The 72089-nt window shown below is 40.8% G+C and overlaps 3 protein-coding genes across 4 annotated transcripts; 1 reads left to right on the forward strand and 2 right to left on the reverse strand.

The window, feature by feature from the left end:
- Positions 1-17863: 17863 nt before the first annotated feature.
- LOC133647804 (polyunsaturated fatty acid lipoxygenase ALOX8-like) lies at positions 17864-28135 on the reverse strand. Of its 2 annotated transcripts, none has more exons than XM_062043509.1 (14): positions 27883-28135; positions 27609-27813; positions 26833-26914; positions 26633-26755; positions 26457-26560; positions 26225-26397; positions 23982-24125; positions 23705-23908; positions 23561-23647; positions 23323-23489; positions 20796-20917; positions 20619-20719; positions 20388-20558; positions 17864-18239 (listed from the first exon to the last, which is right to left on the reverse strand). In XM_062043509.1, the coding sequence occupies exons 1-14, from the start codon at positions 28129-28131 to the stop codon at positions 18063-18065; spliced, it is 2109 nt and encodes a 702-aa protein (XP_061899493.1). In that variant the 5' UTR covers positions 28132-28135; the 3' UTR covers positions 17864-18062. The 2 variants fall into 2 exon arrangements, with proteins under 2 accessions (XP_061899493.1, XP_061899494.1); XM_062043510.1 differs by lacking the exon at positions 17864-18239 and adding an exon at positions 18336-18464.
- Positions 28136-30835: 2700 nt separating this feature from the next.
- On the reverse strand, positions 30836-35523 carry LOC133649182 (F-box only protein 30-like). The gene is made up of 3 exons (XM_062046015.1): positions 34793-35523; positions 33851-34747; positions 30836-31063 (listed from the first exon to the last, which is right to left on the reverse strand). Exons 1-3 carry the CDS (start codon positions 35426-35428, stop codon positions 30836-30838), a joined length of 1761 nt encoding a protein of 586 aa, XP_061901999.1. The 5' UTR covers positions 35429-35523.
- Positions 35524-50496: 14973 nt separating this feature from the next.
- On the forward strand, positions 50497-58146 carry LOC133649183 (F-box only protein 30-like). The gene is made up of 2 exons (XM_062046016.1): positions 50497-52074; positions 57479-58146. The coding sequence occupies exons 1-2, from the start codon at positions 50497-50499 to the stop codon at positions 57698-57700; spliced, it is 1800 nt and encodes a 599-aa protein (XP_061902000.1). The 3' UTR covers positions 57701-58146.
- Positions 58147-72089: the final 13943 nt, after the last annotated feature.

Here is a 72089-nt window from a genome sequence, read left to right on the forward strand (position 1 = left end):
TTTTTGGTTTCGTAGGCAGGACAGAGGGAACAATGTGGGTCATTAGTTGTCCATCTTACACCATTCTAATTGTTGTAAGGATAGTTCACATGAGCGGCCATACCTTGAGTCCCACCATATATAAGAGTCAAAAGGCTCCTATTATGAGTCGTCTAATTGGTGATCATACACTTTGGCGGTTTGGGTGGCAGGACACACGGACGCACCTCCGTCAGCCAGTGCTAGGACAGTTGGAGCAGTCCCCGTCCTCCACTCGTTCCTGGGAGGCGTCCCCAGTAGTTGTCAGCTGATGTCGTGCTGTCAGGCAACATCAGGAAGTTCCTTCTGTGCGGTATTGAATTGTCAGGGCACAGTTCGTAAGCAGGTCATTACAAGGTGTGTGCAGGTTGACCACAAAGGAATGCTTCAAAGATTGTGTTGAACATTGTCCGTTGACACTTATGTCCAGCAGGGGTCTGTTTGTATCCTGCTGTTCGTCCTGCTGTCACACCTGTATTTTTTGTGAGCATGTTCTGGCTACAACTTTGGAGCTTGTCTTGTTCAGAGAAGTTGGCAGTCCCCCGGCTGCACATCCTTTCCACCCTCGCTTGACCTAGCACAACCGTGGCTACCACCCAAGTCCGTCTGTATGGTTTTACGTTTTGTTGAGGTTTTTTCCCCCAGAATTTGGAACTCAAAACATGTACACCCATCGTTTTCATATCCTCTCGGTTAGTTCAATTTTGCATATCACGTTTTTAAAATTATAGTCTTAACTATCCCATTAAATGCTAATCAATAACCTTAATTCAAAGATTATACGTACTACTTCATGTGTATTTAAGTACCCTTTTAATTCACTTAAAGATTATCTATAAGTTAATTTAAACTATCATTTGTCTATCAGTAGCCGCGAGCAAGCTGTCATGCTTGCACTCTGACCTCCCGCTGTGCGTGATATTCTCCAAAACAAAAGAATGTTTTTATTCACGTTTCTCCTTATCTTTCAGCTAAATCTTTTAATCTTTTAACTTTTAACGTCCGCACTGTGTTTATTTTTATTGTCTCCATTTTAATTTTGCTTTTATTTTCTTTCATTTCACTTTGTTGCATGAAAAACGCCACACAAACAAAGCTGCCCCGCCTTGCCTTGCCTGTCTCCGACTGGTTATCCAACCTAGTCACAACAAACACACAAGGCCATGCTCTAAGCGCCAGGCCTAATCACACTTCTCCTCTTTTTAACACTTTACATATCGGCTCTTATTCTAATTATTAATGTAGGCTGTTATTTGTAATTATTATTCAACACTATTCACAGCAAACAGTTGTAAGTTATAGTTATTTGCATTATACTCTCAAAATCTATAGCTAACTGACAGCTGTTGAGATGTGGTTTGCCTCCTTCATCTCAGTGGCCTAGTGGTTAGAGTGTCCGCCCTGAGATCGGCAGGTCGCAAGTTCAAAACCCCGGCCGAGTCATACCAAAGACTATAAAACATTTGGGAGCCAAATCACCAAAAAATGATTCCCGGGCGCGGCACCGCTGCTGCCCACCGCTCCCCCCACCTCCCAGGGGCGATCACGGGGATGGGCCAAATGCAGAGGACAAATTCCACCACACCCAGTGTGTGTGTGACAATCACTGGCACCCCAACTTTAACTCTAACTTTATTCTGTCATGCCATTATCCTCTTCTAGCTCAACATCCAGAAGTATGGTGTACTGCAATGTCTAAATAAAAATATAAATTACTCCAAACTAAAAATGTCAGACTGCACTTTAAAGTTACTTTTATTAAATTAATTTCCAAACTAACCACCACCACAGCAGACATCTTCCTCAATCCTATCACAATACTCCCATAAATTAGAAAGGTGTTTCACAACAGTGGTTAAGTAGTTATTTTAAGTAATAGATCTCAATATGTAGAAATTAATAAGACTAAATTTGCCCTAGTGTGTGAATGTTGTCTGTCTATCTATCTGTGTTGGCCCTGTGATGAGGTGGTGACCTGTCCAGGGTGCAAAGTCAAATTGTGAAACAAAAATTAAAGTTGAATCAAGTGGAAATTGACAGAGTATATGAACTACATTCTTGAGAATTGTAATTGATCATTAATATGTTGGAAGCCGCATATTGAACATATTAAAGAAAAATATCCAAATCTATTGCTATTTGGTATAAAGTAAAACACATGCTGAATAAGAAATGTCTGCACATGTTATATTATTCATTTATTTTTCCATATGTAATATTATTTTGAAGTTTGGGGAAATGTTTATAGAAGAAATATAGACCCAATACTTAAAATTAAAAGGCTAATTTCAATAATACACAAAGCATTATTATTATGATCATATCAATCCATTTTTATAAGTCATAATGTGTTAAATGTTCAGATAATTTAATTTTAAAACAATGGCAATTATGTTTCCAAGTAAAGAACAACAGCCTTCCAGTTTGTATTCTTAGCTTATTTACATTATGAGGAGACACTATCATTTACGGGGGATATTGATTTTTAAAATAGGTCAAGTAAAATAAAAATAAAAACACAAATGTATTTCAGTTTTAGGAGTTAAATGATGTACCATCCTCAGTGATGAGCTGAACACATGTAGTTTTTTGTTATGGTTTTGGAGACCCTTGAAAGGTAAAGTTTTTTGAACATTATAAAATATAGTAACAATTACTTTCATCTTTTAACGTTGATGTTCCAGGTAATTTAATGTTCAGTAATTGTATATCATAGGCCAATATAAGCTTTGGCTTCCGCCTATTCTTTTTTTCGGTCATTCTTTTTCTTTTTTGTTTCTGTGTGTAAATGTGTATGATTTTTAATATGTCTAATTTACTGTTAAACTGCTCACACAAATTGGTTGATGGTTGATTATATGACCAAAATAAACTTATTTCATTTATTCATTCATTATCTATCGCACTCATAGTTTTATTCCATTTTGCATGTAATTATTCCTATTATTTCTTCCCATTTCACTCAAAAAACTAAACAAACAAACAATTAAACAAACTTGCAGCTAACCACAATCAACAGTATACCATTTACGAATACCTACATTTGTCACTTTCTCATCTTTTCTTCACTTTCGTTTTCCTTTACAAACAACATCCTGTATCCATCTCTTCCTTACACTTCACACAATGTTTCTATTTTCTGTTCTCCTAGAAACCATTCACATAACGTAAGGTTATAAACATCCTTTTCCCATATTTTCTCAAACCATCCTCTTCACCCTCAATCTGTTTTTTCACCTGCTATCTCTTCCTCTCTCTCTCTCACTTTCTCTCCTTCTCTCACAATACAAACACAATAATCCAAAATAATCAGTCTTATAAAATAATTTTAGCTTTAGATATGATTTAGGGCAGTGGTTTTCAACCTTTTTTCCCAGTAAAATAGAAAATAATATACAGCATAATGTCATCATTTTCTGATTTATTAAATTGTATAACAGTGCACCATATTGCTCATTTGTTGTGGTCTTAATTGACTTATTTGGACAAAAAAATATAAGAATAACTAAAACGTTTTAAAAATTAAACAAGTGATTAAATTATAAAAAAGATTTCTATACATATATTCAATCATCAACCTTCTTTGGATATTGTAATAGAGATCCATCTGGGCTCGTGAACTTAATTCTAAATATTTATTTTGTTGAAGAATTATTCTTCTATAATTATATTTATAAAGGCTTTTGAATTGTCGCTATTTTAAAATATTTAAAATCTCAGCTACCCCTTGGCATACCTTCAAGTACCCCCCTTTTTTGTCCGGGCGGAAACACCATATCCTCCTTTGAGAACTACTGGTTTAGCCTATAAAAAATCCTTTGTCTCATACATCATTAGACTGTACAACTCCTCTTTGGGGGGGCTAGGATGACAGGGAATGCAAAACAATAACAGTGCAATACTTTTTTATATCATGGTCGTTAATGCCTAGTTTCTCTTATTTTACTGTTCTATTTTTATTCTCCTTGTAATATTTTTCTATTTTGTTTCCATTTATACCCTTATTAGTTACTGTTTACTTTTTACTTCTTCTTCCTGAGGGAACTCTCCTGAAGGAATCAATAACGTTTTATCTGTCTATCTATCTATCTATTACTAACCCGAGCACAATTCATGACGTCATGCTCATCTTGCAGACAGTTATTTCCATTTAGTTCTATTCTCTATTTGTAATTCTACATGCACCAATGTCACATAGAAATTTGCTTTCTTTGTTATTCATTTACATTATTATTTCTGGTTTACTTGCTGTCTGTTTACTTAAGTTCTCATTTTTTGGTCTGTCTTCCTTCTGATTAGAATTTGTTTAACGCTTCTCTACGTTTTGTTTTGACAATGGCGCTGAGTGTTGGCGCCTCTTTTCTGTACTTCTTCAGACTCTATGTTTCACAGTTTGCACAGATGCCCTTAGATGTTTTTAGAATATAAATGTAACTTTTATTTTATTGTGTGTTTATTCCTAAAAAAAATTAAAATGTCAATGTATAATCAATTTATCTTTATCAAATTTAAATTCAATATTATTAATTTATTTGTTGTATAACTATTAATTCAAAGTTACAATGTGTCCTACTCTATGATGTGTGTGTGTGTGTGTGTGTGTGTTTGTCTCAACTTCCACACAGGAACTGGATGGATCAGATAAGCAACAAGGCTGTTCAATACAGTATATTACACACATAATTAATGACTAATGAATTTAACAATGCTTCAATGTCCCAGTCCAAATGTATGTGTTGATATTTAAATGTTTATTTATTCATATACAGTATATTTTATTTTTCCTATTATCAAAACCAACCTGTCAGCCTTCTCTTCAGATTTGAGTACAGCTGTCCACTATATATATATATATATATATATATATATATATATATATATATATATATATATATATATATATATATATATATATATATATATATATATTTTTTTTTTAAACTAGCTCAATGCTAATCTAATCCAATGCTATGCTAACTCAATGCTAACCTAGCTCAATGCTATGCTAACAGTGTCACACCTCTTCGGCCCGCGCCTCATGCAGCTGTCACTCACACAGCCTCGCCACTTCTGACACACTCTTATCTCAAAATGTCTCCCAGCTGAGACTCCTTTTTTAAATTTTTTTTATATGCGTCACACAGTCACTCGCACACAGAGAATTTACCAGCGAGCAAGAGCCTTTTTTCCTGTACTCAAAATCTCAGTGTGTAAAACAACTGTAATATCGCACAGTCACAATCACCAGTATAGTTAAAAACAAATTCAAATGACTAGAATTCGCTCGCAGCGCCAAAGAGGGGGAGCTTCCCTGCTTAGGCTGCTGCCTCCGCGATCCAACCTCTTGATAAGCGGAAGAAAAAAATAATTATATGGATGGATCATTCACTCATGTGTTTTCTGTACATAACTTTGTCTATTTTCTCACACGCACACACATTTTGGACAACTCTTACAGATAGCGGGGCTGTGAGAAAAAGCGTGAAGGGAGGTTGGGAGGTGAGGAAAAGGAAGGGGGTGGAATTAAACCAGATAAGAAACCAGGTGCTACACAAAAGTTATTAAATTACGCATATATCTAAATGTACCAACATAAACTGACTCACTCAATACACACACATTTCAGCATTCATCATTATAAACACACATTGTTAAATTACCATACCACCCCATTGTCTGGACAAATATAAACAACTAATGCACGCGTGCTTTTGTGGAATCGGCCGTCTCATATCACAAAAACCAGGTTCCATCATTGCTCATAAAACGGCGATTAACCCGTTTCATTGGAGCAGCACCTGCGTTATCCCTGACCATCATGGAAAAAACCTGGCCTAACGCCCAGTAGGACCACTGGGAATCACCCCGCAATCCTACAGACTCGTGTCTGGTCAGTCCATACAGTTTCACCAAGTTTCACCAAAGCTCTACCATATGCAGCCCGATCAATACCTGTCTATTTGCAGCAAATTTCCAAATTCGTCGTGACAGCTATCCGCTCAGTTGATCTCCTTTACCGGAGTCAATGAGCGGTCACCTATAAGAGGCTTTTCCCACAGCTGCAGTTTCCACATAAACAGATATGTCGCACCTTCATAGACGTCATCAATTTATATGGGCCAAATGTCACACCAGTTAGCAAATCTTGCCTATAATTTAGCTGTATCCAACTCTGACTAATCTGATGCACTTGCAGCAAGAAGCATCCTCTGCCAGCAACGACAGAGGATGAAGAGGTTAAAAGAAATTTTTCGTCTCACATCGTCTATGCTTCAAAAACACTCCAAACCACCAAAATTCTATCAACAATCCCCTTATGTTAAAAACAAGAAATCACAAGTTTTCAACAAACACACAGACAAATGATCACAAATAAAACAACTCAATCCAACCATAATTTACCCCAGTCCAGGTTGTTTTTGGAGAACCTGACTAAACCTATCTTTTATCAAAAATAGATTCAGCAATTAGACCTATCGATCCGGCTCTCTCCAGGCAGAAAATGTTTACACTTTAAGCAAAACGCTTACCTTGTGATGCGCGCGTGCAACACACTGTCTGCCTGACAGAGAGAGCGGGAGCGGCTGTCGACCTGTAGCTTCTAAACCATCCTGTTCGTGACGCCAATTTGTGTAGTGGATTGTCCGAAGCTTAAACAGGCAACAAAAGTAGTTTAGTACAACAAATTTATTTACCCATTATCAGAAATGCAGGTTGAATTAAGTTGGCCGTGCAGACAGACCACATGTTACTCCGGAGTAAACAAGACACACACAAGCCAAAACCACTCTCGAGTTCCGGTCTTCTGCCATTTTTTATATGTCTCTTGTGCGTCATTGTTTTTTATCTAGTGCGTCAATGTCTTTTTGTTTTCCCTATCTGTTCCATAAAACTCGAATCCTTTAGACAGTCAACACATTCTGTAGACAGGTTGGCACGACTTAATATTCACTTTTGTCCCAGTGGCACAGAATAGAAGAGAAATTAAATGAGCGTACATTCTTATTAGACATGCAATATAGGTCAAAGGTCAGAAATTCTACTACAGTTGCAAAGCTGTGTCATTAACACTCAAGTATAAAACTACTTTTTTAAAGTAATAATTTATTACTTCAAGCATGAAAAAAAAAAATCATGATTTTGACATAATTGTGTCTCATAATTAAAACAGATGACAGCCAAATGGAGTTTGCTGTTTTATTTTCAATGAAACAATAGAAAATGCGTACTCATATAATAGTACAGTTGGCACAGTACAGTAAATTGGTTAATAAAGTTCATATTTAAACATTTAACATGTGACATTTGAAACAATTTTGAACAGAAATAGTTCATGCACATTCAGATACAGTAAATTCTTCCAAATTACAATTAAAACAATTTTGGCCGGGGGCCGGGCTGTATATATGCGCACTAATTGACTGAAAGAGCACGCACTTGGCGCGATGATGTCATGTATTCGATGGAAAAATGTATTTTTAGACCATATGATTTGCCTGAGCGGCTAGGAGACCCCGAGAGTAACAAGCGGTTGCCTTGTTGCCTTTCCATTAAGAACAATAAATTAGTTTTTAGTATAAGTTTGCTGGTTTCAAGAAATGTAATGCCGAGCGCATATCATTATGTCAAGATAATGGCACTAGCATTTATTTCATTTAAGAATATTTTCCAACATATTGAGCAAAAAGGTCTCTTTTTTTTTCTACCAAGAAAAGTGCACTTGTTATTAGTGAGAATATACTTATTTTAAGGTATTTTTGGGTTCATTGAGGTTAGCTAATTTTACTTGTTTTGGAAAGTCTTGACAAGCCAAATTTTCTCGTTCTATTGGCAGATAATTTTGCTTGGTTCAAATAAAATACTCCTAATTTTTGTATTTTTTTCCTTGTTTTTGAACACTGACTTTTTGCAGTGTACTACTACAGTAACTATAGCTGCTCATGGGGAAGACTGGCTGTTTTATGGGTCCCTCCCCTGAAAATAGAAAGTCTGAACACGCCACTGCCTCTTTGAGCCAGTTATTAATAGATCAATTAAGTTGGACATAAACATCCCCAACCATCAACTATAAGCAAAAACGTAAAATATCACCAACCACTGAAGCTTATTTTTTCCTCTTATGTGCATCAAACTAGTCAGTCCCAGCATCCTGTTTCTTGCAAGTCATCACTATGGCTACCAACTCTGTGAAAAATAAATAAGGGACTAGTTGACTCTTGACTCCTACCAGTGTGGTTATGTTTTACATTTTTTTGTGTGACATGTTTTTTTTACTATTATTTGACTCAAACCTGAATATATTTAGAAGCATGTTTTGGATTAGGAATACAGTACATGATAAACTACCGTATTAATTTTAGTGCAAAAATAAAATAAAAGTTAATGTGGGATACCCCCATTTAAAATGTTCTAACATGGACAGGGATGTGGGATTTTGTAATTATTGGGGGTTGAGGATTCCAAATAATATTTCCATAAGAGCCCAAATTTAGCCCTGAACATGATAAAAAAAAAATTTTGGTATGTAAATAATATAATTATTTCACAACAGGTTACATCGGCACCTCATTTGGTTGCTGATGTGTGCGGTTACATTGTGCACCTTTTTTTTTTTCATTGTCATTTTTTTGGTCAAAATTATTAGTCCACTTGCTAATTTACTGTTAAAGGGGAACTGCACTTTTTTTAAATTTTGCCTGCCATTCACAATCCTTATGTATGAGAACAACATATGTTTTTGTGTTTTATGCTAGTAACTAGTAAATAAACGCGATCAAAAAACTAAAAAAAACTATTTAAAAAAAAAAATCCATCCAAACACCATTAAGGTTTCATATACATGATGCAAGTACACATGTAATGTAGTAACAGGCACATTTATATTTAATATTTACGTAGTTTGCTCATTTTAAGCATACACAGCACAATTGCAAAAACGCTTTACATTAACTTTTTTTTTTTCATCATTACTCACTGCAGACTTCATGATAGCAAACAAACATATCACTTACTGTACTAGGTCAGCTGTTATGATGCAGACTGATAGAATGTGGCTATATTACTGTTTAGAACAGGGGTCACCAACGCGGTGCCCGCGGGCACAAGGTCGCCCGCGGGCACCAGGTCGCCCGTAAGGACCAGATGAGTCGCCCGCGGGCCTGTTCTAAAAAAAAATTTAAAAAATTTTTTAAAAAAATAAATAAATAAATAAACATTTTTATTTATTTATTTTAAAAAAAAATTAAATCTACATAGAAAAAACACAAGATACACTTTCAATCCGTGCATCAACCCAAACAACCTCCCCCATGCACACTCATCCACACCCACTCACACAAAAGGGGTTATTTATTTCTGCTACCAATATTCTGGTTCCCACAACATAGACAACACATCTGCAAGGGACACAGTCCCTGAAGCACACATGATTGTATAGGCTGCTGGTCCACTAACATTTTCATTAATTACTATTTTTTATGTAATTATTTTTATATTGTTTTACTTTCTTTTTTTTCCAAGAAAATGTTTTTTATTTATTTATCTTATTTTATTTTATTTTTTTAAAAAAGGGCCTTATCTTCAACAGACCAGGTTGTCAATGAAATTAGATTTGTTGAAAGGGTTTTTTAAACCAGGCCCAGTCCAGATAATGTCCAAGTCGGACTCAGCAACACACACCTTCATTCATGTACACAGAAAAAAATTAGGGAACACAACAGATTGCATATAATTTATAAACAAAATTACATTTTCAAAATAAGCATTTATGTACAGTCCAGATTATGTCCAGGTCACTCAAATTAGGGAACACAACAACAGGATTCTTAATAGGACTAGTTGTTAAAGATCCCTAAATATTCAGCATAACAATTGTTGTGGTGCACTTCCTCCACAACCATGTGCCACCGTCCGGTTGCAGTTGCCTTTTGCCACGTGGGTGTTGTTTCTTCTAAACCAAGGCCCCCTCTGCCATATTGGACATGCCCCACTATATCCCGGTGTCTGATGGCAGTCTTTGCCACTGCGACTGCTGCAGATGGATTCCATTTCCTCCCTGTTGCTAGGGTTGGAGCAGCACCTCTGACGATTGGATCCCGGAATTCTGTGAGAGTCATTTCCAGCCTTGATTTGGCACATTTGTACTCCTCCACCACGCTTGAGATCGGTAGGGAGAGGGCGCCGTTGCCATACAGGCCTACGCTGCTTAGACATCTCGGCAGTCCAAGCCATTTCCTCACTTGTGCATTCACCAGCCTCTCCAGCCGATTGGCATGGGATAGAGCGACCTCATAGATGGAAATTGGCCACATGAGACGGGGCAGCAGCCCAAACTGAAAGCACCACAGTTTCAGCTTCCCAGGGAGAGCGGTGTTATTGATCTGATTGAGGCCACTGATTGTATCCTGCCTGAGTTGGTCCACCTGCTTGGAGTCTTTGAGTTCTGCGCTATACCAGCGGCCAAGGCTTTTGATAGGCTTTTCTAGAACTGTTGGTATTGGCTCGTTGTTGATGTGGAACCTCTCATTGGTGAGCTGGCCCTTGATGATGGAGATACTGCGGGATTTGCTTGGTTTAACCTCCATTCGTGCCCAATTGATGTTTCCTTGGAGTTTATCCAGCAGGCGTTTGGTGCATGCATTTGTTGTTGTTATTGTTGTCATGTCGTCCATGTACGCCCTTATTGGAGGAAGACGCAGCCCGCTCTTTAACCGCTCCCCTCCAACCACCCATCGGGATGCTCGAATAATGAGCTCCATTGCCATGGTAAACGCCAGTGGAGAGATGGTGCAGCCCGCCATTATGCCTATCTCGAGGTGCTGCCAGGCAGTTGTACTGGCCTGTGCTGTGACACAGAACTGGAGGTCCTGGAAGTAGGCTTTGACCATCCTTGGGATGCCCTCAGGGACCTGGAAGAAGTTGAACGCTGTCCATAGGATTTCATGCGGCACTGACCCGAAGGCATTGGCAAGATCTAAGAAAACCAAATGCAGGTCTTTCTTGTCCTTCTTGGCCGTCTGTATCTGGTGCCAGATGACATTTGTGTGTTCCAGGCATCCTGAGAAGCCACCTATCCCTGCCTTCTGCACTGAGGTGTCAACATAGTTGTTCTTCAGCAAGAATACTGAGAGCCTGTTGGCCACAACCCTGAAGAATATTTTTCCTTCCACATTCAGAAGACTGATCTGGCGGAACTGGTCGATGGTTGAGAAATTCTTCTCTTTGGGAATCAGGATCCCCCCTGCTCTTCGCCATGCCTTTGGTATAATTCATTTTTCCCACACCACTTTCATTAGCTTCCAGAGGTACTTCAAGACGCCTGGAGTGTTCTTATAGAGCCTATATGGGACGCCGTTGGGTCCAGGGGCTGAAGCTGTTCTTGCCCGCTTTACAGTGCTCTCAACATCTCTCCATGTGGGGGGCCTTGTTTCAAACTGGTGCTCAGGTGGTTCGATTGGTGGCATGTCATCTGGAATGCTGGCTGGCACATGCCTCTGGCCGTCGGAGTAGGTCTTCCTCAGGTGCTCCTCTAGTTCCTTTATGGGTACTTTGAGGATTCCAGTTTTCTCCTTGACAAAAAGGTCTTTGACGAACTTGTACGGATCTCTATAGAAGGCAGTCCTCGTTCGCTCTTTCTTTTTATGTTGCTTTCTCAGGCATTCTGCTCTTCGCAGTGTTGCGAGTCGCTGCTTGATGTCGCCCTGTAGTGCTTCAAGTCCTTTCCTTTCCACTTCTGTGGCTTTTTTCCACTGCTTTCGCAGGCCCCTTCTTTCTTTCACAAGTCTTTCGATCTCTTGTTGTCTCCTGGACATGAGAGGGGCTGACGGTTCCGTCTGTGTCTTAAAGTTCTTACTTTTCACCCCAAATCTCTCCGCTCCATAGCTGTAAATAATCTCTCCAATCTTGTCCAGCTTTTTTTCCACACACCCTTTCAGACCTTCTAAAAGATGGACAAGGTCTGTGTCTGTGGTTTCCCACTCCTTTTTCTGGCAGGATTTAGGCCACAAGATTTGAGGCTTCCGTCCATTCATCTTCCTCTCCACTGCTGTCTGTGGTTGAGTGGGCTCTGGACTCACGTTTGTGGTTGGATCTGTGCCTGATTGAGCTTCGTCTGGGGTTGTGATACCCTGTGGACTGTGGTGACTATCCTGCCGCTGGGCTTCACTCGACTGATTTGCCCTACCTCTGAGGAAGTAGTGGTCAATGCGAGGCCCCTCGCTAAGCTCTCTCAGACACTTTTTCCTGCCCTGGTGGATCTTGAGACCCTTCTCTGATGTAAACGTTTTCCAGCCACAGATGCAGCTTTGCAGCCTGTGTCCTGCCAGTGCTGTTACTCCATTAACTATCGTGCTGATGATTTGACTCATTGTCGTTTCTGTTCCAGGGTCTGTTACCGTGTTGGCTACCGGTGAGTCATCTTCCGCTCTCGCAGACTCTAGGGGTATTTTTCCTTTTGAATTTTTCGTAGCAATTGTTGGGTGGATCCAGGTCACTGTGTAGTGAAAGGGTCCTGCTAGCAAGGGTAGCTAACCCGTGCCAGCCCCGTTGGGGTCTGTTCCCACCTGTCAGCAGTCTCTTCAGGCCGTCACCAGGTCTTTCCCAGGTTGTCAGCTGCCCTTTCGCAGCGGTCACTGGTTTTGACACCAGACATCAGGATTCTTAATAGGACTAGTTGTTAAAGATCCCTACATATTCAGCATAACAATTAAATGGGGTTGGAGATGTCCTCTTGGGTGGGGTGGAGTTTGGCACTAATCACGTGGTGCCACCAGTACAACACATCTTCAGTTGTGTTCCCCGACGTCATTGGGCGTTTTGGCCATTTATCACAAGACACCCTCTGCCGAGGTTGGCCCACCACCGGCTGATCAGACCTGGGTGTGTGTCGCATGGTGGCACCACGTGGTTATTTGGCAGCCCATGCTGCATCCCTGCGCTTCAGCCACAGCCAGTGACTGCTCCGTTCTGCTGCGGTGGAAAGTTCTTTAATAGCCTTGCGTTGGGCCTGTCCTCTGATTCCTACTTCTTTCAGGAGCCTTGTGGTGGAAATGGCTACAAAGCCTCTACAGCCCACCTCCACTGGCCACACCTTCACGTTATATCATATAATCTATAAACATGATTATACTTTCAAAATAAGCCTTTGAGGACTTCTCACCTTTTTAAATGTTTTTTGGCATCATTATCGTTTTCAACCATGTAACTTTCTAAAATTAGAAAATACTGAATAAATGTTTTAAAGAAAGTAATACTAAGTGAATATCTGTTTTTGGCCTTAAAAATAAACATTTTACCGAGTACTATAATTAAATTGACTAAATCATGATTGTCAACGAACTCTCCTAAAATAACAGAAACCACATTAAGCTTCATAAACACACCAATCCTTAAACACATTTTTTCAACTTCCACCCAAAACAAAGACACAATATGACAATACCAAAACAAATGCAGGGTGGATTCAGGCTCCTGACAACAAAATCGGCAATCATCTGACTCTGTTATATTCCATAAGTTTAACATTTTCCCTGTGGGTAAGAAGTTATAAATAATTTTAATTTGAAAATAACGATTTTGCACATCGATAGTGGTTTTATAGATTAGTTTGAATATGGCATCCCATGGCAACGGGCAGTCAAAAAAGTCCTCCCATTTTCCATTTGTGCTGTATGAGGCAGCCTTCAAAGATTTCTTTATTAAATAAAAATTATATATTTTTCTATTTATTTTAGTTCCTTTTTGCCAACTAGAATTTCTTATTAGAGGATTACAAACTAATAATTTAGTAGTTCCATAATTAATTATTTGTTTCCATCTTTTCCCAATTACTCCAGTTAGTTGATAAAATGAAAAGCTTGAGCAAGCATCACCATACATAGCTCTAAATTCATCATACTTCATAATTTTACCATTCTCATTGATAATATCATTGACAAAAATGATTCCTCTTTCAAACATATTTTTCCAAAAGAAAGGCTTTCCATCCATTACAATATTAGAGTTTATCCATATTAACTGCTGCAAAATATCGTCTCTTTTTTCTGGCACATAAAATTGAAAACACCACTATGAGTGGATTGTTTCCTTTATGAACCCCGCCATGTTTCTCAGCAGACTCTCTGGGAGGGGATCACTTGTAAAAAAGGATACAATTTCTTTTGATACAGTACATGTTTTTTGTCCAACAGGACATTTGTGTACCACTCAATGTTTAAATACATCTTTGGAACAATTGATGCTTTTAAAGACAGACACATAGCTTCAAGGTTGAGAAGTTTCAGGCCCCCATATTCATACTCTTTGTACAAAACCGTTCTTTTAATCTTTTCTGGTTTGCCGTTCCAGACAAAATCGAAGACCCTCCGCTCATAAATCTTAAAAAAGTTTTGTGATGGAGCTGGTAATGACAAAAACTAATAAATAAATTGAGGAATAATTAAAGAGTTGGCAATAGACATTTTACCATACAAGGTTAGGGATTTCCCTTTCCATAATTGCATAATTTTGTCCAGCTTTCTTAGTCGATTATCATAATTTACTGAGCCTAGATCTTCCAGATTTTCTGGGACAACAACACCAAGTATGTTAACTGGTCCATCTGTCCACAAAACAGGCACTTTGCATTCCATTCGAAAGGACGTTCCCTTTAGATTTCCGATCCTTAACATTTTACGTTCATCATAATTAAGCTTAAGGCCAGATTGCTGTGAAAATATGTCCAAAAGATCAAGAAGGTTCCGCAAACAATGAGGAAAAATCTTATCTTTGTGAATCAGCCTTTTCTGACATGAACTTCATCAAGAACAAACACAGAACACGCCTCACTGATGCACATCTGCAAGACTCACTCAGAGTTGCAGTGTCAAGTTACACACCAGAGTACAACACACTAGTTAACAGCATGCAATGCCAGGCTTCCCACTAACTGACAAAGAAACAGATAACAGATTTGGTGTCCAGTTCAAAGTGTGACATGATTTAAAAATTTGAGAGTTTACTTTTGTATTTTACATGAGTTATTATTTGTACAAACATGGTGCAAAGTAATTCATGATTTGTTAAAAAAAAATGTTAGTGGCTAGCTAGTTAAAATGGGATATTGTGATTTCACAAGACTGTCTTAGAAGTGATCATTTGAAAATGTTCAATTTGAAAAATGTGCACTTAGAGAAAATATATAAATAAAGTGTTGCATATTGATATTTATCTGTTTCTATATATATTTATTGTGAGAAATCATTAAGATGATCAGTGTTTCCACAAAGATAAATATCATTAATCATTAATAATAACAGAGTTAAAGGTAAATTGAGCAAATTGGCTACTTCTGGCAATTTATTTAAGTGTGTATCTAACTGGTAGCCCTTCGCATTAATCAGTACCCAAGAAGAAGCCCTTGGTTTCAAAAAGGTTGGTGACCCCTCGTTTAGAAGAATGACTAGTACCGCCCTAGTGGCTCTCTGGAGCATTTTTAAAAAAAGGATTGAAAATGGAAAAAGATGGGGAAAATTTTTGTTTTGTTTTAGTATGATTTTTGTTTGAGGACAAACATGACACAAACCTTCCCAATTGTTAGAAAGCCCACTGTTTAATATGTTTGTGTGCATGCTTCACTGATGAGACTATTTGGTGAACATCGTTTTGTCCTAATTCCAGCTGTTCTTCAACTCACCATAGAGTGACTGTGATGCAACAGTTTGTTTACATGTAAAATATTCCATTCCTTTCTCATTTTGTCCACCAAAAGTTGTATACTGTGTATGAATGGACAAAGGTGCGCTTTGTTGATGTTATTGACTTGTTGGAGAGCTAATCAGGCATATTTGGTCAGTGCATGGCTGCAAGCTAATCAATGCTAACATGCTATTTAGGCTAGCTGTATGTACATATTGCATCATTATGCCTCATTTGTAGGTATATTTGAGCTCATCTAGTATCCTTTACTTTTATCCTCATGACAGATTATCTGTATGTAATATTGGCTGCATTTCAGATGTTTGGGTGCTATGTTGTGCCAGACCACAGTAAACTGCAACATTTCTGTCAACGAAGATTTGCTTAAGCCTGCAGTCATTTTGATAGGCTATTATAGCTAATATAGACATGTCACGTGTTGCCTTCATTATAACACTTATGGCTTTTCATTTTTTGCGGCTTCAGGGAGATTAGTTTTGTATTTTTGGTCCAATATGGCTCTTTCAACATTTTAGGTTGCCAACCCCTGACATAGGGAGTACGGCGCCGTTATAAATAGTTTGTCTGCATTAGCACTTATATCACTAACACTTGGTTAATATTCAAATTACCAAATGTAAATGAGTATTGTTGATTTTTGCATGGTCATTTATTGGGTATTAAAGGCCTACTGAAATTAGATTTTCTCATTTAAACGGGGATAGCAGATCCATTCTATGTGTCATACTTGATCATTTTGCGATATTGCCATATTTTTGCTGAAAGGATTTAATAGAGAACATCGACGATAAAGTTCGCAACTTTTGGTCGCTGATAAAGCCTTGCCTGTACCGGAAGTAGCGTGACGTCACAGGTTGTGGAGCTCCTCACATCTGCACATTGTTTACAATCATGGACACCAGCAGCGAGAGCGATTCGGACCGAGAAAGCGACGATTTCCCCATTAATTTGAGCGAGGATGAAAGATTCGTGGATGAGGAAAGTGAGAGTGAAGGACTAGAGGGCAGTGGAAGCGATTCAGATAGGGAAGATGCTGAGAGAGGCGGGTGGGACCTGATATTCAGCTGGAAATGACTAAAACAGTAAATAAACACAATACTTATATATACTCTATTAGCCACAACACAACCAGGCTTATATTTAATATGCCACAAATTAATCCCACATAACACCTCCCCCCTCCCGTCCATACAACCCGCCAATACAAATCAAACACCCGCAATCCCACAGCCCAAAGTACCGTTCACCTCCCCAAAGTTCATACAGTACATATATTTCCCCAAAGTTACAAACGTGACATTCACATAGCGGCACGCACGTACGGGCAAGCAATCAAATGTTTGGAAGCCGCAGCTGCGTACTCACGGTAGCGCGTATCCAACTCAAAGTCCTCTTGGTAAGAGTCTCTGTTGTCCCATCTCCACAAGCATGCGTATCCAACTCAAAGTCCTCCTGGTAAGAGTCTATGTTGTCCAAGTTCTCCACAGGCCAATGGTAAAGCTTGATTGTCATCGTTCGGGAATGTAAACAATGAAACACCGACTACGACGTAGCCGCTACGTGTTTATGTTGCTTCAGCCGGCCGCTAACACACCGCTACACACCTACAGCTTTCTTCTTTGCTATCTCCATTGTTCATTAAACAAATTGCAAAAGATTCACCAACACAGATGTCCAGAATACTGTGGAATTTTGCAATGAAAACAGACGACTTAATAGCTGGCCACAATGCTGTCCCAAAATGTCCGCTACAATCCGTGACGTCACGCGCAAACGTCATCAAACCGAGACGTTTTCAGCAGGATATTTCGCGGGAAATTTAAAATTGCACTTTACTAATCTAACCCGGCCGTATTGACATATGTGTTGCAATGTTAAGATTTCATCATTGATACATAAACTATCAGACTGCGTGGTCGGTAGTAGTGGGTTTCAGTAGGCCTTTAAGGGAAGAATAAAAAGTGCAGTTCCTCTTCAATATCTGGTTACATTGTAACGTTTATTTATACTTCCTTTAAATGAAACAAGCACTTATTTTTCTGATTGGATACTTTACATTAGTTTTTGATAATACTACAAATTTGGATATCGATACAATACAGGCGCAGTATTAGTCATACAAACGCTGATATTTGAAAAAAAAATTATTTTTTATTTTTTATCACAATTATGCTGTGAATGATTGCATGCAATTGGTTTATTTGCATCTGTGAGCGAGGTCCCCTGGTTTCAGCCTAGGTAAGCCCATGTTTTAAGGCAACCCTGCTTTTAAAATGTAGACTTCCAGCGTGCCGTACATTTAATAGGCAACTGCTCACAACAAGACTGATTTTTTTATTTAACAAAACATTTTATATAGTCACACTGTTTTCAATTTCCTTGGGGTTCAAGTAGTGATACGGCAGCTCAAGTTCTTTGTTCCTCGCGCTGATGGCCTCACTGATTGTGGACAGCTCTGCTTGAAAATCCTCAATCATCCTTAAAGTTGCGGACTCACTAAAATGTTTGGGATACTGGCCTAAAGGAACCTGACAAGACAAAAGAAGGAATGTTGAACAAGTGAGTATCACTGGTATAATATGTACAAGTGAGTATCACTGGTATAATATGCAAAGTTCAAGTACAAACTGTGGCCTCCTTGTTGAGTTTTAGCATTTTCAACTGTCTGTGAGGCCATGAATGTGTACAGGCAGAGTCCTGCCTGGTGATTAGGTGAGCCTGAGGAAGGCAAGATGTTTGGTGATTGGGTGAGCCTGAGGAAGGCAAGGTGTGGTGAGAGGCCTCAGCTTCTTCAGGTAAGCAAACCATGAATACATTCCCATTACAAAAAATAAACATTTAAAAAGTCATGTTTTGGGGACCCAGACGTTTTTTCTTTAGTGCAAACGGTGGCAAAGTGGCTCCTTTGATTAAATGTTGCTGAACTCTAAAGTAGTGGTACTCACAAATTAGGGATGGGTACCTTTTACATTTGAACCGATACAGTACCAATTCGCAATACCTAAGAATTGATAACAGTACTTTTGTTTGTGTTCATGTGGTAATAAATAGTTTAGTGAAAATGTTTTCTCAAACACTTAATACAGATCTGATAACTGTCCTGTCCAATTATCTTCTTTCTTCACACTTCAGGTGTAAAAAGATAGGTGTGTTGCTGTAGTCAAGAAATATTCTTGAACGTGCCAGTTTTGAGCGCGTCAAAAGGGTTTAGACCAGGGGTGTCAAATCTGATCCGGCCTGCAGCCCGCGAGATTAATTTGCCAACTATAAAATTGAGCTGCAATATTTTAATGAAAGAAACTGCTGTTCTAAATGTTACAAAAGCAATTCAAGTGTAACCCACGACACTATTTAAAGATGACAGCTGATTTTAAGCTCCCTCTGGATTGACTGCCGCTACTCCAATCAACGCAGGTGCAAGCTATTAGCTGCTCCTTTTGTGGCTGGCAGCAGACGGATACCTTCTTTCAATGTAAATTATCCACTCATCAGATAAAACAAAATGGTAAGATGCAAAGACTTAAGTCAACATTACCATCATCTTTGAAGTTAGAGTTCCGTGCAGAGCTCGCAATTGGTTGACTGCACAACGCGCACCCTGAACTCAATTGTACGTTTGTCCTATTTTTTTGCTTAAATCTACCATGTTCACCTTGATTTCGGCTATTATGGTGTCATTGATAATTGGTGTTCATATTATAATTGTAATATTTGAATGATAAATTAATGTGTTGTGGAGGTTTGTGGATCTCAATGCGGCGGTTTGAGGAAACACTTGCTTTAACAAACACATCTTCAATGTTGAACTGACATGACAATGCTAAACGGGATGTGCTTAAAATGTAATGGTTTTGGAAATACAGTCTAAATTAAATGTGTTTTTGAAACTTGAGAATTTTCAACTAACTGTTTTGCCAAGAGGATTATTTGTAATATGTAAATTTTCATAATGTACTTGTTCTACTTTTGGCCAAAATAAGACATACTGAAATTGTCTTATTTTTAAGTTATCATACCATGACTTAACAGTCCAGCCCACGTGGGAACAGATTTTCCTCCATGTGACCCCTGAGCTAAAATGAGTTTGACACCCCTGCTTTAGACTGTAGTTTTCATTACCAAATTTGGAGTAGTTTATATAACCATGGGAAATCGTCAATGCTAATCCGCAGCATGTATATGACACATCCAATGTAGATTAGAAACTAGCTAGTTTAAAAAGTAGAGCCTTACTTTCAAGCGCTTTATATCAGGCAAGCTTGCTTTGTTGGAAAGGAAGATTACAATACCTCAAGGTAGTCCGCTACAAATACGCCTGTTTGCTCGCGAAGTGAATCCAGCCTGAGCCTAGTCTGCAAAGTCATGTGCAACAAAAAGGTATCGAAATATGGAAGCATTTGAGTTTACAGGAATCGGAACTCTGTGGTGCCAATAGAATTTGGTGGTACCTATAAAAGTATTCAAATGATAAGATAAGACAGAGTTTAATGGACCCAGTGCAAAAACGCTGGTCAAAGATCCTCTGTAGGACAGGAGCGCTCTGTTTTTCAGGTCCTACTGCAAAAATGTGAATCAAGAGTCTATAAATATTTGCGGTAGTACTTTGTACAGTTCGACAGACGTGGTTTAGGACATTTAAATCATGTGTTTTTCTTAGTCAAAGATCAAATACTTACAAAGTCCTCATACTTCTTGCCAAGGAACCAGGCAAGAGACATAGCCAGGGTTCCGATTGATTTATTGGGCAGAGTCCTCAACAAGTCGTCCATGGTAGCGTTTCCCTTGATGCTGGGTGGCGCTCTATGCAGCAACAGTGGACCATTAGGGATCCAAGCCAGAAAATCCATCTGCAGTAAAGAACCATCAAGATGTGCTCTACAGACATGACTTTTTCCAGAAGTGGTCACCTGGCCCATGTTGACTGAAGCATGTCGAGGCGCTGTGGTAAAGATCACCATGGTGACAAATTTAATAAGCTCCTCCACAGTTTGTAAGCTTGAAGGAAAACCTGAACAATGCAAACAAATACTAGTGTACGTCTTTTTACACCCCCAGTTCGAGAGAAATGATTGGTGTGTAAGAACCTGAAGAAACCTTCCCCAGAAATCCATAGTTGAAGATTTCATTGACCCATTCCTGGAGCTCTAAATCTGCCAACATTTCGCCGTTAGACGGGTAATAATATGATACCACTGCCTTGACAAATCTGTGGGGAGGGAAGAAGAAGATAGACATTGGTCAAAAGAATTAGAATCAAACAGGCCTGTTGAGAAGCCAGTTCTGGAGGTCGTGTGTGATATTACCCAGAAAATGAAAGCCCGAGTCATATCAGGCCCAAAGTTGACAGATAGGGATGTCCGAATCCGATAGGGACATTGTATCGGCAGATATCCACTAGCATCTGAAATCTCATGTATAAGCGCCGATACAAGCAGTTCTGCTCGTGTAAAGGTGGACAGCCAGTTAGCAGCTAAATGTCCTCCATTAAGCACACGTTTATTTTTTTCGTGCATTTTAGTGAAGTCCTTCGCCAAAAGTAAATTGCAGGCTGCTCGTTCCGCCAACAGCTAAGCACACAAGCTAGACATATGTAATGAGCAGTGGTGTGCCGTCAGGGCCAGCAAAGGCCTTCGCTTCTGGCCTAACAACCAGAAATCATGATCATAATTAAAGAAGAAAGTCATTTTTAATTTACTTTGCCTAAATATCTAAACATATTCATATTCTCTTCATGTCATATTATGCTCCTTCCAATGCTGTTTTTAGGTTAGAGTTTGTATCCAATCAGAATTCAGCTAGCTTATGTTGCCATGCTGTACCAAATCTGCCCGAGGCCTTCAGAATCAACAATGCAGGCGTCTGTAAGTGAACGGACACATACAGTTGATAGACAATTGCAATAGCCAATCAGATCACGAGTAGTCAGTAAGGCCTTCTAGCTGACCTTACGCTGTGATTGGGACTCCCAAGTGAGTATCCAAGCTCAAATTGCGAAAACAGGAAGTGGCACCGAAGCCACAGAAAACTCAACCACAAAGACCAGGTAATCCGCTGTGGACAGACGAAGCCAAGCAATGCAGGTTTTAGCGAGCGGTGCCCGCTCCCACGAAGGATATCAATTTTTGGCAGGCAATCACATTTTGGCACAATACCGGCGGTGAAATGGGGAAATGCCCGCCACTTTCACACGAATAATCCAACTACAACGGTACTACCGGCTTATACGGCGTTGGATGGGTTTTACAAATTGTGAGTTCAAATCTTTTCTTAATTTTTTCATGTTTCATTTGTTTTATACAATTCTTTTAATTTTGACGGTACCACCACATAAGATATGTTTTAATCGCTGAAGCGGGTTTATTGAATGTTAAATGCGCTGATAAATAGACCCTTTTGTACACTGTTGAGGGGATCAATGCACAGTAGTGTGCAAGTGGTATGTGGTGACATAAATTACGGTATTTTGAGAGGTGAAGTCGGACTAAGTTGGACATCACTGAAGGCCTAGGTGAGAGACGCACGGCCCGCCACTGTTAATGAGTTTCCTTAATTGAACAAAATCGCAGTCCAACACCACACGTCAATACAGTGGACCTTGCCAGCAACTTCAGCGTTCCAGGCTCGATTCCCACTTCCGCCATCTTAGTCACTGCCGCTGTCTCTTTGGATAAGACACTTTACCCACCTGCTCCCAGTGCCACTCATTCTAGTTTAAAGATGTAGACAATGGGATTTACCATGTAAAGCGCTTTGAGTCTCTAGAGAAAAGAACTACAGAAATATCTAATTTACAAATATAGAATGTGTGAATTATAGTTGCATAGTACTTACGGATACAAAGTCTCCAAGGCAGAAGCATATTAGAACGTATTTAGTAACAAACGTGTTTGAATCATTAAATTTACTCAGTCATATGCTTAATTTTAATGAACTTCAATTAAGACAGTTTAAGTCTGTCATAAATTGCCTTTCATTGTTCTCTGGGTAAGCCTTTTCCAACGTTGTCATAAATTGCCTTTCATTGTTCTCTGGGTAAGCCTTTTCCAACGTTATATACTACAAAATAATGTACTGTGTTACTTCACTTCTGTTTTTTGTTTCCTTGTTTTGTGTTTATTTCCGATCAGTGCTCTTATTTTGGTTCAATTTCCGCCTTGTCTCCCTGAGAGTGGTTTCCCCTCACCTGCTGTTAATAATCAGGCGGCTATTTATGCTTACCTCGCCTGCTCGTCAGGGCTCGAGGATTGATTTATGTTAAGAACCTTACATGCACGACTGCTTCCTTCTGTTTTGATATTAAAATCCTCTTACCTGATCCTCGTTCGCCTGGTTCCTGCATCTTTGGGTCACTACCACTGCAGCCTTGCGAGTTCCTCACACTATAGCGTGTGCTTATATCTTATCGGATTTATATAAATAAAAAAGGGGTGTCCTGATCTGATATTGATCTGACATCAGCACAAAACATGTTTCAGATGATATCACCTGAAGATCTCAAATATAAGCTCAGACACAAGCATACCACACCATAAAATACAAAAGTAAAAGTATGTACGTTTATGTTGTATCGGATGATAGTAGTTAGATGTCCCCTTCAAAACAATTAGATACCTGTTAATGACATTCCACAGCCTGAAAGCGTCATCTCTGTAATAGAAGTTAGGAACAGACTCCAGGCCTCTGGCAGCAATTTCTTCATGAGGGCAAAGTGAATCGTAGGTCAACTGGGCCAGGGCCCTTCTCATCAGCACCACCTGTCCATCTGCGGAAAGCGAAGTCTTACAACAAAATGTAATTAGAAAGGAGACGGTGGAGGGGGAAAGAAATCAGCTAGAAAAGCATTCCTTACATTATCAAGGTTTCTCCCAGGACCGTAAAGAGTAGCACGGGCCATTGTGTTGACATAAAGGGTACCTCGGTGGTGGGGTATCAGCAGCTGGAGGACACCAGTGGCAGGTTAGCGTCAGACAAAGTCACTCACTGCGTCTTTTACCTTGAACAGAGGGTGAATCTTCGGCAGGTTGCGAAAGGTCGCCATGGCAAAAACCTCCGCTGTTAAATGAGTGTTGTGCAAATGGCTGACAAACTCGCCATGGAGGGTGTCGACATGCCTCACGTACAGCTTGGCCAGCAGCCAGTCCACCTCAGAATCACTGGGAAGGAAAATAGGTTTGTCCTTGGAGGGTATCTGGCCGAGCTGCGAGGAAGAAGGTTCTTACAAGCTGGTATTTGCGATATTTTTGCGAGCGATTCATGAAAACAAGGCACACCTGAATTGCAATGGGCATTAGTTTCTTGGCAGGAGTCAAGTAAAGCAGGCACAGGGCAGCTGTCAAAGGAACAGGTTTACCAGCCATAATTGTTGTTGGCAGAGCCTCCATGATTTTGTAGTCCACAATGAAGACATTTCCCTTCTGTGGATACATGGATAATGTCACATGATACAAAAATCTGAGAATTTGGTCAGAAATCCTAAATTAACCAACCGGAACCTATACAAAAATGAAGCAACACACTCCAAAACTGCGCTCTACAAACATTGTAACGCGGAAGATGTCCAAATTCAAAATCTTTCATTTTTTATATTTCTCTGCAGGAGCCATGGCTACTACCCTTTTAATGTACTTTTCCCCTAAACATATCTTGATATGGCAACACAAATGTGACTCAGGTTTTTATCTCATCTAAACTTTTTTATTTTTTTTTTACAAAAATGAGCCTTTTTGGGACCTCAGGCTAAAATCTCTACTGTAACTTAAGTAAGTTGTATTTATAAAGCACTTTACACAGATAAAATCACAAAGCGCTGTACAAACATAGGTGAAGTAAAACAACTCAATTAAAACAGGGGCAACGTCATAAAAAGGATACAAAGGTGAGTAAAAATGATAGTTAAAAGGTGCATTAACTAAAATATTTACTAACGAGAAGTTTAATTGTTTCAACACAGTCAAGATCACGGAGGGACTGGTGCAAATTGGTCCAGAGTCTGGGAGCTATAGCCGAATGCCAGGGTCTCCACGCGTTTTAAAACTAGTTTTTGGGATCGTTAGAAGACCCTGGCCTGAAGACCGGAGGACTCACCCCGAAGAGTAGGAGCATAGCAAGTCAGTGATGTACTGAGGGGCCCCACCATGCAACGCACGGAATGTCAGGACTAAAATCTTAAACTCAACACGGAATTTAACTGGAAGCCAATGAAGACTGGATAAAACGGGGGTGATGTGGGCTGTTCTGGGTGGACCGGTCAAAAGTCTGGCAACTTAACCCTCAAGGGTTCAAACCTCAAAATGTGTTAACAGATGTACATTGTAATGTGAATATACCAGTTAGCATTAAAGTTAAGTTAAAGTCAAAACGATTGTCACACACACACTAGGTGTGGTGAAATTACTCTCTGCATTTGACCCATCCCCTTGTTCCACCCCCTAGGAGGTGAGGGGAGCAGCGAGCAGCAGCGGTGGCCGCGCTCGGGAATCATTTTGGTGATTTAACCCCCAATTCCAACCCTTGATGCTGTGTGCCAAGCAGGGAGGCAATGGGTCCCATTTTTATAGTCTTTGGTATGACTCGGCCAGGGTTTGAACTCACGACGTTCCAGTCTCAGAGCGGACACTAACCATACAATGCTATTCAACTGGCCATTGAGTTCAGTAAAAAATTTGGGAGACAAACATTTTTACAGCAAATTCCTTAAGTGCTGCTTTTGTATTGAGGAACTGGACCACTGTAAAAAAAAACATTGGCATATCCTTGCATTGACATTAAAACCTTACCAGCAAAAATGGGTCTAAACTTGTGATATACGTGACAGACATTCCTCAAGGCCCCCCTTTAAGTCATCTCCTTTTTGTCAGTTTGATATTGTTTGAAATATTTTTTAAAAGTGCTGTCTCTGTACTGTGGTTCATCCTAAAGCCAGACTTATGTGTTTTCATAATGTTATTGCTATTTAAAAAGTAATACAGGTAGGCAGTATCTAACTTAACTGTAAGTTAGATACAGGTTGGTCGTTATTAAAAACCGTTAGGGTCCAAACTTTTCGTTTTAAAAGCGGCAGAGAAGAATTATGTATGTATGAAGAGCAATTATGAATTGCTCTGTATGAAGAGAGCAATTCATAATGCTTAAACATTGTTCCGCAAAGAATCCATTAAATGATTTAAAAAGAGATGTGGGAATTGGTTGTTGGTTTACTTGAAAGAAATCTCAACCAACTGTCCTTGCATAAACCAGGGCAAAACTCCACAGTTTTAAGAACCGTGTGTCAGTATACTACTTCTATACTGTACATAATCTCATACTTATGTATTATGTCAGATGTAGAGGGATCTGATAATTAAAAAAATGTTAGGCTTTATGCTCTACAAAGATAATTGATTTTTAAATAGTAATTCCTATTTGGCAGAGATTCACTTATTGCAACCAGTTAAATGCGATAAACGAGGTGGGATTGTAAACAGGATAATGAGTCATTTTCTATGCCAAATCCAATTCAACACATCAATGCTACCTCCATCTCTTTCTCCAGAGTGGTTCCACTGTCCAAAAATGGCGCCACCAAGTCCTCAGAGACCGGGAAGTTAGACGGCAGCTTGGAGCAGCGTCGAATCACGTAGGGGTTGACGCCATTAAGAAACTGGTATGCGAAAAAATCATCGTTCTTCCACAGCTGTGACACCAAAACTGGATAGAGTTAAATTTTATTATAAAATATGCTTTTTGTTTTTAAAAACAGACCATACCCAAGTGGGGGGACCTTGTGAACCAGGAGACGTTCTTCATGGCCTCGAAGCTTTTCCAGTGCGCCGTTGAATACCGTAAGCCTTTCTCCGCCAGCTCATCGTGCCTGCATGGGTAAAAAAAAAATCAATTTTTTTAAGTGCAAACTATTATTGTTTGTGTTGGTCCATGCACTCACGCATAGTTCCGTCTGTACGCAAACTGAGCAGCCTTTGAGAATGAGAAGCTGGCTTCTGCTGGAATCCTTCTGAGAGCTTTGATGCTTAAAACGTAAGCCATTCCTTCAGCGTATTTGTCCCATCTGGAGAGGACAGGGACAGGATTGTTTGAGTAAAACATTTTTTTTAAGTCAGGATGTAAATTGATGCCGCTACTCACTTGTATGTTAGTTTCTGTTGGACCAATTCCTGTTTCCGTTGGTTTTCAAGTCGTGGATGCATGTCTTCAAATGCTTTTGTAGCTAATACATAGGAGATGCATTAATTATTAGGGAAGTTCATAGGCCACCAATCAGTATCGACGATAATGTTTTTTATATTGTTTTAGGGCCTTGACAGGCAGCTCCCGCCATCAGTGTGAGAATGTGTGTGTGAATGTGGAAATAGTGTCAAAGCGCTTTGAGTACTGTTGCGTCGGCAGCTCTTCCTCCCAAAGAAGTCAAAGTCTGCTGTCCACTCCCAAGTTCTTTTAATGGCAAATAAGCTGATGTTAAATTGACCACCAAAAGCAGTAGTTGGTATTTCGTTGTTTATTGTCAAAGCTTTGGCAATAATGAGACCAATCCAGCACCCAAGCGTTCCCTAGCCCGGTCCAGATCGGTCTACCAAAACCCCGGAACTCCTCTCTACTTCCTCCTTCTCCTGTCCCCCCCACCTGCTGTTTCCCCAGTCTAGCTGTGCTTCTTATCTTAGGAATGTAATGGCAGTCTCAACAAAGACAGCGCTCTGACTCGAACCAAGGACACTCGAATCCAAGCACTTTGTACCACACGAGACATTAGCTGATGTAAATATGACTATAGGAGTTTTTAGAAAGAAGTAACACTTAAATATGGATATATGGAAAATATCTCGTTCCATCAGTACCTTGAAGGTAGAAAAGCGCTATACAAGTATAACCCATTTAACATATCCATGAGTTGGGGCCAAACTCACCTCTGCCTCCTCTCAACATTACAAGTTCACCCCTGGACAGCCATTGGTAGCAAGGGAAGAAAACCTCATCCTTCTCCGGCGTCCTTATAAGAATGCTGGAGCAAAACCAGTCCTCATCTTTGTACTCATGGAAGGGATCCTTCTCCACTTGGAGGAGAAGGAGGCAGCCTATAGTAAAAACTGTATTGACTGAGAATGACGCCACCTGTGGTTGAAAGGGTGAGAACATGTAAAAATAATAATAATAATAATTATTGATATTATTAAATATTACCTTTCCGGTGTCATTTCCCAGCCCAGCACCAGTTAGCTGTGTGCGCCCGGACTGGCCCTCAGTGCCCACCAGAGTTACATAAAGGTTGTCAAACGTGCCCGCGTGCAGCATGGAACCTGTTGTCACAGACAGCGTGTACTCCGCCATCTTTCCCACACAATTACACGCAGTATGTTCAAACACGCTTTTTAAGTCCTCGACCCTGCTCCCCACCTCACGGGGTGACAGAAAATAAGTGAACAGGTGCATAACGAGAAGATGCCTTTTAAGTGCAGGTCCAACCCACCTTATCAGCAGTCACAGGTGCGAGCCATTGCCTCCACCTCAAATCCCTACTAAATCAAGGTGTAGTTACAGCCAGGGGATTTCTGCAAAATAAATAGTTTGTCCACTTAGAAATGCAAAATGTTCTGTGCAGTTTAGTGTTGCAAAGTCCTTAATAAGGAAAGTAGCTACTTGCTGCCCTAAAAGTTGCTGGAAATCGATAGATGACGTCATCACCTCATTTGCATCATTGATTGCAATGGATGTTGTAGAAGAGAGGAATAACTGTCTTGGTTAAATTGGGGCCCTAAACAGAATTTTAATTGGAGCCCCTGCCCCCATTGCAAAAAAATCTTCACACTTTTTTTTATTTATGTGAAACAATTGTTATACTTTTTAAATGAAACTTGAATTTAAATTTGATCCATGTTTTATTATAAAACAAAATCATGGAAAAGAAGTTGCAAAATAACTACTTTAACATCATTAACGATGAGGTGGCGACTTGTCCAGGGTGTACCCTCTGCCTTCCGGGATAGGTTCAAGCGGGGCGAAAATGAAACACAAATTTCATAAAAATTCCTTAATCAACTACGACCGATATTTGAATCCATGAGTAATCTGTGCCTCACAAAATAGGACAAATGATGTGCGACAAAAGGGAAATGTGCCATTGCAGGTGAAACTCAAAACATATGAGTATCGTGAAAAGGTTTGATTATTCCAGCAATCAGATTTACAAGGTGAAACTAATACATGACATAGGGGCTTAACATGCAACTGAAAATATGTCAAGCCTTCTTTTGATCTAATGTTGATGATTATGGTTTATAGCTTTTTTTAAACCTGAAATTGAAAATCTCAGAAAATTTGGGGTTTTCAGAAACTGTAAACCATCATCATCAAAATGATCAAATACAAGCCAGCATGTAATGAATTTATATCACTGGCAGCACAGTGGAGCAGTGGCTGGCGCTCGTTCCTCGCAGGGAGAAGATCCCGAGTTCGATTCCCGGGGTTGAGTCCTCCTGTGTGGAGTTTGGATGTTCTACTGTGTGGGTTCCCTCCGGGTGCTCCGGCTTCCTCCGACCTCCAAAGACATGCACCTGGGGATAGGTTGATTGGCAACACTAAATGGTCCCTAGTGTGTGAATGTGAGTGTGAATGTTGTCTGTCTATCTGTGTTGGCCCTGTGATGAGGTGGTGACTTGTCCAGGGTGTATGTACCTTGCCTTCCGCCCCACTGCAGCTGGGATAGGCTCCAGCTACCCCGCGGTAGAAGATAGATGGATGGAGTTTATATTATATATATTAGTTTCACATTTGAAGTTGAATTGCTTATATTAATGAATTTTTGCACAATGTTCAAATGGTTTGAGTTTCACTTGTATGTTCCTGTCAGTGATGATGTGGGAAACGACTAAGAATGAGTAAAACAATTCATATGAAGTGTCCTGTCATCCATTATTTGACATTTTTATGCACTTTATCAGACTGCAAAGACAAGATACTTAAAGTTCGAAATGGTAAACTTTGTTATTTTTTGCAAATATTAGCTCATTTGGAATTTGATGCCTGCAACATGTTTCAAAAAAGGTGGCACGAGTGGCAAAAAAGACTGAGAAAGTTGAGGAATGCTCATCAAACACTTGATACTTGGGTGCCATGGTTGGTTTATAAAAGCAGCTTCCATGAAATACTCAGTCGAAGGTCACTACTTCGTGAACAAATGCGTGAGAAAATTGTCAAACAGTTTAAGAACATTTCTCATTAAACTATTGCAAGGAATTTAGGGATTTCACCATCTACAGTCCGTAATACCATCAAAAGGTTCAGCGAATCTGGAGAAATCACTGCACGTAAGCGACAAGGCCGGAAACCAACATTGAATGCCTGTGACCTTCGATCCCTCAGGCGGTACTGCATCAAAAACCAACATCAGTGTGTAAAGGATATCACCACATGGGCTCAGGGTTTCACGTTATTCCCATTGGGTTGAGTTTTTTCTTGCCCTGATGTGGGTTCTGAGCCGAGGATGTCGTTGTGGCTTGTGCAGCCCTTTGAGACATTTGTGATTAAGGGCTATATACTCTGTGAACTTTGATTGATTGATTGATTGATTGATTGATTGATTGATTTTATAGGACTCCAAATTAACTTTCTTCAGTTTTTTTTTTTTTCCGAAAACTCTTTTCAAAACATTTATTCTGCATTGTAAAATGTTAGAATCTCTTTGAAGGAAATCGTGAAATCTTGAGCTAGATTTACACATGCTTACTATTTCGCCAGTCGTGGGTGCCGTCAGAGTCAAAGCAAACCCACAGTAACAAACTGCGGGGCAAATTAATCAATAAAAGTTCGGAGACGATTGGACCATGCAAGACGTAGTTATTAACATCAAATATTAGCATGCTAACGTTACCACACTCTGACTGCAGCTGGGACTGCTGCGAGAGGCTACTGACTGCCTGTAAGGCCTGGGCTAATGACAGCACCTGTGATACATGCTTGCATGTTTCCTAAACATTGGAAAAAGTCGTTTTTTAGAAAAAAAAAGTCTCTAACGGTTGGAAAGTCGCAGGCTTCAGAGAGAAAGGTTGATCCATTGGACAGACAACCCATAATTTAATAGCGGGAAGTATTTTTTGCTTTTATTCAAGTGAGCATAAACCAAAAAAATGAAGTTGCATTAAACCGAGCAATATGGTGGATGGGTCCGGTACCGGCCAGAGGCGTGGTGCAGGGTGGGACTCAGCAAGAAGCCGTCCAGCTCGGGACACAGAGCAGGGAGGGCCACGGGCTCGGCCCTGTGCTCTACTGTGTTGTAGTGGCACTTCTGGAGGTGCTTGGCCATGCTGGGGACGTCGCTGCAGCCCCATTTCAGCACTGGGGTGAAAGCAGTGCTGAATCTCCACACCTAAAACCAAGCAAAAACACTCAATAGACGTGTTCACGTAACGATCTAGGAGGGAAATGTGCTGCAAGTACAGTGGTGCAGCTAAAGAGAAGACCAATTAAAAAGATACACAAAAACTGAAATGTGTTCTTCGCAGCAAAAAACTGCTCATTGAAAAGCTTTAAAAATGCAATTTTTTTTTAATCATAAACCCAATCCTTTATATCAGACCTGGGCAAATTAAGGCCTGGGGCCGTGTGCGGCCCATTAAGCTTTTCAATCTGGCAAGCCGGACAAATAATTGTTTTAGATCTTTAAGATGGAAACTGTAGCTGCCATTATGATGTGCAGTGATGTTTTCAAATGACCGTAAGTCTTGAACTATACAAAGTATTTCAATTGTTGGAATCTGCGCTTTTGCATGATATACTAGTTACTATGGTAATCTAATTAGTGACTATGGTCATCTAATTAGTTACTATGGTATTCTAAGCCACAGCAGCTCAGACGAGGCACCAAGCAGTGTGGGTGGGAAGCGTTTCCACAGAGTTTTTCCAGGGCGGCCAGCCTGACATGTGGGTGTCAGGGACAGACACGGAAGAAGATTTTCACAGCAAAGTTCTAAAGCTTAGTGATGTATCAGATATATCAGATTGTAGGTGGGTTTTTTTACCCTTCGCGTTCATATTTCACTGTGTTTGTTGCGTTTCGCTTGATTGTAAAATATGTCGATCGAAAGGGGGTGTGACGTTCATATATTGTCAATATTCAGTGTTTTATCATTCATAGTTAACATTGTACATCCCATATTCTTTATTTTCATGTACATTCTGGGTGTCTCATTCAGTAAAAAAATTTAAAATTATTTTTTTCAGGCGGTCTGTCATAACGTTTTTAGCATTCAATCAATCATTGTTGTGAGGTTTTGTATTAGTGTTCCTAAAAATAGATATACCAGCCCCCAGACACATTTTTTTCTCTAAATGCTGATTACATTTTAACAGAAGTGTAGATAGAACAACGTTGCAACCGAAAATAACCAGACAGGAACAGTCAATTAGCAAACAGATTAATAATATTTTGGAGAAAATATACAACGAGAAATGAGGCAACAGGACGCCAATTTAAGAGTCCTAGTTACTCTGAAATAATTATATTATCTTTACATACCAAATAAAATGATATACATCGTTATCACGGGACAATTCAATATATATTGCAATGTAGATTTTAGGCCCTATCGTCCATCTCTATTTACAGTGTAGTATTTTTTGTATTTTCTTCAATAAGACATTTTCACATTGGTGAGACTTGAATGTGGAACAATATCCAACGACAACAATGAGATGCATTTAGGGCGGCACTTCAGGCGAACTGAGACTGAACAAATCATTTATCAGCAGCTTTCCGAGCAAAGTGGAGACAAACTCTTTTGATGCACTTCAATTTCAACACCAATAAAACAGCTTTGGCTTCAGCTACTTGGAATGACAACACACGAGACAGAATGCTAACAACACAGCGAAAGATCGTAGCTGCGACTGTTTACCAAGCTTTCGCGGAACAACTTTTGCCTGTGGTTTCAGCACTTAAAGCCCAATTCTAATTTAGAAGAATTACCCAGAATCTGACAAAATATTTCCACCTTGTGGTCGTGTTTTAGTAGCTAGGCGACGGCCGTAGCAATGACGCTTGGAGGATCCAGCGGGCTACTGGTGAGTACAGTACAGTAAAACACACTCAAGGTTACTATATTGCAGTGCTTCTCAAATATTTTGTTACGCCCCCCCTAGGAAAAAGAAAATATACTCTCCATTGCCTATAAAATTGTTTTAACTATAGCTCTGCATAACATGGTAAGCTTAATAACATTAAACGAAACAATACCGCCTGACATATGGGTAATGTTTCATGTTTACAGTGCTCTAATGTTAAAAAAACATGTTTAGTAAGTCAAAACAGTTTTTTTTTCTTATGAAAATAATAATCCTACTTTGTGGCTATCCGTGTATCGTGGTCATTGTCTGGTCTCCATTAACCGCCATAAACAAGGGACGACTATCATTTTAAAACTCAAATACGGCACTTAAATATTAATTAGCCAAAGAATGTTAATTTTCTTGACTCTAGAAAGCTACACACAGATACATGGACAAGGTTTGGCTGGAGGACTTTGGCTAAAATGATAGTTAAAGGTATTGTTTTTACACAGTTAGCAAGAGAGCAAGGTAACAATTATCCTCTGGAAGTCTGACATGGCTCTGCTTGAAATGCACCGCCATGAAAAGAGAGGTCCGCTTTGCAAAAATCGCATTGAGTTATTTATGTTTTTGACGTGTTTAGGGTGAAATGTTCCTACACCTTCAATGTTTTTGCTCGCGGTGTTGTTGTAGTGGCTGCAGCTAGTTTTCTCTTCCTGTTGCTGACTCGCGTTCTATGTCCGTTTCTACCAAGAAAAACACAAATGATGACATCACAGACTATCGACAAATTGTATTATAGATTCCAAAAACTATTGGCAATTTCAACTTTTAAATAAACAACAACTAAACTTAACTGTGGAAATATCATTGGGATGATATACTTTTAAAAGTGGCACACATGTTGATGTACCTCATTTTTAATGCAGTTTTCGGGTAGTTGACAGTTTTTGTCTTTAGGTTTAAATGTGTGAGTGCATTCTTAGGACCTCCTAAGGATCAAAAGAACGAGATGTAAATTGAATTGCACTTCTTCATTTATCCTTTCAGATTATTTTTTAGTTGTACTATTAATAGGGGTTCAGTTATTTTTTCACTTCCAGCTTACTTTGTGTTTAATCTGCCACGAAACCGCCCTGCGCCCACTGGAGCACTGTGTCTTCTCCCACTGCAGCTCCACTATGCCTCTGGTCTGGAGGAGACCGCTGCACACGTCCCTCATGGTCCGGGATACTAAAGACAGCTGGCACAGACTGAAACTGTCCAGGAAGCCAGTTATGTGCCACAGTATCTCATGGGGTAATCCGCTGAACAGGTTGGACTGGGAATCGCCTGAAGGTTTTGAACCGGGACACGGCTGGACTCCGAAGGACCTGAGCCGCCTGTCAAAGATCACCTCGGCCCCTGGACGCGAGGGGTAAAACCTCTGCTGGGAGAAGGGGCAGCCGTAAAAAGCGAGGGGGCAACGATGCGCTATCCACCCATTGAGACCAGGCTGAATGTCACCGTGGACATTAGTGAAATGCGAGGAGAACTGATCCCGGCGAAAAGACTGAGCGTAGATTTCTTTCAGGAGGCGACCACGCCATCGGTAGCCATCTGATCTGGGATGGGTGGCGACGGCCAAGCCGCCGGAAATTATGTAGTCATCTATGCGGGCCGCTAAAAAAGAGAAGGTCTGTGTACCGAAATCAACGTGTCTTCTGTCAATACCAAACGTATCCGAGATCTTCTGAGAGTCTCTGGACTTTTCCAGGCAGAAGATGTTCTCCTGTGCTGTGATGACATCAATTTCTTCAAGTTCCATGGGGTCGTCATCCTGTTCCAGATCAGCTTTGTCCTCCATCTTAGCTTGTGATCGACACAGAGACTTGTCATGGTCAAAACCCTGACAGCTGTGCGGCATCCACTCAGGCTTGTGGCTTTCTGGGACCAGCCCCCTTTCTTGTAGCACCACATGACCAGCCCTTTGCGCCACTCCCTTGCTGATGTGCATGGGAGTTCCCTTTTGATTGATCTCTAGACACTCAGTTCATGAACTATTTGGATCTCTTTCTTCCTGACACCCATTTGCGCTCAGCCCACGCTGCACGAGGCGGCCCAGTCTACTCGCCTGGAGAATGGCCTCTGCTCTCATGCCTTCAGTGCAGCTATCGGGGGCACTGGCACTGCTGACCAACTCCAAAGCGGTGGCCAAGCTCCTCGCTGTCTCCAAAGTGGCCTTGTGCAGCTTAGTGTCGTTCTGCGCATTCAGTCCAATAATTCCATTAATGATTCTCTCTCTCGCAGATTCTGCGGAGGATGAAGATTGTGACGAGAACGGGACAGTTGGTTCTATTACCCTCACAACCTTACTCTCTGGGCTCAGCGAACCCCTCTCGACCGGTGGCGCAACACCACTTAACTTGATGCGCTCCATAATACAGTGCACCACCCCGGCAGGACACACCTCTAAATGTGCGTACGTTTGTTGGCGCACCACAGTGGCAGGGCAGCCATAGGCACTGTTCAGGCAAGGGACTCTCAAAAGAGGGCACTGGAGGTGGTGCTCCTCTGCTTTGCAGGAGTGAAAGATGGCCCCGCACACCTGTGGGCAGGCGATAAGATCGCAGGAGTAGCCCAGCTGTGGTCTGATCATGCATCTCTGGTTAACACAGCTCACACAGTGAGAATGGTCTTCATACATCTTCTCAATTCTTTACTGCAAAATACTAGGACAAAAACACATTTGTTGGCATTGAATTGGAACATAGAGTCTTAAAAGAATCCCTCCAGGATTTCACTGGCTTTTTTGATGATTGTTTCACCAAGTGTAGGACAGGAAATATATATGGAATATGTAGTGTTACTTATCATTCACGGTAAGAAAAGCTGTAAAAATCATTAAAAGCTGCAGCTTTTAAAAGAAAGTTGTGGCATTTTATTCCAATAACAATTAATTAGCCTTAACCTAAAAAATAACAAGATTTCAACACAAATTGGACAACAAATACCCTATTGATGTTTTACTTGTGTTATACCGCGCTGATTTAAAAGTAGACACCAGATGGCAGTAAAAGCACATAGGCAGAGCTAATTGTAAAGTTACTGTACTGTTTACAGCCTCCGGGGTCTTGTCGGAGTAGCAGTGTTCCCCCTTCGTGGGGAGGAAGTCACAGGAAGTGTTACATCTTGTGAAGGCCAGGACGAGGTCCCCGGAACAGAAGAACAAGACTCTCCAGCCCCTGGGCTAAGGCCCATTCTCCCCGGTAACTCCACTCCTAGTCCTGCAGGAGTGCCCGTGCCCCGGTACGGTGCTAGCCGGTCACGGTGCAGGACAACTTTTCTGCCACGGGGTGGGAGTTGGACCCGGTACACAACTTCCCCGAGTCTTTCTAACACTCTACAAGGCCCCATCCAGTCGCTGTCCAGCTTCGGGCATCGTCCCTTTTTCCGTTGGGGGTTGTACACCCACACCAACTCATCAGCGGCAAAATGTCGCCCTTTTTCGTGCACGCCGTAATTCCTCTTTTGTCTACGGCTAGCATTACGCAGCTGGTTCCTGGCAAACTCATGAGCTGAATCCAGCCGGTGTTGTAGTCTCTTAGCGTACTCCACTCCTGGTGTACCAACCGGCGCATCCGGAGGTCTACCCATCATCATTTCGGCAGGCGTGCGGATCTCTCGGCCCAGCATTAAAAGGGCCGGGGAGCAAGAAGTGGAGTCTTGAACTACTGACCTGTATGCCATTAACACAAGGGGAACATGGCAATCCCAGTCCCGCTGATGTTTAGCCGTGACAATTGCCAACTGTTGTCCCAAGGTGCGGTTAAACCTCTCCACAAGCCCGTCACTCTGTGGGTGCAGGGCTGTGGTCCGGGTCTTCCGAGAGCCAAGTTTCTCGCACAACGTTGCAAAAAGCCTTGACTCAAAATTTCTGCCTTGATCGGTGGGAATGATCTCTGGAGCACCGAACCTGCTGAACATCCCCTCCAACAGCGCGTCTGCAATAGTTTCAGCTTCTTGGTCGGGCAGGCTGTATGCTTCAGGCCACTTTGTAAAGTAGTCCATTACTGTGAGGATGTAGCGGTTTCCTCTTTCTGTGCGAGGGAAGGGCCAGAGGACATCTATCCCCACCCTCTCCATAGGACAGCCCGCAGGGAATTGCTGTAGCTGTGCATGTGATCTACCAGCAGGGCCCTTCTTTGCCACACAGCTGTCACAATGCTCGCAATAGTCAACCACATCTCTTCTGTGTTGACCCCAATAAAAGGCTCGGCGGAGGCGGCTTAGGGTCTTGGAGATACCAAAGTGCCCAGATCCCGGGGCCCCGTGCAACGCTTGTAGGACCGACTCTCTCAAAGTTTTTGGCACCACCACTTGCCAGCGGGTCTCCCCTGTGGCTGGTTCTCTCCAGCCTCTTTGTAGCACACCATCTGCCAGACGCAGGGTGTCAAACATTGACCAGAGGCCTTTTGTAGCGCGTGAGAGCATGGCAATCTCCTCCCACTGTGGTCGCCGCTCACTAGCCACCCATGCGCGAAGGGGCCTAATGTCACTGTCCTCCTCACAGCTCCAACATGTTTTAACACGCTGTCTTGAGCGTCGGTCGTCACGTAGGGTGGCTGCCCGAACCAACTGGGTCAGCGACTCCATCCACGCTGGGTCCCCCGGCACCAGGTCTGGTCCCTTTTGTTCTTTCACCCGAGGTGTATCACCAAGCACAACCCTTTGAGCACTGGTGCACAGCATCTCTCTCTCTGTAGCCAGCTCAAGGGCTGCCTGGAGGGAAGTGGGGTGGGCCAGGAGTGTCTGAACACGCAAGTCAGCTGGTAGAAGGGCCTGGAGGAAGTGATCGCGGGCTAGCTCCCCCTGGATGGCTGCAGGCATGTGAGCATAGGTGCGGTGGACCAGTCCCTCGATGTCGTTAGCCAGGTCCCTTAGTGACTCTCCTGGCCGCCACTGACGACTGCAGAGCTCTGAGCGTAATAGGCTATCTGCTGAGCACAGTCCAAATCTCCTCTTCAGAGCCCCAGCAAGAGCTCCATAATCACTTCTCTCTGCTGGGCTCAGTAGCAGCAGGCTTGACAAGGCATCACCAGTGAGGCACATTGCAAGCTGGAGGGACATTTCTTCTGAAGACCATCTTCCAGCCTGTGCTAACAGTTCAAATTGGGCATGAAATCCCTCCCAGCTCGCCTTGCCATCAAACCTGGGACTCTTCATTGAGGGCGGAATTCCCCCATGCCAAGCAGCATGCGCTGCACCAGCAGATGCTGCCACTCTCATTCCTCCCTCTCTCTCTTCGCGGCGAGCTCCTCACGTCCGGGATTCACACATACATCTGCAGTAGCTGCCGGCACCTTAAGCCCCCACTCAATGTCCTTCCCCTCCCGTTCCATCTTGACAAAGTCGCCAGGAAACATCGTGGCACGTACCTCCCGATGACGTAGCAGTCTGAGCACACAAGCAGCTCAGTATGCGCACACAAGCAGCTGCAGTATGCGCAAAGTTTTACTTCTGACACCAATTGTAGCGTCCAGAAGAAGTGTACACCAAGTCTGACGCTCTTTTTTATCTTTTATTGAGCAACCTATAATAACACAGCTCAACTTATCTTGTTCCTCCCACACACACGTCTATCCTCTTCCTCATTTCCGCAACAACAACCATCCTCCTTCTTCGCCAATCATCTTACAGGCGTGCTACGTTCACAACAATGGGAATTCTAAATCTCACTCACTCAAGAACACAACATCAACTTCAGCAGGTCGTTACAGTAATAATGAATTACAGTTACAGAAACATTTGCAACTTGTGGTGTCGTCCCTAAGTTCTGAGTATTAGTTTTACGCTTAAAAAATGTTAAGTTGAAGTATTATAAACATTAATTTATGTTCTAACACATTAAGAGCCTTTGCTAACTTTTAAAAGAGCTCAGTAGCGGTAATTTTAGTTAGTAAATGAGAGATTATTGTCGCACTTTAATATATCTGTCATGTAAATGCTGCCTCTTTGTGAGGTCAGCATTGCAAAAGAGAATCTGTTTTAAATGCTCTTACCCTTGAAAAATAAATGTTCTAATAAATATATAAATACATTTAAACGAGGAAGTTATTGGCTATATACATTACCCAGAAAGCTTAGCAGTGCAGACAGGAACAGGAAGTAGCACTGAGCTATGCGGAAGGGCGACAACTGCTGTTTGAGCAATAGATATATTTTTTATATATTGTTACATGTGGTTGTTCCTGCTTTGGCTACACACAAAAAACTCCATAAGTTGTAAATAGACAGTTGACCTTTGCGTTTGAGCACCAATCAGAGACAACTTTGATAAGCGGAAATTATGTTGATTGGCTAAAATGTGCGGAGAAGTTGCGGACATTGTGCAAAGTTGTGAATCTGCACGTAATTTGAGGGAATGGCTGAATTTGCACGTTAGCGAATCCCTAGACTACAGGGACTGATAAATCAACTGTAATGAGATTGCTTGATGAAAGTTCTCAACTATAACCGACATGTTCCATTATATAAATTAATGAACAGCAAAACCCCATGGCATGGGTTTATATGCATAATAAATTATCCTTTAATCATTGTGATCGCATGCCCCTAAACAAAACATTTTACAGCAAAATAAAATTTTATTTAAACTCTATTTTAGTTAATTTTAGGGTTTTTACATCGGTGTGACTATTTCCTACATATTACAGGAGTATATGAAAAAATAATATGTTCATGTTTACTACTTGAAGCAGCCTGTGGTTGCACTCGCTCCACAGTGTAATAGTCAAAGTTGTTTAGGTTTTGATAACTGAAGTTTGACCTTTAATCAAGCTTTTTTTTAATAATGAAACCAAGTCCAAATAATGGCATGTTTGTCTACAAGGCTGCAAACTGCAAATATAAGAATACTACCAATTCTTACAAGTCAAATATTACGATTGCACCTTAAATTTTGATGATTGTGAAACATGGGCGTAGCAGTTTGTTTTCTTCGAACGCTGGCTAATAACAACTAGCATTGTCGGAAGTTCACAAGTGCATCCATGCTAAAGTTAGCATTAAAACTGTACGTTAGCTGAGCAGGGGGGTGATCCTCTTACCTTTTGTCGTTGGGTGACATGCATGTATATATGTTCAAATAAACTTGCAGCGTAAATGATAAGTGACTGTTCCCTCCGCTACACTTCCTGGTCCAGGAAAGTGGACCTGTACCTGTCTGCCGGGTCACGTGACCGACAGAGTTGAGTATAATACTAAATGCGTATTACTATATGTATGGCGGGCCGTGCGTTTTGCACCTACGCCTCCAGTGATGTCCGACTTCAAAGATTACCTCTCAAAATACCATCATTTATGTCACCACATGACCATTGCTGGATAAATACTATACAGGAACACATTTACGCACTACTGGGCATTGAATCGCCACCAAATGGGACCCATTACCTCCCTGCTTGGCATTCAGCATCAAGGGTTGGAATTGGGGGTTAAATCACCAAAATGATTCCCGGGCGCGGCGCCACTGCTGCCCACTGCTCCCCAAGGGGATGAGTCAAATGTAGAAGACAAATTTCACCACACCTAGTGTGTGTGTGACAATCATTGGTACTTTAACTTTAACTTTAACTTTAACAGTGTACAAAACGGGTTATTTTCTGGCGTATTTAAAAATCAATAAACCAGCATCAGCAATTAAAACATATCTTATGTGGTACAGTCAAAATTTACTCCACAAGGTGCTCATCACAAACATCCCCCTGCTGGCTAAACGTGGCTACTGTGCATGCTCTGCACTACTGTGGAATGCTGGGTAATGGCGTTCTTGTGTTACCTAACTCGTAACATCAGAATATGTATCCGCCTTAGGCCATCTAGAAGTCCTTACTGACAACAACTCGTGATCTGATTGGTTATCGCAACTGTCTGCCAACTGTATGTCCCTGTTCACTTACAGTACACAGACGCCAGCTGTGTTAATTCTGAAGGCTTCGAACAGATTTGGTACAGCATGGCAACATAAGCTAGCTGAATTCTGATTGGATAAAAACACATTATTTCTGCATGGTTTGTACAGATTGTGAGTTCGGATATGTTATTTCTTTATTTTTTCACGTTATTTTTGTTTTTTGTCATTTTAATTTTGACAGTAGCACATAAGATATGTTTTAATTGCTGATGCGGGTTTATTGATTTTTAAATGCGCCATAAAATAACCCGTCATGTACACTGTTGGTAGTGATTCAATGCCCAGAAGTGCGTATAGTATTTCTCCAACAATGGTCATGTGGTGACATCAGTTATGGTATTTTGAGAGGTAATCATTGAAGTCGGACATCACTGAAGGCCTAGGTGGGAAATGCACGGCCCACCACTGGTTTAGTAGCAATATTGCGTAGTGTAAGTACCTACCCGGAGAATACACACCCCATCACAGTAAGTGGCAGCATGAGGCCAATAACGTTGGCGGCGACCCATGAAAATGTTCATTTCTGTGATGAAAAATGTTCCAACAAATATATGAGGGCAGTTTTAGTGAAATAATATTTTCCAGGCACAGTTCATAGACAATATATCCTGAAGGAGTTTACAAAACTTGTGCTAGGGAAAATAAGGACAATATACATTACATACCCAATTCCTCCCAAATATAAAGAAATACAATTTCAAATTATTAATGGAATATACCCTTCAAATGATTTTTTTAAACTTAAATTTAACATGGAAGTTGATGGCTGTTATATCTGTGGAGCTGTAGAGGATGTTAATCATCTGTTTGTGGAAAGTGAGAGTGTACATGTGTTTTGGGAGGAGATCAGAGATTGGCTGAGAAACAAGGGTGTGGAGATAATAATAACAATAATAATAATAATAATAATTATTATTATTATTAAGGATGTGGAGATTTAAGTTAAAGTTAAAGTACCAAGGATTGTCACACACACACTAGGTGTGTCGAAATTATTCTCTGCATTTGACCCATCACCCTTGATCACCCCCTGGGAGGTGAGGGGAGCAGTGAGCAGCAGCGGTGGCCGTGCCCGGGAATCATTTTTGGTGATTTAACCCCCAATTCCAACCCTTGATGCTGAGTGCCAAGCAGGGATGTCCCAATTCGCAATAGAAGAGATCAAATTTGGCATATTTATAAATGATGGTAACATAGAAATGCTCGTCAATATTATTATGCTGCAAGCCAAAAAAGAAATGTATACATCATTGTCGATTTCTGAAAGTAAAACCTACATTTTCCCATTGGCCTAATGCTTTTAAATTAAAAAGTTTAAAAAGTTAAAGTACCAATGATTGTCACACACACATAGGTGTGGTGAAGTTTGTCCTCTGCATTTGACCCATCACCCTTGATCACTCCCTGGGAGGTGAGGGGAGCAGTGAGCAGCAGCGGTGGCCGCGCCCGGGAATCATTTTTGGTGATTTAACCCCAAATTCCAACCCTTGAGGCTGAGTGCCAAGCAGGGAGGTAATGGCTCCCATTTTTTATAGTCTTTGGTACGACTCGGCCGGGGTTTGAACATCTCAGGGCGGACACTCTAACCACAAGAGCCACTGAGTAGGATGAGTAGTGCTCTTATCGTTTGCAGTTTGCAGCATTATAGACAAACATGCCATTATTTTGGACCTGCTGTAGTGACAATTAACAATAAAATCTTGGAAAATGAGTACAAAAGCCCTTCAATTGATATCCTTGTTAAAAACATTTAAAATTATATAGTTAGCCCTTTTTGCCTTTTTTATTTTGTTTTTTTTTAAATATTTTTTAGTATTATTACCCTATCTGTATTTGCTTTAGTTTTATTTTCTTGATGTTGAAAATGCCTTGAATTTTGTGTGAAATTCAAATGTATATTTGTTGGTCAATAAAAAATACAAATGCAAATTAAAAAAAGAAAGAAAAACATTGGCGGCGACCCGCCATATAATAGAGAAGATAAAGTTACGGTAAATGGCGTAACTCTGTCGGTCACGTGACCCGGCAGACAAGTAGGTCCAGGAAGTGGACCAGGAAGTGTAGCGTAGGGAACAAGTTACTTATCATTCACGCTGCAGGTTTATTTTAATTTATATATACATGCATGTCACCCAACGACAAAAGGTAAGAGGATAACGTACAGTTTCAATGCTAACTTTAGCATGGATGCACTTGTAAACTTCCGACAATGCTAGTTGTTATTAGCCAAAGGGCTCCGTAGAGATGACTCAAGCTAAAGCTACATACGAAAGACCTGACAACAGTGTGACAAGGGCTTCTTAAAATAGGTCGTCTTGTGAAAAAAGGCTGTTTTCTGTTCGAAGAAAACAAACTGCTACGCCTATGTTTCGCAAACACCAAAAGTTAAGGTGCAATCGTAATATTTGACTTGTAAGTATTTGCAATGCGTTGTGTGTGGAGTAGTATTCAGCCTTGTAGAAAAACATGCCATTTTTTGGACTTGCTTTCATTATTACAAAAAAGCTTGATTAAAGGTCAAACTTAAGTTATTAAAACCTAAACGACTTTGACTATTACACTGTGGAGCAGGCTGCTTCAAGTACAAACACCGTTTCCATATGAGTTGGGAAATTGTGTTAGATGTAAATATAAACGGAATACAATGATTTGCAAATCCTTTTCAACCCATATTCAATTGAATGCACTACAAAGACAAGATATTTGATGTTCAAACTCATAAACTTTATTTATTTATTTTTTGCAAATAATTAACACGCTGCAACACGTGCCAAAGTAGTTGGGAAAGGGCATGTTCACCACTGTGTTACATGGCCTTTCCTTTTAACAACACTCAGTAAACGTTTGGGAACTGAGGAGACACATTTTTTAAGCTTCTCAGGTGGAATTATTTCCCATTCTTGCTTGATGTACAGCTTAAGTTGTTCGACAGTCCGGGGGTCTCCGTTGGGGTATTTTAGGCTTCATAATGCGCCACAAATTTAAATGGGAGACAGGTCTGGACTACAGGCAGGCCAAGCTAGTACCTGCACTCTTTTACTATGAAGCCACGTTGATGTAACACGTGGCTTGGCATTGTCTTGCTGAAATAAGCAGGGGCGTCCATGGTAACGTTGCTTGGATGACAACATATGTTGCTCCAAAACCTGTATGTACCTTTCAGCATTAATGGCGCCTTTACAGATGTGTAAGTTACCCATGTCTTGGGCACTAATACACCCCAATACATCACAGATGCTGGCTTTTCAACTTTGCACCTATAACAATCCGGATGGTTCTTTTCCTCTTTGGTCAGGAGGACACAACGTCCACAGTTTCCAAAAAAAATTTGCAATGTGGACTCGTCAGACCACAGAACACTTTTCCACTTTGTATCAGTCCATCTTAGATGAGCTCAGGCCCAGCTAAGCCGACTGCGTTTCCGGGTGTTGTTGATAAACGGTTTTTGCCTTGCATAGGAGAGTTTTAACTTGCACTTACAGATGTAGCGACCAACTGTATGTAGTTACTGACAGTGGGTTTCTGAAGTGTTCCTGAGCCCATGTGGTGATATCCTTTACACACTGATGTCGCTTGTTGATGCAGTACAGCCTAAGTGCAGTGATTTCTCCAGATTCTTTGAACCCTTTGATGATATTACGGACCGTAGATGGTGAAATCCCTAAATTCCTTGCAATAGCTGGTTGAGAAAGGTTTTTCTTAAACTGTTCAACAATTTGCTCACGCTATTGTTGACAAAGTGGTGACCCTCGCCCCATCCTTGTTTGTGAATGACTGAGCATTTCATGGAATCTACTTTTATACCCAATCATGGCACCCACCTGTTCCCAATTTGCCTGTTCACCTGTGGGATGTTCCAAAAAGTGTTTGAGCATTCCTCAACTTTATCAGTATTTATTGCCACCTTTCCCAACTTCTTTGTCACATGTTGCTGGCATCAAATTCTAAAGTTAATGATTATTTGCACAAAAAAAAATGTTTATCAGTTTGAACATCAAATATGTTGTCTTTGTAGCATATTCAACTGAATATGGGTTGAAAATGATTTGCAAATCATTGTATTCTGTTTATATTTACATCTAACACAATTTCCCAACTCATATGGAAACGGGGTTTGTATTAAACCTGAACATCATTTTTTTTTTATACTCCTGTAATCCATCCATCCATTTCCTACCGCGTATTCCCTTCGAGGTCGCGGGGGTGCTGACGTCTATATCAGCTACAATCATAGGAAACTACGAAGCCCCTAAAGCAGGGGTCACCAACGCGCCCGTAAGGACCAGATGAGTCGCCCGCGGGCCTGTTCTAAAAAAAAATAAAAAATAAATTTTTAAATTTAAAAAAAAAATTTTTTTTTAAATTAAATCTACATAGAAAAAAACCAAGATACACTTTCAATCAGTGCATCAACCCAAACAACCTCCCCCATGCACACTCATCCACACCCACTCACACAAAAGGGGTTATTTCTTTCTGCTACCAATATTCTGGTTCCCACAACATAGACAACACATCTGCAAGGGACACAGTCCCTGAAGCACACATGATTGTATAGGCTGCTGGTCCACTAACATTTTCATTAATTACTATTTTTTATGTAATTATTTTTATATTGTTTTATTTTCTTTTTTATCCAAGAAAATGTTTTTTATTTATTTATCTTATTTTATTTTATTTTTTAAAAAAGGGCCTTATCTTCAACAGACCAGGTTGTCAATGAAATTAGATTTGTCTAAAGGGTTTTTTAAACTAGGCCCAGTCCAGATAATGTCCAAGTCGGACTCAGCAACACACACCTTCATTCATGTACACAGAAAAAAATTAGGGAACACAACAGATTGCATATAATTTATAAACAAAATTACATTTTCAAAATAAGCATTTATGTACAGTCCAGATTATGTCCAGGTCACTCAAATTAGGGAACACAACAACAGATATCATATAATCTATAAACATAATTATACTTTCAAAATAAGCCTTTGAGGACTTCTCATCTTTTTTTAAATGTTTTTTGGCATCATCGTTTTCAACCATGTAACTTTCTAAAGTTAGAAAATACTGAATAAATGTTTTAAAGAAAGTAATACTAAGTGAATATCTGTTTTTGGCCTAAAAATACAATTTTTACAGAGTACTATAATTAAATTGACTAAATCATGATTGTCAATGAACTCTCCTAAAATAACAGAAACCACATTAAGCTTCATAAACAAACCAATCCTTAAACACATTTTTTCAACTTCCACCCAAAACAAAGACACAATATGACAATATCAAAACAAATGCAGGGTGGATTCAGGCTCCTGACAACAAAATCGGCAATCATCTGACTCTGTCATATTCCATAATTTTAACATTTTCCCTGTGGGTAAGAAGTTATAAATAATTTTAATTTGAAAATAACAATTTTGCACATCGATAGTGGTTTTATAGATTAGTTTGAATATGGCATCCCATGGCAACGGGCAGTCAAAAAAGTCCTCCCATTTTCCATTTGTGTTGCATGAGGCAGCCTTCAAAGATTTCTTTATTAAATAAAAATTATGTATTTTTCTATTTATTTTAGTTCCTTTTTGCCAACTAGAATTTCTTATTAGAGGTTTACAAACTAATAATTTAGTAGTTCCATAATTAATTATTTGTTTCCATCTTTTCCCAATTACTCCAGTTGATAAAATGAAAAGCTTGAGCAAGCATCACCATACATAGCTCTAAATTCATCATACTTCATAATTTTACCATTCTCATTGATAATATCATTGACAAAAATGATTCCTCTTTCAAACATATTTTTCCAAAAGAAAGGCTTTCCATCTATTACAATATTAGAGTTCATCCATATTAACTGCTGCAAAATATCGTGTCTTTTTTCTGGCACATAAAATTGAAAACACCACTATGAGTGGATTGTTTCCTTTATGAACCCCGCCATGTTTCCCAGCAGACTATCTGGGAGGGGATCACTTGTAAAAAAGGATACAATTTCTTTTGATACAGTACATGTTTTTTGTCCAACAGGACATTTGTGTACCACTCAATGTTTAAATACATCTTTGGAACAATTGATGCTTTTAAAGACAGACACATAGCTTCAAGGTTGAGAAGTTTCAGGCCCCCATATTCATACTCTTTGTACAAAACCTTTCTTTTAATCTTTTCTGGTTTGCCATTCCAGACAAAATCGAAGACCCTCCGCTCATAAATCTTAAAAAAGTTTTGTGATGGAGCTGGTAATGACAAAAACAAATAAATAAATTGAGGAATAATTAACGAGTTGGCAATAGACATTTTACCATACAAGATTAGGGATTTCCCTTTCCATAATTGCATAATTTTGTCCAGCTTTCTTAGTCGATTATCATAATTTACTGAGCCTAGATCTTCCAGATTTTCTGGGACAACAACACCAAGTATGTTAACTGGTCCATTTGTCCACAAAACAGGCACTTTGCATTCCATTCGAAAGGACGTTCCCTTTAGATTTCCGATCCTTAACATTTTACATTTATCATAATTAAGCTTAAGGCCAGATTGCTGTGAAAATATGTCCAAAAGATTAAGAAGGTTCCGCAAACAATGAGGAAAAATCTTAACTTTGTGAATCAGCCTTTTCTGACATGAACTTCATCAAGAACAAACACAGAACACGCCTCACTGATGCACATCTGCAAGACTCACTCAGAGTTGCAGTGTCAAGTTACACACCAGAGTACAACACACTAGTTAACAGCATGCAATGCCAGGCTTCCCACTAACTGACAAAGAAACAGATAACAGATTTGGTGTCCAGTTCAAAGTGTGACATGATTTAAAAATTTGAGAGTTTACTTTTGTATTTTACATGAGTTATTATTTGTACAAACATGGTGCAAAGTAATTCATGATTTGTTAAAAAATGTTAGTGGCTAGCTAGTTAAAATGGGATATTGTGATTTCACAAGACTGTCTTAGAAGTGATCATTTGAAAATGTTCAATTTGAAAAATGTGCACTTAGAGAAAATATAAAAATAAAGTCTTGCATATTGATATTTATCTGTTTCTGTATATATTTATTGTGAGAAATCATTAAGATGATCAGTGTTTCCACAAAGATAAATATCATTAATTATTAATAATAACAGAGTTAAAGGTAAATTGAGCAAATTGGCTACTTCTGGCAATTTATTTAAGTGTGTATCTAACTGGTAGCCCTTCGCATTAATCAGTACCCAAGAAATAGCCCTTGGTTTCAAAAAGGTTGGTGACCCCTGCCCTAAAGGGACATGGAGGGGGAAAAATGTTTTGCGAGATCTCGCAAAAGGTTTTCTTTCCTATGTTAGTGAACCGGAAGTAAAACAGACACAGTGATGGTGAACCGGAAGTGAAACAGACACAGCAATGGAGGAGCCTACACATCATCCGTGGGAGACGTTTATTGATTTCTATTTTAGTATTGGCCTTGCATATAAAGACATCAAATCGTATTTTGGTTCCACAACAGAGCACAGATGATGGGTAGGCTTCTCCATCGCTGTGTCCATTTCACTTCCGGTTCACCATCGCTGTGTCTGTTTTACTTCCGGTTCACTGACATAGGCAAAAAACCTTTTGCGAGGTCTCTCAGAAAGTATCGCGAGGTCTCTCAGAAAATATCGCGAGGTCTCTCAGAAAGTATCGCGAGGTCTCTCAGAAAGTATCGCGAGGTCTCTCAGAAAGTATCGCGAGGTCTCTCAGAAAGTATCGCGAGGTCTCTCAGAAAGTGTCGCGAGGTCTCTCAGAAAGTGTTGCGAGGTCTCTCAGAAAGTGTCGCGAGGTCTCGCAGAAAGTGTCGCCAGGTCTCGCAGAAAGTGTCGCGAGGTCTCTCAGAAAGTGTCGCCAGGTCTCGCAGAAAGTGTGGCCAGGTCTCGCAGAAAGTGTCGCCAGGTCTCGCCAAAAGTATCGTCGCCAGGTCTCGCCAAAAGTATCGTCGCCAGGTCTCGCCAAAAGTATCGTCGCCAGGTCTCGCCAAAAGTATCGTCGCCATGTCTCGCAAAACATCCATGTCCCTTCAGGGTCTCCGTAGGAAAGAGTCACAACAATGTAAAAACCCTAAAATTAACTAAAATAGAGTTAAAAATAAAAGGTTATTTTGCTGTAACATTTTTAGTTCGGGGCATACTTCGCCAGGGGTCGGGAACCTTTTTGGCTGAGAAAGCCAATCCATCCATCCATTTTCTACCGCTTGTCCTGTTTGGGGTCGCGGGGGTGGTGGAGCCTATCTCAGCTGTATTCGAGAGCCATGAAAGCCAAATATTGTAAACGGTATTTCCCTGAATACAACTAAATGCGTGCATTTTTAAGTAAGATCCACATTTTTAGAGTACAATAACTCTCTTATTCTTTTTAATAACATTGTTATTCTGAAGCTAACCAATCATAAATAAAATACTTCTTACCATTAATGCGACCCTCCTGCATCCCGACGGACAGCTGGGATTGGCTGAGCCCCCCGCAACCATGAACAGGTGCGGTAGAAAACGGATGGATGGATTAAAATGCATGAGAACGTTTTATATTTTGAACGTTATTTTTAACACTGTTATTTCCAGCGGAATTATTCATTACTTACCGTGTTAAGCAATGTCAGTTAAGATTTATCTAAGAGCCAGATGCAGTCATCAAAAGAACCACATCTGGCTCGAGAGCCATAGGTTCCCTAGCCCTCTACTACGCCATTCGTACTGTGCTGGATTTTGGCATGATTCCCCTTCCCTCTGAATGTGATCACATTGATTAAAGGATAATTTATTATGCATATGAATGTAGTCGCGGGTCATCCAGCATGCCATGCGGTTTTGCTTTTTATTAATTTCATTATGGAACGTGTCGGTTACAGTTAAGAACTTTCATCAAGCAATCTCATTACAGTTGATTTATCGGTCCCTCTAGGGATTCGCCAATGTGCAAATTCAACCGTTACCTCAAATTACGTGCAGATTCACGACTTTGCACAATGTCCACAACTTCTCCACACATTTTTCAACAAAATTTCCGCTTATCAAAGTTGTCTCTGAGCGGCGCTCAAACGCAAACGTCAACTGTCTATTTACAACTAATGGAGTTTTTTTTGTGTAGCCAAAGCATGAACAACCACATATAACAATATATAAAAAATATATCTATTGTTCAAACAGCAGTTGTCGTCCTTCCGCATAACTCAGTGCTACTTCGAGTTCCTTTCTACAGTGCTAAGCTTTCTGGGTAATGTATATAGCCAATAACTTCCTCGTTTAATTGTTTTTATATATTTATTAGAACATTTATTTTAAAGGTAAGAGCATTTAAAACAGATTCTCATTTGCAATGCTGACCTCGCAAAGAGGCAGCATTTACATGACAGATATATTGAAGTGCGACAATAATCTCTCGTTTACTAACAAAAATTACCGCTACAGAGCTCTTTTAAAAGTTAATGTGTTAGAACATAATTGAATGTTTACAATACTTTAACTTAACACTTTTTAAGCGTGAAACTAATATGGAAAACTTGTGGATGACAGGGCACCACAAGTTGCAATTGTTTCTGTAATTATAATTAATTATTACTATTATTAGTTGTTATTCATTAAAACAGTACAGTAACTTTACAATAAGCTCTGCCTATGTGCTTTTACTGCCATCTGGTGTCTACTTTTAAATCAGCGTGGTATAACACAAGTAAAACATCAACAGGGTATTTGTTGTCCAATTTGTGTTGAAATCTGTTCAATATGTTCCAATTCAATGCCAACAAATGTGTTTTTGTCCTCGTATTTTGCAGTAAAGAATTGAGAAGATGTATGAAGACCATTCTCACTGTGTGAGCTGTGTTAACCAGAGATGCATGATCAGACCACAGCTGGGCTTCTCCTGCGATCTTATCACCTGCCCACAGGTGTGCGGGGCCATCTTTCACTCCTGCAAAGCCGGGGAGCACCACCTCCTGTGCCCTCTTTTGAGAGTCCCCTGCCTGAACAGTGTCTATGGCTGCCCTGCCACTGTGGTGCGCCAACAAACGTACGCGCATTTAGAGGTGTGTCCTGCCGGGGTGGTGCACTGTATTATGGAGCGCATCAAGTTAAGTGGTGTTGCGCCACCGGTCGAGAGGGGTTCGCTGAGCCCAGAGAGTAAGATTGTGAGGGTAATAGAGCCAACTGTCCCGTTCTCGTCACAATCTTCATCCTCCGCAGAATCTGCGAGAGAGAGAATCATTAATGGAATTATTGGACTGAATGCGCAGAACGACACTAAGCTGCACAAGGCCACTTTGGAGACAGCGAGGAGCTTGGCCACCGCTTTGGAGTTGGTCAGCAGTGCCAGTGCCCCCGATAGCTGCACTGAAGGCATGAGAGCAGAGGCCACTCTCCAGGCAAGTAGACTGGGCCGCCTCGTGCAGCGTGGGCTGAGCGCAAATGGGTGTCAGGAAGAAAGAGATCCAAATAGTTCAATAACTGAGTGTCTAGAGATCAATCAAAAGGGAACTCCCGTGCACATCAGCAAGGGAGTGGCGCAAAGGGCTGGTCATGTGGTGCTACAAGAAAGGGGGCTGGTCCCAGAAAGCCACAAGCCTGAGTGGATGCCGCACAGCTGTCAGGGTTTTGACCATGACAAGTCTCTGTGTCGATCACAAGCTAAGATGGAGGACAAAGCTGATCTGGAACAGGGTGACGACCCCATGGAACTTGAAGAAATTGATGTCATCACAGCAGAGGAGAACATCTTCTGCCTGGAAAAGTCCAGAGACTCTCAGAAGATCTTGGATACGTTTGGTATTGACGGAAGCCACGTTGATTTCGGTACGCAGACCTTCTCTTTTTTAGCGGCCAGCCTGGAGGATTACATAAGGGTCGGCGACATGGCCTTAGCCACCCATCCCAGACCCGATGGCAACCGATGGCGTGGTCGCCTCCTGAAAGAAATCTGCGCGCAGTCTTTTCGCCGGGATCAGTTCTCCTCGCATTTCACTAATGTCCACGGTGACATTCAGCCTGGTCTCGACGGGTGGATAGCGCATCGTTGCCCCCTCGCTTTTTACGGCTGCCCCTTCTCCCAGCAGAGGTTTTACCCCTCGCGTCCAGGGGCCGAGGTGATCTTTGACAGGCGGCTCAGGTCCTTCGGAGTCCAGCCGTGTCCCGGTTCAAAACCTTCAGGCGATTCCCAGTCCAACCTGTTCAGCGGATTACCGCATGAGATACTGTGGCACATAACTGGCTTCCTGGACAGTTTCAGTCTGTGCCAGCTGTCTTTAGTATCCCGGACCATGAGGGACGTGTGCAGCGGTCTCCTCCAGACCAGAGGCATAGTGGAGCTGCAGTGGGAGAAGACACAGTGCTCCAGTGGGCGCAGGGCGGTTTCGTGGCAGATTAAACACAAAGTAAGCTGGAAGTGAAAAAATAATTGAACCCCTATTAATAGTACAACTAAAAAGGATGAATGAAGAAGTGCAATGCAATTTACACCTCGTTCTTTTGATTTTTAGGAGGTCCTAAGAATGCACTCACACATTTGAACCTACAGACAAAAACTGTCAACTTCCCAAAAACTGCATTAAAAATGAGGTACATCAACATGTGTGCCACTTTTAAAAGTATATCATCCCAATGATAATTCCACAGTTAAAATTAGTTTTTTTTTATTTGAAAGTTGAAATTGCCAATAGTTATTGGAATCTATAATACAATTTGTCGATCGTCTGTGATGTCATCACTTGTGTTGTTCTTGGTAGAAACGGACATAGAACGCGAGTCAGCAACAGGAAGAGAAAACTAGCTGCAGCCACTACAACAACAACACGAGCAAAAACATTGAAGGTGTGGGAACATTTCACCCTAAACACGTCAAAAACACAAACAACTCGATGCGATTTTTGCAAAGCGGACCTCTCTTTTCATGGCGGTGCATTTCAAGCAGAGCCATGTCAGACTTCCAGAGGAGGATAATTGTTACCTTGCTCTCTTGCTAACTGTGTAAAAACAATACCTTTAACTATCATTTTAGCCAAAGTCCTCCAGCCAAACTTTGTCCATGTACACTACCGTTCAAAAGTTTGGGGTCACCCAAACAATTTTGTGGAATAGCCTTCATTTCTAAGAACAAGAATAGACTAGAGTTTCAGATGAAAGTTCTCTTTTTCTGGCCATTTTGAGCGTTTAGTTGACCACACAAATGTGATGCTCCAGAAACTCAATCTGCTCAAAGGAAGGTCAGTTTGGTAGCTTCTGTAACGAGCTAAACTGTTTTCAGATGTGTGAACATGATTGCACAAGGGTTTTCTAATCATCAATTAGCCTTCTGAGCCAATGAGCAAACACATTGTACCATTAGAACACTGGAGTGATAGTTGCTGGAAATGGGCCTCTACACACCTATGTAGATATTGCACCAAAAACCAGACATTTGCAGCTAGAATAGTCATTTACCACATTAGCAATGTATAGAGCAGACCTGGGCATTCTGCGGCCCGCAGGCCGCATCCGGCCCTTTGTGCGTCCCTGTCCGGCCCGCGTGAGGCCAATTATAAATTACAAAATACATTTTAAAAAGTATCTATGTCGAGTGTGCAATACAACGGTGCTGCTTTTGTTTTGAAAATCGTTATTTGTATTACTTCCGTGTGGACGTATGCGTGTGCGTGATTGTGAGTGAATGTGAACAGCTGCAATCATTAATTACAAAATAAAGTTGAAAAAACATCTATGTCGTGCGCGCAATACAACTGTGCTGCTTTTATTTTGAAAAGTATTATTTATGGGCGTGTGTCCGTGTGTAACCTGCGAGTGAAGGTGCACATGCAGCGACAAGTGATGCACGTTTTACACCCGAGACGCTAAAAAGAGAAAAGTTGATGACGAATGGCGTGTTTCCAACAAGACATGGACTGCAAAGCAACGTTCCCTCTAAGGTGCGTGCCTGCGCAATTGCGCACTGCTCAAGCGTCTGCTGCGCGCAGCAAATATATGCCGCGCACCGAATCAAACCCCATCTGAATTCTAAACAAAATAAACATATTTATTCTATGTAATTTTGCAATGTAACTTTGAGTGACAGTGACAACAAGCGGCCCTAACGGTGTTCGTCAACACCGTTCAATTATTGTAACGTCTATCGAGATGCTTCGAGGACAGGAATTATATCGATCACTTTATTGAGCAAAACTGTTTATATTCGGACATAACCACACCAAAAACATGAGTAAAACAATTATATCTCCAAAAACTAGTCATTTTCTGCTGTACAAACCAGGCCAAAACCAACTTGTCATCTGTCACCAACACGCATAGCACTAAACCACTGGTGCGTTTATGGCCACACAAAAAGTCGGACAACTCAAACACCACACAAAGTTACACTATGACTCCTCAGTCATACGTGTGCTTATTTTACTGTCATTTATTATTAATGTTAATTTATTTATATTAGTCATGGAATGCTGTTACACACACTAGGTTGAAGTATTACTATTATTATGAATTATTATTATTATTATTATTATTTATCTTACGGTATATATCAAAAATAATATTGAGCAAAATTTAATTGAAATATTGTCGATGTGGCCCTCCAGCAGTGCTCGGGTTGCTCATGCGGCCCCCGGTAAAAATTAATTGCCCACCCCTGGTATAGAGTGTATTTCTTTAAAGTTAAGACTAGTTTAAAGTTATCTTCATTGAAAAGTACAGTGCTTTTCCTTAAAAAATAAGGACATTTCAATGTGACCCCAAACTTTTGAACGATAGTGTATCTGTGTGTAGCTTTCTAGAGTCAAGAACATTAACATCCTTAGGCTAATTAATATTTAAGTGCCGTATTTGACTTTTATAATGATAAAGTCGTCCCTTATTTATGGCAGTTAATGGAGACCAGACAATGACCACCATACACGGATTTCCACAAAGTAGGATTATTATTTTCATAAGAAAAAAAAACTACTAAATATGTTTTTTTAACATTAGAGCACTGTAAACATGAAACAACACCCATATAGATTTGTTTCACCCAATATAGCAGTCCTTCTCTAATAGCTTGCCAGATGTCAGGCGGTATTGTTTCCTTTAATGTTATTAAGCTTACCATGTTATGCAGAGCTATAGTTATAACAATTTTATAGACAATGGAGAGTATATGTTGTTCTTCCTAGGGGGGCGTAACAAAATATTTGAGAAGCACTGCAATATAGTAACCTTGAGTGTGTTTTAATGTACTGTACTCACCAGTAGCCCGCTGGATCCTCCAAGCGTCATTGCTATGGCCGTCGCCTAGCTACTAAAACACGACCAAAAGGTGGAAATATTTTGTCCGATTTTGGGCAATTCTTCTAAATTAGAATTGGGCTTTGAGTGCTGAAACCACAGGCAAAAGTTGTTCCGCGAAAGCTCGGTCAACAGTCGCAGATACGATCTTTCACTGTGTTGTTAGCATTCTGTCTTGTGAGCATTGTGTGTCCTGTGTTGTCATTCCAAGTAGCTGAAGCCAAAGCTGTTTTATTGGTGTTGAAATTGAAGTGCATCAAAAGAGTTTGTCTCCACTTTGCTCGGAAAGCTGCTGATAAATGATTTGTTCAGTCTCAGTTCGCCTGAAGTGCCGCCCTAAATGTCCGATGCTGCGTCTCATTGTTGTCGTTCGATATTGTTCCACATTAAAGTCTCACCAATGTGAAGATGTCTTATTGAAGAAAACACGACAAATACTACACTGTAATTAGGGATGGACGGTAGGGCCTAAAATCTACATTGCGATATATATTGCATTGTCCCGCGATAACAATGTATATGATTTTATTTGGTATGTAATGATAATATAATTATTTCAGAGTAACTAGGACTCTTAAATTGGCGTCCTGTTGCCTCATTTCTCGTTGTATATTTTCTCCAAAATATTATTAATCTATTTGCTAATTGACTGTTCCTATTTGGTTATTTTCGGTTGCAACGTTGTTCTATCTACAGTACACTTCTGTTAAAATGTATTTAGCATTTATTCTTCTGTCCTTTCAATTTCGATCCACCAAGCTTTCCTGTTAGCAGTTAGCATGGCTTATTGTATCCTCGTGTGTGCATGTTAAAGCATGTTTAGCTATTCCTCGTCATTATAAGAAACTTAGTTTATTTACCGCCAAATTTTCGGGACACATGCTATCTCCATGTAACGATATAATTAAAATGTCTACCGTCAGCCACATTTATTATCATATATTGTTAGTGCTGGTGCCTCACAATAAGAAGGTCCTGGGTGCGATTCCGGGGGTCTTTCTGTGTAGTGTTTGCATGTTCTACCATATAACAAAAAAAAAACTACTGGAATGTAGTGAAGCCGCAATATTTGAAGCGCGATGTGCTGTAGTAGCAAGGGACAACTATTATTTGTGCAGTCCTAAAAAAAAAAAATCTGTGGTACTTTTAATGGCTTTCTACAGCTTGATTTTTAAATGGACCAAAGTTTAATAGATATGTTTAGTTTTGCAGAAGCTTAATGAGAAGTACAGTTCATAAATAAGTAATCATCTTTATTGTTATAACATTCCAGAAATATTTTAAGCTGAAAAGCCAATGGATAGATAGGAACCATTTATTACGCTTCATAATAAAATTAGGTGACTCATTGTTACGATAGTCCATGACTAATTGACTATCAAATGAGTTAGTTGTAGTCCTTTTTGAGTAGCACTTTTGCAGAAAATTGCAAAATGGGAGAAATTGTAAGCTTTGAATATGTAGGGCAGAATTAGTGCCCTCTGGTGGATAAATGTACCAATTGAATGCCAGTAGTACAATCATTGATATAAAGTAGGCCTGGGCAATTATTTTGACTCGGGTGCCAATTTTAGAGAAAAAAATGTGTCTGTGGGGCCGGTATATCTATTTTTAGGAACACTAATACAAAACCTCACAATAATGTCTGATTGAATGCTAAAAACGTTATGACAGACCGCCTGAAAAAACAGAATGACATTTAAAAAATTTTTACTGAATGAGACACCCAGAATGTACATGAAAATAAAGAATATGGGCTGTACAATGTCAACTATGAACGAGAAAGCATTATTGACAACATATGAATGTCACACCCCCTCTCAATCGACATATTTTACAATCAAGCGAAACGCAACAAACACAGCGAAATATGAATGCAAAGGGTAAAAAAAACAAACCCACCTACAATCTGATACATCACTAAGTTTTAGAACTTTGCTGTGGAAATCTCCTTCCGCGTCTGTCCCTGACACCCACATGTCAGGCTGGCCGCCCTGGAAACACTCTGTGGAAACGGACACCCTGCTTGGTGCCTCGTCTGAGCTGCTGTGATTTAGATGACCATAGTCACTAATTAGATTACCATAGTCACTAATTAGATTACCATAGTAACTAGTATATCATGCAAAGGCACAGATTCCAACAATTGAAATACTTTGTATAGTTCAAGACTTACAGTCATTTGAAAACATCACTGCACATCATAATGGCAGCTACAGTTTCCATCTTAAAGATCTAAAAAAATTATTTGGGAATGTCCGGCTTGCCAGATTGAAAAGCTTAACTGGCCGCATGTGGCCCCCAGGCCTTAATTTGCCCAGGTCTGATATAAAGGATTGGGTTATGATTTAAAAAAATTGCATTTTTAATGCTTTTCAATGGGCCGTTTTTGCTGCGAAGAACACATTTCAGTTTTTGTGTATCTTTTTAATTGGTCTTCTACTTTAGCTGCACCACTGTACTTGCAGCACATTTCCCTCCTAGATCGTTACGTGAACACGTCTATTGAGTGTTTTTGTTTGGTTTCAGGTGTGGAGATTCAGCACTGCTTTCACCCCAGTGCTGAAATGGGGCTGCAGCGACGTCCCCAGCATGGCCAAGCACCTCCAGAAGTGCCACTACAACACAGTAGAGCACAGGGCCGAGCCCGTGGCCCTCCCTGCTCTGTGTCCCGAGCTGGACGGCTTCTTGCTGAGTCCCACCCTGCGCCACGTCTCCCCTTATCCACGCCTCTGGCCGGTACCGGACTGATCACATGCCATTTTTGGGGAATTTGGTGCATTCATAACCACAATACAAGTCATATTGCTACTGTACACTCCACAGGCATGCAACAAACTGTCTGTTTAAATGTTAAATGGATGTAGTACTTAAAAACACTATTGAGAGCATTGCCTTAGCACTGCAAACACGAGTGACTCCCTTTTGTAAGCACAAAGAAATCGTTCACCTGTATTTTTATTGCAATATATACACTCTAGACTTGTGTGAATCTAGAAAATAATGACCGCACGTTCCCAGGATTTGTTTTTACTCATCAATGTTTACATCATGGACTGTTTGATTTTAGTATTTACTAAAAAATGGATGGATGAATGTCACCCTTATGTCAACCATCATATTGCTCGGTTTAATGCAACATCATTTTTTGTTTTGTTTATGCTCACTTGAATAAAAGCAAAAAATACTTTCCACTATTAATTTGTGGGATGTCTGTCCAATGGATCAACCTCCAAAGTCAGCGTTCACTGTGTTCTAATGTCCAAACATTTTTACGGAATTACCTGCATGTTACAAATTGTGCTGTTTTGGGAGTGTCGAGCACCAACTAAATTGATTTCAATTTGAGATGTTAATTGCAGATACAAGTGTTTCAAGTTAAGAGCACACTCACTATGTTTCCATGCACCGAATTAGTCTGATTACTCAAATAGTTTGTTTATTTATTTTAATTTTCACACCTACATGTGAAGTCCCAGTGTCCATGCACACCCTCTAATGCAGACATGGGCAAATTAAGGTCGCCTGTGCTTTTCAATCTGGCCCGCCTGACATTCCCAAATAATTTTTTTAGATCTTTAAGATGGAATTTGTAGCTGCCATTATGATGTGCAGTGATGTTTTCAAATTACGGAATTCATTTTGAACAGAAATAGTCAATTCCAGATTCAAACATAAGACCTTTTTTTTTTTAATGCAACCACAGTTTATCTGCCAGACAAGTGTGAAAAGAATACTAATGGTATGAAAATGTTGAAACAATTGTGCACACGGTCATGGTGTGTCACACTCATTCTATGGTCTTCATCGTTGGTTCCCTTTGTTAAACAAGACTTAAGGGTCATACATTTCCCAAATATGTACCAAACTTGATTGTTTTGATTGCTCACAATCACAAAACGCTTCATGTGAAATTAAAGATGCACTAACAGTGTTGCCAACTTGGTGACTTTCTCTCTGAAGCCTGAGACTTTCCAACACTTAGAGACTTTTTTTTTCTTCTCAAAAACGACTTTTTCCGATGTTTAGGAAACATGCTAGCATGTATCACAGGTGCTGCCGTGAGCCGCTCCTTACAGGCAGTCAGGTTGACAGTAGCCTCTCGCAGCAGTCCCAGCTGCAGTCAGAGTGTGGTAACGTTAGCATGCTAATATTTGATGTTAATAACTACGTCTTGCATGGTCCAATCGTCTCCGAACTTTTATTGATTAATTTGCCCTGTAGTTTGTTACTGTGGGTTTGCTTTGACTCCGAGGGCACCCACGACTGGCAAAATAGTAAGCATGTGTAAATCTAGCTCAAGATTTCACGATTTCCTTCAAAGTGTTTCTAACATTTTATAATGTAGAACAAAAAAAAAAAATTAAGAAAAAAATCAACTAAAAGTTCATTTACAGTTCTAATCAATCAATCAAAGTTCACTGACGGTATATAGCCCTTAATCACAAATGTCTCAAAAGGGCAACACAAGCCACAACGACATTTTAGATCCCACATCAGGGCAAGAAAAAACTCAACCCAATGGGAACAAGTGGTGCCATGGATGCATTAGCATTTTTTTTTAACTCACGCCCTATTGCTTGTTTTCCGACACGTGATTTCTTCCCGGAAGTGAAAACTAGTGGTGGTCGACCAAGCCAAATGGCTGTTGTGCAGCAAGCAGCGTGCGAACTATCTGAGTAAGCAATGTGTCTAGATCTTCCTGCAAAAGTCAGATACGGGCAAAAAAAATCTTAACAATGCAATGGAATAGATCCTGATACTTTATCAAAAAAAGATTTGTCGGTGGAGTGGCTGGAGCCTATCCCAGCTGCATTCGGGCGGAAGGCCGTGTACACCCTGGACAAGTCGCCACCTCATCGCAGGGCCAACACAGATAGACGGACAACATTCACACTCACATTCACACACTAGGGCCAATTTAGTGTTGCCAATCAACCTATCCCCAGGTGCATGTCTTTGGAGGTGGGAGGAAGGGGGTGAATATGCAAACTCCACACAAGAAGACCCCAAACCCGGTAATCGAACTCAGGATCTACTCCCTGAGAGCAACCACTTCCCCACCGTGCTGCCCTTGATATAAATTAAATACATGCAAAGTGAGATATGTCAGGCTTTTATTTGATCATTTTGATGATAATGGTTTACAGTTTCTGAAAACCTCAAATTTTCTGAGATTTGCAATTTCAGGTTTAAAAAAAGCTATAAACCATAATCATCAATATTAGATCAAAAGAAGGCTTGCCATATTTTCAGTTGCATGTTATGCGCCTATGTCATGTATTAGTTTCACCTTGTAAATCTGATTGCTGGAATAATCAAATCTTTTTACGATACTCATATGTTTTGAGTTTCACCTGCAATGGCACATTTCCCTTTTGTCGCACATCATTTGTCCTATTTTGTAAGGCACAGATTACTCATGGATTCAAATATCGGTCGTAGTTGATCAAGGAATTTTTATGAAATTTGTGTTTGATTTTTGTTCATATCCCAGAAGGCAGGGTACACAAAGGACAAGTCGCCACCTCATCGTTAATGATGTTAAAGTTGTTATTTTGCGACTTCTTTTCCATGATTTTGTTTTATAATTAAAATTAAGTTTGATTTACAAAGTATAAAAAATGTTTCACATAAATAAAAAAAGTGTGACGATTTTTTGCAACAATCTTGTGAGATGATGTCGGCCAATTCCGGAAGCTCGAATGGGTTCTACAAATTGTGAGTTCAGATATTTAATTTCTTTACTTTTTCACGTTTAATGTTTTTTGCCATTTTTATTTTTACAGTAACACATAAGATATGTTTTAATTACTGATGTGGGTTTATTGATTTTTAGATGCGCCAGAAAATAACCCGTTTTGTACACTGTTGGTGGTGATTCAATGCCCAGTAGTGCGTAAATGTGTTTCGGTATCGTATTTCTCCAGCAATGGTCATGTGGGGACATATTTTGAGAGGTAATCATTGGACACAGGACATCACTGAAGGCCTAGGTGGGAAACACACGGCCCGCCACTGATGGCAACGTAAGCTATCTAAATTCTGATTGGATACAAACTACAACTAAAAACAACAGCACTGGAAGGAGCATAATATGACATGAAGAGAGTATGAATACTTTTAGATATTTAGGGAAAGTAAATCAAAAATGACTTTTATCTTTAATTACGATCATGATTTCTGGTTATGTTAGGCCAGTAGAGAAGGTCTTGCTGGCCCTGACGGCACACCATTGGTATTAAGATATCCCTTTAGAACAGTGGTTCTTAACCTTGTTTGAGGTACCGAACCCCACCAGTATCATATGCGCATTCACCGAACCCTTTAGTGAAATATAGAATGTTTTTTTTCAAATTCAAGACAAAGTTATATGTTGTTGGTAACACTTTAATATGGGGAACATATTCTAAGTAACAAAGACTTAATTTAGAGTTATTTGGTTAGGGTTAGGGTTAGAGGGTTAGGGTTATAATAAGGCCATGCCGAATAAAGCATTAATAAGTACTTAATAATGACTAGTTAAGAGCCAATATGTTACTAATTTGCATGTTAATAAGCAACTAGTTAATGGTGAATATGTTCCCCATACTAAAGTGTTACCATTTTACTGGTGCACAAAATGAACCGTGCATGAACATCACCTTGTTCAAAGAACAAAACCAACACAGTGCATAAACTCACAACAAATTACACACCTGCAAATCAGTGTGACTTCAGCTGTTGCCATATCCGTAATACGCCGATAGGGAGAAGTTTTTATTTACACAATGAGTCGGGTGTGTCTTGACCTCCGCCGATCCCTTGAGCCCGACTCACCGAACCCCTAGGGTTCGATCAAACCCAGGTTGAGAACCACTGCATTAGAATATGCTTTGAGACTGTGGTCTTTAAAATAGATACTATTTCATGGTCTACTTAAATCAATAGCAGCAGTTAGAGGTAGTTGTAAGACAAAAAAAATTTAGCTAAGTGGTAATTAGGGATGATGTTTGATAAGAAATTATCGAGTTCGAGCCTATTATCGAATCCTCTTATCGAACCGATTCCTTATCGATTCTCTTATCGAGTCCAGATAGGTGGTTGTATATGGGAAAAAAACACACAATATTTGGTTTAACAAAAGCTCACTTTTATTATATAAGAAAACAATTTAATCTAATAAATAAATAAATATTGACTGTTACCCCCCTAAAAAAAAAAAAAAAAAAAAATATTGACTGTTGTTACCCAAAGTATATTAAGTGGGATTTTTTCAGAAAATCAAATGTATACAGTAACACAAAAACAACCTGTCTCTGTGATCACTATAGGTGTATAAATAATAATATAGTGTTAAATAAAATCAGTCCCTTGGGCACAAAACTGAAAATAATACAGCTTTCCAAAAAGTGCAATTCTGCTGCTATTTGACATAACTGTTTGTTATGATGCTTTGGCATTTTTGCACTTCATTTCTTTATTGAAAGAAAATTCTATGAAGAGAAAAGTTATTTGCAAATGTGGATACAATGCTAAAAAAATGAAAATTTAAAGCTAAAAAAAGAAATACACTTTGAGTTAACATTATTTCCTTATATGGGGAAAGATGTTATGAGCTAGGGAATATAACAACTACACTACCCAGCATGCAACAGGAGTGACGAGCATGCGCGGTAGCCCCGAAAAGTGTTGTTGCATATCGTCGCCCGGCAGCTAATAATGAGCACGCTGTGAAAGTAAACGTCAAGAACTCAGCCAACACGTCTCGTCTGCATTATTTATAATTAGACAGACAACACATATACAGTGTGATTTTGTTTTGTTTACAAGGAAAGAAAAACGAAAGTTAAAAAAGGGAGATATGTTGTATATATATGTATGTGCTGCGGTTGATTTAAGAACGTTGCGACAGCTGCCGTAAAGGAGGTGCGTTGCTAGCCTGGTTGCTATGTTTCCGGTTGGTCGTAAAAGTGTTCGTCATGTGTTTGTACCCTGCTCAAATCTCTCAGTAAAGTTATTCATTGGATTATACCTTTTGTTTTGAACTTTATTACACATTGGAGCGCTTTTTCCCGTCCATGTTTTTCCTGCTTTCGCTATCTGCGCCTAATGACTGAGCTACATGACGTCATTTCTTGTGATGTCCCACGGAGCATTTCTGGTCGGGATGGGATTAGTTCTTAGGGATTCGAATAAAGAACCAACTCTTTTTCTTTACTATAGTGGTCTCGATAACGGGTACCGGTTCTCAAAAAGGGATTCGAGTCCGAGGACTCGGATCTTTTCTTATCGAACAACCGAGAAAACCGGTTTCGTGTATCATCCCTAGTGGTAATGTCCATTCAACCTAAAAATCTAAATACAGTTGTGGTCAAAAGTTTACATACACTTGTGAAGGACATAATGGCATGGCTGTTTTGAGTTTCCAATAATTTCTACAACTCTTATTTTTTTGTGATATGTGATTGGAGCACATACTTGTTGGTCACAAAAAACATTCAATCAATCAATCAATCAATGTTTATTTATATAGCCCTAAATCACAAGTGTCTCAAAGGGCTGTACAAGCCACAACGACATCCTCGGTACAGAGCCCACATACGGGCAAGGAAAAACTCACCCCAGTGGGACGTCGGTGAATGACTATGAGAAACCTTGGAGAGGACCGCATATGTGGGTAACCCCCCCCCCCCCCCCCCCCCCCCCCCCCTCTAGGGGAGACCAAAAGCAACGGATGTCGAGTGGGTCTGACATAACATTGTGAAAGTCCAGTCCACAGTGGATCCAACACATCAGCGGGAGTCCAGTCCACAGCGGGGCCAACAGGAAACCATCCCGAGCGGAGACGGGTCAGCAGCGCAGAGATGTCCCCAACCGATGCACAAGCTAGTGGTCCACCCGGGGTCCCGACTCTGGACAGCCAGCACTTCATCCATGGCCACCGGACCTATGCAACTCCCCCTCGCAAGGGACAGGGGAGAAGAGGAGAGAAGAAAAGAAACGGCAGATCAACTGGTCTAAAAAAGGGGGGGTCTATTTAAAGGCTAGATTATACAAATTAGTTTTAAGATGGGACTTAAATGCTTCTACTGAGGTAGCATCTCTAACTGTTACCGGGAGGGCATTCCAGGGTACTGGAGCCCGAATAGAAAACGCTCTATAGCCCGCAGACTTTTTTTTGGCTCTGGGAATCACTAATAAGCCGGAGTTCTTTGAACGCAGATTTCTTGTCGGGACATATGGTACAATACAATCGGCGAGATAGGCTGGAGCTAAACCGTGTAATATTTTATACGTAAGTAGTAAAACCTTAAAGTCGCATCTTAAGTGCACAGGAAGCCAGTGCAAGTGAGCCAGTATAGGCGTAATATGATCAAACTTTCTTGTTCATGAAGTTTGGTTCTTTTGTGAATTTATTATGAGTCACTTGGAGCCATTTCAAAGCAGCTTAAGGTCCCAAGAGCAACTGTGCAGACACTTGTTCGTAAGTATAAAGTGTATGGCACAGTTTTGTCACTGCCACAATCAGGATGAAAATGCAAACTATCCCCTGCTGCTGAAAGAAAATTGGTCAGGATGATCAAGAGTCAACCAAGAACCACCAAAAAGCAGGTCTGCAATGAATTGGAAGCTGCTGGAACACAGGTGTCAGTGTCCACAGTCAAGTGTGTTTTGCATCGCCATGGACTGACACACTACCATGCAAGAAGGAAGCCCTTGCTCCAGGAGCTAAAGTTTGCTGCTGATCACATGGACAAAGATAAGACCTTCTGGAGGAAACTTCTGTGGTCAGATGAAACAAAAATTGATCTGTTTGGCCACAATACCCAGCAATATGTTTGGAGGAGAAAAGGTGAGGCCTTTAATCCCGGGAACACCATTCCTACTGTCAAGCATGGTGTTGGTACTATTATGCTCTGGGCCTGTTTCTCTGCCAATGGAACTGGTGCTGCCTCCAAATTCTTCAGGACAACCTACAATCATCAGCCCGGAGGTTGGGTCTTGGGCGCAGTTGGGTGTTTTAACAGGCCAATGACCCCAAACAGACATCAAAAGTGATAAAGAAATGGCTAAATCAGGCTAGGATTAAGGTTTTTGTCACACAGCGGTGAGGGAAGTCCTGTCTTGGGGTTGTCTGGCGAACTTCCTGTTTTATGTTGAAAGTCTAATCCTCCTCTCGTTTCAGGCCACTTGCTCTTCCTCCTGTCTGATATCTTTCCTGATTGCCTGATTGTGTCCACCTGTGTCACCCTCCCTCATGTGTATATAGCCCTCGTCTTCCCCTGTCTTGTTGCCAGAGTATATAGTCTCGTCGTGTACCGCCAGCCGTCTTCCACAGTCTTGTCCCAAGTTGTTAAGTATTGCCTCGCCTTATTCCTTGATTTCTTTGTACCCTCTGAGGAAGAGTGATTTTGATTTGCTAAAGTTTTTTGGTCAGTTTTTTTTTAGCTAATTTCATAGTGCTTTGCTTTACTTTTTTTCCTCCATTTGGAGCGCTCTAGTTTGTAGTTTTCTTAGCTCTTTATAGTGTACTTTCTGTTTATTGCTTCTTGTCTCCTCCTCTGCATGTGCGATTTTCCTTTTGTGTAGTTTATCATAGATTGTTGTTTTTTCGTTATTAGATCAGCTTAGAATTTTGCTATTGCCTTTTTCCTCCCTATGGAGTGATTTTCCGTTCATTGTTTTATGCCCTGTGCTATAAGTTTCTTTTGTTACTCTAGTGTATCAAGTATAGAGTTTGTAGCCATTTTGTTTAAAGGCCTACTGAAATGATTTTTTTTTTAAATTTAAACAGGGATAGCAGATCCATTCTATGTGTCATACTTGATCATTTCGCGATATTGCCATATTTTTGCTGAAAGGATTTAGTAGAGAACATCGACGATAAAGGTCGCAACTTTTGGTCGCTGATAAAAAAAAAAGCCTTGTCTGTACCGGAAGTAGCGTGACGTCACCGGAGGAAGGACTCCTCACATTTTACCATTGTTTACAATGCAGCGAGAGAGATTCGAACCGAGAAAGCGACGATTACCCCATTAATTTGAGCGAGGATGAAAGATTCGTGGATGAGGAAAGTGAGCGTGAAGGACTAGAGAGGCAGTGCAGGACGTATCTTTTTTCGCTCTGACCGTAACTTAGGTACAAGATGTGGGGAGGCGGGGCCGGCGGACCGACGGCGCCCGCTCCAAGATGGCGGCGAGCAAGCGGCGAGACTGTGCGCGCCGCCATCTTGGAGCGGGCGCCGTCGGTCCGCCGGCCCCGCCTCCCCACACAAGGGTTCATTGGATTCCACACTTTCTCCTTTTTCTATTATGGATCACGGATTTGTATTTTAAACCACCTCGGATACTATATCCTCTTGAAAATGAGAGTCGAGAGCGCGAAATGGACATTCACAGTGACTTTTATCTCCACGACAATACATCGGCGAAGCTCTTTAGCTACGGAGCTAACGTGATAGCATCGGGCTCAAATGCAGATAGAAACAAAATAAATAAATCCCTCACTGGAAGGATAGACAGAAGATCAACAATACTATTAAACCATGGACATGTAACTACACGGTTAATAATTCCCAGCCTGGCAAAGCTTAACAATGCTGTTGCTAACGACGCCATTGAAGCTAACTTAGCAACGGGACCTCACAGAGCTATGATAAAAACATTAGCGCTCCACCTACGCCAGCCCTCATCTGCTCATCAACACCCGTGCTCACCTGCGTTCCAGCGATCGACGGAAGGACAAAGGACTTCACCCGATTATCCGTGCGGTTGGCGGCTAGCGTCGGCCAGCGTCGGCTAGCTTCGGCTAGCGTCGGCTAGCGTCGGCTAGCGCGTCTGCTATCCAAGTAAGTCCTCCTGGTTGTGTTGCTACAGCCAGCCGCTAATACACCGATCCCACCTACAACTTTCTTCTTTGCAGTCTTCATTGTTCATTAAACAAATTGCAAAAGATTCACTAACACAGATGTCCAGAATACTGTGGAATTTTGAGATGAAAACAGAGCTTTAGAGTATTGAATTTAATGGGGTACCAATACTTCCGGTTCAACAATTGACGTCACGCGCATACGTCATCATACATAGACGTTTTCAACCGGAAGTTTAGCGGGAAATTTAAAACTGCACTTTATAAGTTAACCCGGCCGTATTGTCATGTGTTGCAATGTTAAGATTGCATCATTGATATATAAACTATCAGACTGCGTGGTCGTTAGTAGTGGGTTTCAGTAGGCCTTTAAGTCACTCTGTCTAAAGAGAGTTCTAAGAAACTGCTGAAATAAAGCCTGTGTCAATGGTCCCCCTTCTGCACCTGAGTCCTCATTCTCGCCAAGGCATAACAGTTTTAGAATGGCCTTCCCAAAGTCCTGACTTGACCCCCATTGTGAACGTGTGGAAAATGCTGAAAAAACAAGTCTGTGCCAGAAAACCAACACATTTAACTGAACTGCACCAATTTTGTCCAGAGGAGTGGTCAAAAATTCAACCAGAAGCTTGTTGATGGCTACCAAAAGTGCCTTATTGCAGTGAAACTTGCCAAGGGACATGTAACCAAATATTAACATTGCTGTATGTATACTTTTGACCCAGCAGATTTGGTCACATTTTCAGTAGACCCATAATTCATAAAAGAACCAAACTTCATGATTTTTTTTGGACCAACAAGTATGTGCTCCAATCACTCTATCACAAAAAAAAAGAGTTGTAGAAATTATTGGAAACTCAAGACAGCCATGACATTATGTTCTTTACAAGAGTATGTAAACTTTTGACCACGACTGTATGCAACAATATGACAGAACAACAGATAACAGATCCCTTTGTTAATCAACCCCAAAAAATAACTATTTTCCCCAGCAAGTCCTTTTAAGAACTGCAGTGTTCTGTAACAAGCACAAGAGGTCAGCATTGTGCAATTTGACCTCAGTTAAACGCAACAGGAGACGCTGCATACCATGGCCGCACCTGTATAAATGGACGAGCATATGGAATTAAACGCTGGGAGGCGCCATCGATTGCAGGCAGCTATCCGTGGTCCTGAAAATGATTTCAGCCTTCACCTCAGTCAGGTAACTGTTTTTCCACCGGTGTTTTGTCGCGAGTTATCGCGAGATTTCGGAACGAGATTTGTAGCGTGGTGAGATTTGGACACAGCTCACAACAAACAGCGATCTCCAGCTAAAGGTAGAGACATACGTTAATTTCTCCTTTCTAGTATGTTGTCGGACACTCATTGTAACTATCTGAGCCTGTCAGTGTGAAAAAAATGCATGTTTATAGGCCGAATTTTGACGAGAGCCAGTTGCCCTGTGTACGAGCGTTAGCTGGGCTGGAGGCTGCCTGCCCTGCTCAATACTGGCGCGACCTCAAAAAATGTTTTATCCAGCACTCACATATACAGAAAAAATTATGAAAACAGGGCCCAGGTTGAAAAAAACCGAAGTTTCCCTTTCCTGCAACTGTCACCATTCCAACACCCCATGGCAGAACTGGCTTTTTAGGGTGGGCCTCCTGCAAATAAATGGATTCCCGCCACGTGAGCACGCACAGGCAGATGAGATGTGTCAATTTCAAAATTGAATCACTTTTTGGCAATAAATAACACATCGATTTAAAGATACAACCAAACATTTTATCAATACACTATATTGCCAAAAGTATTTGGTCACCTGCCTTTACTCACATCCTGAAGGAATCAATAAAGTACTATCTATCTATATGAACTTGAAGTGCCATCACATGGAATTGTCCAAAATGTTTTGGTATCCTGGAGCATTCAAAGTTCCTTTCACTGGAACTAAGGGGCCAAGCCCAATTCCTCAAAAACCAACCCCACACCATAATTCCACTTCCACCAAATTTCACTCTCTGCACAATGCAGTCCGAAATGTAGCGTTCTCCTGGCAGCCTACAAACCCAGACTGGTCCATCAGATTGCCAGATGGAAAAGTGTGATTTATCAGTCCAGACAACGCGTTTCCACTGCCACTGCCACTCTAGAGTCCAGTGGCAACGTGCTTTACACCACTGCATCCCACGCTTTGCATTGGACTTGGTGATGTATGGCTTAGATACAGCTGCTCGGCCATGGAAACCCATTCCATGAAGCTCTCTGCGTACTGTTCGTGGGCTAATTGGAAGGTCACATAAAGTTTGGAGCTCTGCAGCAACTGACTGTGCAGAAAGTCTTTGCACTATGCTTCAGCATCCGCTGACCCCTTTCTGTCAGTTTGCGTGGCCTACCACTTGGTGGCTGACTTGCTGTTGTTCCCAAACTTCACTTTTCTTATAATAAAGTTGACTTTGGAATATTTAGGAGCAAGGAAATTTCACGACTGGATTTGTTGCACAGGTGGCATCCTATGACAGTTCCACGCTTGAAATCACTGAGAGCGGCCCATTCTTTCGCAAATGTTTGTAGAAACAGTCTCCATGCCTAAGTGCTTGATTTTATACATCGGGCTAAGTGATTAGGACACCTGATTCTCATCATGGATGGGTGGCCAAATACTTTTGACAATATAGTGTATGTATTGTGTACATGAGCAAATAAAAGTTAGTATTGTACGTTAAACAAGAAAGAGATTTTAGCGGGAAATTGGAACAATAACATTAATTTCATAGAAATGGGCAACTCTTTCATTTTTTGGACATGATAAAAGCTTGAACATTTTCAAACACATCGTGTTACAATAACAAAAAATATAAAGTCTTACACGTAGTAATCAGTTATGGAAAGACGAAGCCAAAGCAGTGCAACCTTACAAAGCGATGCGCGCACATGCGCCGGGAATCATTTTTTGGCAGGGAATCCATTTTTGGCAGTGTGATTCACAAACAGGGCGGCACAGACGCTGACATAAAAGCACGAATCAGGAAGGCACGTGTTGCGTTTACCCAACTGCGTAACATTTGGATCTCGAAAGAACTGACCCTCAACACCAAAGTCAGGTTCTTAAACTCCGACATCAAAGCAGTCCTCTTATATGGAGCAGAGACCTGGAGAACCACAGCTGACACCGTCAAAAAAGTGCAGGTCTTCACAAACAGATTCTCCACATCCGACGGCCAGACACCATCAGCAATACTGAACTCTGGCAAAGAACAAACCAGATTCCCGCGGGAGTGGAAATGAGGAACTGAAAATGGCGCTGGATAGGCCACACTCTGCGTAAGCCCAGAAATACCATTACTGGACAAGCCCTAATATGGAATACCGCAGGGCGAGCGGAAAAGGGTCCGTCCCAGAAACACCTGGCGCAGAGACCTGGAGCCAGACACGAAGAGCATGAAGATGACCTGGACCCAACTGGAGAGAACGGCCCAAGACAGAAATTCTTGGAGAGCACAGAATGGGTAGAAGGCGTAAGCAAGTAAGTAAGTAATCAGTTTTTAACACAATAATGGAAGCAGCTAATAATAGATTTGACTTACAGTATAGATGTCACGATCGATAACTCACCAGCTGATGGCATCATAGCAGTAAATGTTAAATATGTCCCTGTTCACTTTATCCCAGGTGTACACATATGGAACATGTTAAATGCATATATTTTGTTTTTGGCGGTGACTTCATCGGGGATGGCGTGGCGCGGTTGGGAGAGTGGCCATGCCAGCAACCTAAGGGTTCCTGATTCAATCTCCACCTTCTACCATCCTAGTCATATCCGTTGTGTCCTTAAGCAAGACACTTCACCCTTGCTCCTGATGGGTCCTGGTTAGCGTCTAGCATGGTAGCTCCCACCATCAGTGTGTGAATGGGCGAATGTGGAAATAGTGTCAAAGCGCTTTGAGTACCTTAAAGATAGAAAAGCGCTATACAAGTATAACCCATTTTATCTGACAAGGAAAAGCATATGATTGGCTCTCGTTCGTAACTAACCCCCACCCCTCTTTCTAAGTATGCTGTTAAAGAGCTGAAATTGGATATACTCCAAACTTGTCCCACCCGTCGACAAAACGAATTACAAACCCTGTTTCCATATGAGTTGGGAAATTGTGTTAGATGTAAATATAAACGGAATACAATGATGTGCAAATCATTTTCAACCATATTCAGTTGAATATGCTACAAAGACAACATATTTGATGTTCAAACTGAAAAACATTTTTTTGTTGTTGCAAATAATCATTAACTTTAGAATTTGATGCCAACATCACGTGACAAAGACGTTGGGAAAGGTGGCAATAAATACTGATAAAGTTGAGGAATGCTCATCAAACACTTATTTGGAACATCCCACAGGAGAACAGGCAAATTGGGAACAGGTGGGTGCCATGATTGGGTATAAAAGTAGATTCCATGAAATGCTCAGTCATACACAAACAAGGATGGGGCGAGGGTCACCACTTTGTCAACAAATGCGTGAGCAAATTGTTGAACAGTTTAAGAAAAACCTTTCTCAACCAGTTATTGCAAGGAATTTAGGGATTTCACCATCTACGGTCCGTAATATCATCAAAGGGTTCAGAGAATCTGGAAAAATCACTGCACGTAAGCAGCTAAGCCCGTGACCTTTGATCCCTCAGGCTGTACTGCATCAACAAGCAACATCAGTGTGTAAAGGATATCACCACATGGGCTCAGGAACACTTCAGAAACCCACTGTCAATAACTACAGTTGGTCGCTACATCTGTAAGTGCAAGTTAAAACTCTCCTATGCAAGGCAAAACCCGTTTATCAACAACACCCAGAAACGCTGTCGGCTTCGCTGGGCCTGAGCTCATCTAAGATGGACTGATACAAAGTGGAAAAGTGTTCTGTGGTCTGACGAGTCCACATTTCAAATTGTTTTTGGAAACTGTGGACGTCGTGTCCTCCGGACCAAAGAGGAAAAGAACCATCCGGATTGTTATAGGCGCAAAGTTGAAAAGCCAGCAACTGTGATGGTATGGGGGTGTATTAGTGCCCAAGACATGGGTAACTTACACATCTGTGAAGGCACCATTAATGCTGAAAGGTACATACAGGTTTTGGAGAAACATATGTTGCCATCCAAGCAACGTTACCATGGACGCCCCTGCTTATTTCAGCAAGACAATGCCAAGCCACGTGTTACATTAACGTGGCTTCATAGTAAAAGAGTGCGGGTACTAGACTGGCCTGCCTGTAGTCCAGACCTGTCTCCCATTGAAAATGTGTGGCGCATTATGAAGC

This window comes from Entelurus aequoreus, linkage group LG04 (assembly GCF_033978785.1).
Source record: "Entelurus aequoreus isolate RoL-2023_Sb linkage group LG04, RoL_Eaeq_v1.1, whole genome shotgun sequence".
Lineage (NCBI taxonomy): Eukaryota > Metazoa > Chordata > Actinopteri > Syngnathiformes > Syngnathidae > Entelurus > Entelurus aequoreus.

Excerpts from the sequence above, each read along its gene's own strand:
- LOC133649182 (XM_062046015.1), bottom strand. The coding sequence starts at position 35,428 with ATGTATGAAGACCATTCTCACTGTGTGAGCTGTGTTAACCAGAGATGC. Across the intron at positions 34,748-34,792 it reads ATGGGTGTCAGGAAGAAAGA|GGAACTCCCATGCACATCAG; the intron begins GATCCAAATAGT and ends ATCAATCAAAAG. Across the intron at positions 31,064-33,850 it reads CGTGGCAGATTAAACACAAA|GTGTGGAGATTCAGCACTGC; the intron begins GTAAGCTGGAAG and ends GCTTGGTTTTAG.
- LOC133649183 (XM_062046016.1), top strand. The coding sequence starts at position 50,497 with ATGTATGAAGACCATTCTCACTGTGTGAGCTGTGTTAACCAGAGATGC. Across the intron at positions 52,075-57,478 it reads CGTGGCAGATTAAACACAAA|GTGTGGAGATTCAGCACTGC; the intron begins GTAAGCTGGAAG and ends GTTTGGTTTCAG.
- LOC133647804 (XM_062043509.1), bottom strand. The coding sequence starts at position 28,131 with ATGCACCTGTTCACTTATTTTCTGTCACCCCGTGAGGTGGGGAGCAGG. Across the intron at positions 26,561-26,632 it reads GCGTACAGACGGAACTATGC|GCACGATGAGCTGGCGGAGA; the intron begins GTGAGTGCATGG and ends TTACCCATGCAG. Across the intron at positions 20,720-20,795 it reads TCTGGGGAAGGTTTCTTCAG|GTTTTCCTTCAAGCTTACAA; the intron begins GTTCTTACACAC and ends TGCATTGTTCAG.